The sequence below is a fragment of the Malania oleifera genome, chromosome 7 (genome assembly GCF_029873635.1).
Source record: "Malania oleifera isolate guangnan ecotype guangnan chromosome 7, ASM2987363v1, whole genome shotgun sequence".
NCBI lineage: Eukaryota > Viridiplantae > Streptophyta > Magnoliopsida > Santalales > Ximeniaceae > Malania > Malania oleifera.
Window position 1 is genome coordinate 4812802 of NC_080423.1, and position 72089 is coordinate 4884890.

Genomic DNA, 72089 nt, shown 5'->3' on the forward strand with positions numbered 1-72089 from the left:
ATTCAGTAGTTCGGTCGATTCGGTTAACAGCATTATTTAACCGAATTTTTCGGTTAATTCGGTTAATTATACGAATTTGACCGAACCGATCATTTGCTCACCCCTATTATTCGTATAATAGTATTTCTAGTTTTAAGTCTTTTAGATATATATACTATATTTTTTAACTTTTTACGAAGCATGTTACCTTCTGCAATTCTCCCATCAAAACTCTCTCTCTCTCTCCTCAACAATTATTTTATTTATTTTATTTTATTTCTAGATCTTGTCATGATCGTGGCAACGACATTGGTGTTGATTTCATGGCGGAGGATGGCGGCAGCCACCTGGCTAGAGGTGATGTTCATATTCACCTCTTTTTTAGTTAAATTTTGTTATTTAATTGATATTGATTTAACAGTATATTATAAAAGAAATTTCCTATTTTGACGCCATATTTTCAAATATCCATATTAACTTCTAACAATTACTCAAATAAGTTACTTAAAAATTAACTAATAAGGGCATAAAAGTAAAAAAGACAAATAATCTACCTCCAATTAAACCACTAAAAGTGGAGGTAGTTTTTTTTAATCATTTTTATATTCAGTTTAAATTTAGTTTTACATCTTAAAATTCAGTTATCATCTAACAATTACTCATATCAGTTACTTAAAAATTAACTAATAAGGGCATAAAAGTAAAAAAAAAAACATACAATCCACCTCCAAATAACCCCCTAAAAGTGGAGGTATTTTTTAATCATTTTAAAATTCGGGTTTTTTTAATTATTTAAAATTTAGCTTACATTTTTAAATTCAGTTTTAATTACATATAAATCATTTCAAATTTTTAAATTTTCAAATTGTATGTTTTTTTTGGCAATTAGTTTTGACTTTAGGTTTTAAGGTTTTAATTCGTCCCCGATGAGGAATTTTATATTTTAAACAAAACCCCTAAAAAGCGGTAGAGCATGTGCATCACGAGTGCGTGCAACTAGTTATTATTATTATTTCAATGTGATTTCTTTTCGTGCGCTATATAATTTAAAACTAATTTAATAAGATTAGTTTTGACTTTAGGTTTTAAGGTTTTAATTAATCCACGATGAGGCATTTTATATTTTAAACAAAACCCCTAAAAAGCGACAGAGCATGTGCATCACGAGTGTGTGCTTTATTATTATTTCAATGTGATTTCTTTTCGTGTGCTATATAATTTAAAACTAATTTAATAAGTTAGCTTGACATGTAAACATTATACTATATAAGGACTTAGATTTTATTTAATTTCAAGTTTTTTTCTTTTCTTCCTTTTTAATCTTAATACCAAATTGACTTAGACATATCAACAAGCCTAACTTATTAAACATGCATTTGCAAGCCTAACTTATGAAACATGCATTGGTATGCTACTTTTTAAGTGGATTTAAATAGTCGTAATCAGTGTTGTAAGAAAAAATACAACACTTTATCGTTCAAATCATCCATGTTTGTTGTGAATATATAAGCCCTTTGATGAAACAAATATTTTAAGTCAATAATCATCAGACTTTTACAATGTATACTTTGTTTAATATTTTTTAAGGTTAGCTTCTGTTGCGAGGTGAAAATTTGTAAGGATGCTCTTTCGACTTCCGCTGACCTAAAAAGAGAAGAAAATGAAGGCTTGGAGGACCTGAGGTGTACTCCGGGGGATCGCTCCGATGCCTAAGTAAGAGGAATGCTTTTAGAGAGGCTAAATGTAACAGTAGAATAGTGTTGAATGACTTACCTTGGCCTCTTCTCCAGATCCCTTCTTATAGGGGCTCGAGTTGACCCTTGGTTGATTCGCCTTTATTGCGTGGGGCTTGAATTGCTCCCGGGTCATAAAGTGTTTGCGCACATCACTCGGTCATTTAAGCTGCTGGCATAGATCTCTTTTCCTCTTCATTGAGTTGGAGTTGATTGCTCTCATCAAATTGTTTGACTTCTTGGGGAGGGGGGGGGGGGATCACGGGCCAAGTGTTGTCTTGCTCTTATTGGCTAGTTTATTTTGGGCATATCAGTTGTCCCCCCCTCATATTCAAATTTCCGAACGGAATTTTGAATCTGCACACTCCCCTCGAAGTATGTAATGCTCCCTCCTCCTCTTCTTCTTCTTTCTTTCTCTCTTCCAACTTTTTTTTTTTTTTTTTTTGTGTTCCAAGCTAATATTCCGAGCTGCTTGGTGGAGGAATTTTACAGAGTTGGTGTTCCAAGCTAAGGAGAATTTTCTGAATTGATGTTCCGAGCTAATATTCCGAGCTGGGTAGAATTTTCTGAGCTGGTGTTCCAAGTTGGGGAGAATTTTGTTTCGAGCTGTTCGCGTAGGACTTTGGCCTATCTGTCTGAACTGTTAGTCCGAGCTGTCCGGGCTGATCCATGGAGCATTTTTTCGAGCTACTCATTGGAGGACTTTTTAATGAGCTGCTCCTTGGAGGACTTTTTAATGAGCTGCCCTATGGAAGATTTTTGCCGAACTGATTTCGGCAAGCAGTTCATAGAGCAACTTTGGGGAACGGGACTTGTCAAGTAGCTTATGCCAAGCTGATCCATGCGGCGTATTTTGCCAAACTGATTTCCCCGAGCAAGTTCATAGAGCAACTTCGGGGAGCGGCTCTTGCCGAACTGACTCATGAAGCGAATTTTGCCTAACTGATTTTGTCGAGCTACTTCATGGAGCAATTTCTCGGTGCGGGGCTTGTCGAGCAAGCTTGAAGAGGAGCTTGTGTCGGGTTAACTTATAAAGTGAATTTTACTTAACTGATTTCACCGAGCAGCTTCATGGAACAGTTTTACGGAGCGAACTTGCCGAGTCGGATCATGGAGCGAATTTGACCAAATTGATCTTACCGAGCAGCTTCGTGGCCATTTAGACCTATTGAGTTGTGCTTATTTGTTGGGCTAATATGGGCCTTACGAGTCGTACTCGTCATTTTGGCCTCTTTGCTTAATGAGTTGTGTTCATTTACTGGGCTTTTTTGGCCTAACGAGTCGTGCTTGTCATTTGGGCCTTTGATGCGTAATGAGTCGTGCTCATCTACTTGGTTTTTTTTGCCTCACGAGTCGTGCTCGTCATTTGGGCCTTTGATGCGTAATGAGTCGTGCTCATCTGTTGGGCTTTTTTGGCCTCACAAGTCGTGCTCGTCATCTTCTCTATATGATCTATCTTCTTGATTCTTTCTTCGAGCTCCGTGGATCTTTACTGGTTGACGTCCACGCTATTTGCATCTTCTACCTTTTTGTTGAGGTAGGTTTTCTCCTCATTCTCCGCTGGTTTGTTAGCTTTCTTGTCTGCGTTGGGGTTCTCTTGCGATTGGTGGAGGACGTGCCCTTCTTAACTCTTTTGTTGTAAGAGTTGGTTGAGCATATCCTTCATTTCCTTTTGGAAAGAAAGGAATTCCTCCCTGCTGACACCCGATGGTTGTGCGGGTGTGGAGTGGATGGATTGGGACGATTCTTTTCTCGTGGCAGGGATGGAAGTAGAACTGTGTGAGGTCGACATTGCCTGAAAGTCGAAAGTCGAGAGCAAGATATGATCGCCTCTTAAAAGCAGGTTCCCACAGACGGCGCCAACTGTTGCGGGGTGAAATTTTGTAAGGATGCTCCTTCGACTTCCGCTGACCTGAAAGGAGAAGAAAAGAAAGGCTTTGAGGACCCGGGGTGTACTCCGGGGAATGCTTTTAGAAAGGTTGAATGCAACAGTAGAATAGTGCTAAATGACTTACCCTGGCCTCTTCTCCAGATCCCTTCTTATAGGGGCTCGAGTTGACCGTAGGTTGGTTTGTATTCATTGCGCGGGGGCGTGAATCGCTCCTCAGTCATAAAGTGTTTATGCCTATTACTCGACTATTTAAGCCGCTGGCGTGAATCTCTCCTCCTCTTTATTGGGTTGGAGCTGATCACTCGTCAGAATGTCTAACTCGGAGAAGGCGTGAGATAGGTGTTAACCTGCCCTCATTGGCTAGATTATTTTGAGCGTATCAATATCTTATAATATGTTTTGTTGCAAGTATATCAATTGCAAGAGCATGGTTCACGATTGAGTTAACAAAAAAATATGATCATCTGACTAACTAATGACTTAAAAATATGATTAATGCGTAAATAGTTTTGCAATTTTAAAAAAATTTATAAAAACAAAAAAAAAAGTGCAATTTATTAGGAAAAAATAATAATTTTTGACTTTTAAAAGTTTAAAAAATGTTAATTTAAAACTTTAAAAGCTCCCCCAAAATTTAATTATTGGTTTTTTAAAAATTACAAAAAATATTTATGAATGTGTTGCGCCAAAAATTTGCTGTTTAAATGAAGAAGTCCGATGTGATTAAACTCATCTTAGTATTTTAAATTTTGAATAGCACTCAATTAATAAGTTAGACTAGTACCAACTCCTCCATATGTATGCAGGGGTGAGCATAATTCGGTTAAAATCGAATTAATCGAGTAAATTTGGTCGATTTGGTTTGTTTAAAATTTTATTCGGTTTGGTTTAATTTTAATTTTCATTAAATTTTGGTTTGGGGTTCGGTTAAATTAATAATAAATTATTATATATATATTATATTAAAATATTTTATATTATATATACATATACTAAAATTTTATTCATTTTTTATATATTATATATATTAAAAATATATATTTTATATATATTAAACTATTAAATCGGTTAAAATCGATTAACCGATTTAACAGAAATTTGGTTCGATTAGTTTTGAATTCGATTAAATAGTTCTATTCGATTAATTAACTTTTTTAACTAAAATTTTAACCGAATGCTCATCTATAGTCGTAATTATAACTTGCAAGTGTTTATCATGTCATATTAAGCCTCATTTGATATTTTTTTTATAAAAAAAAATTATTTTAAATAAAAACAATGAGACTCGCTCTCACATGACGAGCATTGAAGAACTAAGTCGTATAAAAAGAGAGCAGTTGGGCACCGAGTTGCATGAAGATAGAACATTAATGTGGGCAAAAAAAAAAAAAAACATTTTGACTGAAACACGGCGTTTCAACTCTTCAGATCTGAAACGTTTTTAATAAGGCTGAGCAGAAACGGTTTCATCCCACTGCGCGTTTTGGATTACACACTCCCATGCTGCGTTTCTGATCGAACCCCTGTTTTTAATCTAGGTTTTCTTCTACCTTCAACCTTTCGCTCTCGAAGTCTCCTGCAATGGCCAGCCTCAACAGAGGCGGTGGCCCTTTGTATGGTGGAGGTTCTTACAGATCCAGGTACGTCCAACCCATTTCTCTTTGCTTCACCCTGCCCCTTGGTCCTTTGTCTCTCACTCTTATTTCCCTTTCTGCAGAGAAGGTCTCAGCGCTAGAGCAGTCTCTGGTTCTGAAGAAATTCAATTGAGGATCGATCCCCTGCATGCTGACTTAGATGAAGAGATTACGGGTCTTCGCAGGAAAGTTGGATTGCTTAAAAATGTGAGTTTCAATTCTGTTTCCATTCCGATGCTAAATTTTGATCAGTTTAAGTTAGATGCGTATTTGGGTTTGTTTGCTTTATTATTCACTTGGCAAAGAAAGAAAGAAGACTGATGCAATATGCTTTATGGATTCGCCTTTGTAACTCTGTGCCTGTGGGAGACTTATAAACCCGCGCAAGGGGAATTATACTATCTAAGTTGTAAAGAGAAAGCAATGCTCTTAACACTGCTAACTGAGGTGTTTTTGATCGGATTGTAAAGAAGCGTAATGATTCTACCAACTAGAAGAATAACATTTGAATTTAAAGATGAAATTGTGAATGTAGCATCTTAAGAATTTGGAGCAGCTGCCAAAGCCTCAAGCTGGATAAAAGAAAGGCAAATAAAATTATCCCTCATGACATTATTTAGTTGCACACTGAAATTACGGACTAAAAACAATATTAAATAGTTGAACGGTGGAAAAGGATTCATACAAGTAATCAAGGTGGTGTTTATGGCTTTGTTGTTTTATAGTTTTTAATGAATCAACAATAGCAAAATGCCGAATGCTTTAACTACGTGAGAAAACAAATGAGACTTAAGAGAACTAGTAAAATAGAAGAATTATGATTTAAGAGAGAGGGTGGGAAAAGAAAGATTAAGAGTTAAAAAAACTAGAGGAGGAAAATGGAAAGTTAATGCCCTGCCAAACTTTGATCCAGGAGGAGATGAAATGAATGAAAGACTAAGAAATGAATTCATAAAATAGAGAAAATATGGAAGTGAGGATGCAAGAGGTTTTTCCTATTGGACACTAATGATAAAAGTTTTGCTCTATCATGCCATCTAAATTCAATCTGATAGACCTCTTTTATTTATCTGTTGGGTACATAATTGGACTTATATTTTTCATTTGGTCATTTAGTATTGAACTAGAGGTCTATCAAAACAAGACAGGCTGAAAAACTTAGAAATAAGCTTAAGTTATTGTTTTGATAACCAAATTCTATGTCATATTGGAATATCCTATGGTTCAAGGACTTGGGATTGGTATCCCACAAGGATCCTACCACTGAAGAAAAATTTAGAGTAAATGTGTAATCACATCATGTTGTGGTTTGCAGATTGTAAGAACCTAATATCTGGATCAAGATTTTAACAATAGGAGAGAAATGTGTTCAACAATTTATAGAATTGAAGGTGTTTGTACAAGTAAAGTGAACGTATGTTGTTTTATTTTTCTATGCAGGTCATTGTCACTATTATTTGTATTTGCTCATTGTCTTTTGGATGCTCATTTTCATCCATCTCAGGTCCTACAAGCTGCAGTGAACAAACCTGTATTTTGTTAGTGAAATTTGGTTATTACATCCTTTTGGTGCTACAAAACAGAAGTTGGGTTCAAATCTTATCAAAAAATTGAAGTTCAGTCTGGATAAAAAAAATTTCTATAGCATAGTCATTGAACAATTTAAGGTTTTATTGAAAAGAGTTTTATGTTTTTTTAGGAAATTAACTGTGTCATCAGCAATTGACCATCCTTGTTCATCTTTTAGGTCGAATGAAAAAAAACATGAACTGCTGTATCTGGAAATTGTTAAGAAGATACTAATGTTTAAGCAGGCCATCATATGTTGCATAGATTTGAATTGGTTAATGTTATTATTGTTTTGCTTTAACATAACCAAAGGCTGTTGTTTGCTGATGTGGAGTTGATTTACATGTTGTGGTTTTTGTCACAACAATCGCTACTGCTAATAGTGACAATGCTTGTCTCTCTCCCATTGAATGTGGTTAGTAAATGATATTTCCTTCAATTTCAGAGGAACTTTCTTTTTGGCTTCAAGTCTCACTTCATATGAGATATCATGACAAAGAGAAGCTCTAAGAATAAAAAAGAAGAAATATCTATCAATTGGTCTTAGAGCAAAAAAGAAGCAATATCTGTCAATTGGTACTGATTGCTGAAGATATTAATGTTTAAAGTTTTAAACAGGCAATCATAGTAGTAATAAAGGCGTACCTTCAGCAATATCTGTCAAATGGTACTGATTGCTGAAGATATTAATGTTTAAACAGGCAATCATAGTAGTAATGAAGGTGTGCCTTAAGCAACATCTATCAATTGGTACTGATTGCTAAAGATATTAATGTTTAAACAGGCAATCATATTAGTAATAATTAATAAAGGTGTGCCTAAGGCACACCTGGGCATAAGGTTCACAGAGACTATGAGGCTTGCACCTCATAGGGGTGGAGGCAAGGTTCTATTTGAGAGGTGTACCTCATGTATTATTCCCTTATTCTTTGCCTTTTCCCCCCTTTTAATCTTAGCCATGAGTCTATGCTTATAAAAAAAAGGTGAGAAACTCTCTTGCAATCTAACATCTCTCAATTCTCAGTATTCTTTTAAAGAAAAAAAAGTCTCAGCTGTGATCCATCTAAGAAGCAAAATTCATGAAGCTGTTGATCAACCAAAAAAATCACACAAGTCATATTCTTTTCCCACCTTATTCTTGATCAATATTTGAGTACATACCTTCTTTCTCTCCCCTTCTGCTTAAAAATCAGTGATTCCTTTGCTCTTCTGCTCTTGGTCAGAGCTTTTGTGATCCTCCTTATTCTGTTCTTCTTTTCTCCTGGAATTTCTGGAACATTTATTTTTTCTCTCCTTTTTTCCTTCACTTCTTCTTATTCTTCTTCTCTTCTTATTCTTCTTCTTCTTCTTCTTCTGACTTGCTTTGCTGCTCTTAGTCAGAGTTGCTGTGAATCCCTTGAGGTGTAGGACAGCTTCAAGGATCTGCTGCCAACAGAGAAATTATGTGTTTTTTCTCATGTGAGCCCCTGGAAATTTGCTTCACAGGTTTCTGTTTTTTCCCCCCCTCACATTAATTTTTATGTCAGAATTGGGGATAGGGTTTGTTTTTGGGAGGATATTTGGGCGGGTGAGACTTCATTGGAATCTTCAGTTCCTCTTTTGTATAGACTGTCTTCTATTCATAACACATCAGTTTCAGAATTCTATTCTTCTGAGGTGGGCATTGTATCTTGGGACTTCCATTTTTTGGGGAGTCTCAATGAGAGAGAGAGAGAGACAGTAGATTTTTCAGAATTCTATTCTTCTGAATGGGGTGTTATATCTTGGGATTTCCATTTTTTGAGGAGTCTCAATATGTGTGTGTGTGTGTGTGTGTGTGAGAGAGAGAGAGAGAGAGAGAGAGAGAGAGATCACTTGCCTGTTGAGCGTTTTGAATTTTTTCAATCCTAATGGGTGGGGGGATGCTAGGCTTTGGATTGGGGACTCTTTGGGGTCTTTTTCTTCAAAGTCATTCATCTTACTAAATCTCTTAGCACTAGTCCTTTCTATTTGGATAAAGTTGTTTGGAAGGCTAAAGTCCCTTTATTGAAGCTTTCATTTGGACATTGGTTCTCAACAGGGTTAATACGAACAACTTGCTTTGGTCTAGGAGGCCCCTCAGAGCTCTCAGGCCAGGTGTTTGCATAATGTGTTCTCAGGAGAATGAGACATAGTCATTTATTTTTTACATTGTGGGATGGCGAGATTTTGTGGAACAATTGTTTTTTTGTTTTGGCTTTGGTGAGGTTTGGTTGGCACTGCAGACTGTTCATGAGTTCATAGCGACACGTTTTTGGGGTTGTGGAAGGGGTAGGAAAAAGAAGACGTTTTGGAATTGTGCTTTTTTTGCTACCTTGTCGACATTTTGGCTTGAAAGAAACACAAAAGTTCTTAGAGACTAGAAGACACCGCCGAGTTTGATTTGGGAGAAAGCTAACTTTTTTGGCTTCCTTTTGGGTTCACTCTTTTGGGGTTTTTGAGGGTCTTGCACTGTCCAATATCCATAGGGACTGGAAGGCAGTGTTCATGTAAATCTTTTGTATTTTCTCTTTCCTGGTTTTTTGGTTTGTTTGGAGGATGCCTTATCCTCTTTCTCTTTAATTGTTTTCTTCATCTTGTTTTAATGAAATCTTTATCCAAGAGAGAGAGAGAGAGAGAGAGAGATTAGAAGAAATTGAAGAGAAAAGGTAAGGGGAAGAAGAAGAAGGAAGAAGAAGAGTGGGGGAGAAGGAGATACACTTGGGGGTAAATGATTACACATTAGTTCTGAATTCAATTCAACATAACCACCTCCACATGGCTTTCAAACACTGTTTATAGGAAAGCTATAACACAAAAAATTACACATATACTCCTAAAACTACATAAACTACGAACACCCCCCTAAAATACACAAATATTACAAAAATCCCTCAAAAGTCAAAACACATAATCTTATTCATGGTTTTAAAACCTGGACTGGTGGCTGACCCGGTAAAGTCATTGTGTTGGTTGAACCGGTTAGATGGGTGGGTCAAACTGGTAGTCGAACCAGGTAGCGTCATATATATTATATATAGAATTAAATATATTAGTCAAAATGATTAATTGCAATATACAATTATTTACTAATAACAAATTAAATAAAATTTGTACAATTTTTATTGTTTGAAAATTACTGGAACTTATTACACCTTATAACTGTTATTAATATTTGTCAAATAAAAAATTAAAAGAAAAAGGAAAATTTTGAGTAAACTAAAAATTAATCAAATTTATTTAAATTGTTCTGTGAAAATACAAGTTGCCTTTCTTTAATGTATTATTTTGGCATGAATAATCTTATATATAATATATATTTATGTGTGGCTGGCAACTCACTCTCTTATGACACAATAGGTCACAGGTTCAAGACTCTCCTCATCCAAAAATGCATCATCAATTTTTTTCATTAAAGACTTTATTAAAGACATGAAGCCGGTTTAGGCTGGGTCAGTCCGGTTTTGACAGGGTTGCCTGGCTCAATCCCAGTTCTCTTCAAAACCGGGCCTGGAGAGGTAGCCTGACCGGTTTTCTTGCTGGTTCTGGTTATACCCGGTTGAACTGGCTGGTCTGGTCTGGGTTTGATAACCATGATCCCTACTACAAACAAACTAAACACTAAACATACATAATAAACAGCTAAGAGTATAGGGGATGAGAACCAAATAATCCATTGACCCTCTTCTTTGACAGGCCTCCAAATTTGTTCAAAATGATTGATCCAAATACCAGTTTCTCATCCTATATCAACGCCCACCCACTCCTGTGTGGGTTGGTGGTTTTTTTTTTTTTTGCTGTTTACCTCTGGAAATTCTGCTGCTTTTTTTTTTGGGGAACTATTCTTGTGAGTCAGTGTTGCAGGACAGCATCATGGAATTACAACCAACACATAATTTGGGGGAGATAAGAGGAATGGCCTTGAATTTTGAAAGATTGGAGGATCACAAATAAAATGCAATGAACTTGGACTCTTCAAAAGCCAGTGCTTGATTGACGCAAAAAACCTTGTACAAATGGCAGCAATTTGGTCTAAGTTTGATGCTGGAAAAACTGATGAATCTTTCAGATCTGTACTAGACTTCATAATCAACTTTCTCTGCAAGTTCTTAAAAAAGTTTCAGTTTTTTTTTGGCAGGAAAAATCAAAGTAAAGTTCACTGGAAGCAGATATATTATGGTTTGGTAAGTTGCAGAACAAGGGAAAATTTTCCCACATGCACATTGTAGGTGTGTGAGACTGTGAGGTGGGTGGCAAATTTCCAGTGATAAGATTTGGCATGGAGGTATATCAGAAGGTGGTAGGTTCAATGCTAGTGGTGATGTAAAGCTAGGATTTGGAAGGCTGGTGGCTGGGAAATCTTCTGCCAACACGTGGGATCACGTAGCTTGTTGGAAGGTGATGAAATTTTGAGGAAAGAATTTTTGAGGAAAGAATTTTTGAGGGTGCCTGTTTTGTTTGGTAATGGTAGTGTTGTGAAAGGATGACTAGAAAGAGGAGTTTGAAAATGAAGGGCATGACTGCAATTTCTGGACATTGCAGTTAGTTTTTTTTTAAAAAAATCTGGGACATGGAAATTGATGTATTACGGGGATAGAAAGTCAGAAGAGATAAAGAGAATCAATATTTTAAAAGGCTTAATCAAGGCTTGCCTGCCTATCATAACAGGCTTTTGCACCCTATTTATTAGAAAGCTTATCACAAGATATTACATATATATATATATATATATATATATCTGTAACAATACATGCAATTACAAAAGAACCCCCACAAATATTACAAATCCCCAAATACACATAATCCTATTATTGATTAAACTACAACAACAACAATAACAAGCTTTAAGTTTCATTAGGTGGGGTCAGCTACATGAATCCTTTTCTGCCAATTCACCCAATCAGGTGCGTTTTTCTCTATTACATTAAGGGCTACTAAATCCTTCCTCACTACCTCATTCCAAGTTATTTTGGGCCTACCCCTTTTCATGTTAACACAATGACTAACTCACTCCTCCTTACAAGTGCTCTAGGCCTATGTTTCAAATGCCTAACCATCTAAGCTGCCCCTCTCTTATCTTGTTTTCAACCGGTGCTATGCCTAAATTATTACGTATATGTTTCTTACTTTATCTTTTAATGTTAAACCACTGATCCACTTTAACATTTGCATCTCAGCAACTTTTATTTTTTGTACTTGTTTCTTAGTTGTTCAACATTTTGAACTATAAAGCATAACTAGCCTTATAGCCGTCTTATAAAACTTTCATTTTAATTTTAAGGGTATTCTATGATTATACAACACACCTGACACACTCCTCCATTTTACCCAACCTGTTTGAATTCTATGTACTACATCTTCTTCAATTTCCCCTTCAGCTTGCATAATAAATCCAAGATATGTAAATCTATCAGTGTTATTAATCTTTTGATTATCAAGTTTAAACTTCTCTCTATTGCTGCTCCTTGCATTACTGAAATTAATTATATTTCATATATTTTGTCTTATTCCTACTTATTGTGAACCCTTTAGACTCTAATGTGGCTCTCCAAAAAGTTCAAGCTTAGATTCCATTCCACTTCTACTATCATCAATCAACATGATATCATCTATAAACAACATACATCAAGAAATCTCATTTTGGATATTCTTAGTTAGTTCACCAATTACTAAAGTAAAAAGACAAGGACTCAAAGTAGAACCTTGATGTACACCTATTATGATTGGAAAATCTCTAGATTCACTTCCTACAGTCCTAACGCTAGTCACTACTCTATCATACATATCCTTAATTACCTCCATATATCTACTACAAACTCCCTTCTTTTCTAAGACTCACCAAAGAACTTCCCTAGGTATTCTATCATAAGCTTTCTCTTGATCAATAAAAATTATATGCAAATCCCTTTTCTTTTTCCTAAACTTTTCCATTGAACTTCTTAAAAGATAAATAGCTTCTGTTGCTGATCTCCTAGGCGTAAAACCAAATTGATTTTTCTGAAATTTTCGTTTCTAATCTTATTTTATGTTCAATTACCCTTTTCCATAATTTCATCGTATGACTCATAATCTTAATTCCATGATAGTAATTACAATTTTGAATATTGCCTTTGTTTTTGTACACAAGTGGTAATGTACTTTTCCTTCATTCTCTTGGAATTTTCTTGGTTTTTATTATAGTGTTGAATAGATTAGTTAACTAAACAATTCCTTTGTCTCCTAAACATTTCCAAACTTCAATTGATATTTTATCTAGTGCTATAGATTTCCCACTTTTCATATTTTTTAATGCCATCCGAACTTCAAGGACCCTAATTTTGCGAATAAATATTCTATTTTTAGTATTTTTCTCATTTGTCACTTCCAAGTTCAATCTTTCATTTTAGTTTTCATTAAACAACTTTTCAAAGTATCTCCGCCACCTCTTTTTATGTCTTCTTCTCTAATTAAGGCATTATCATTCTCGTCCTTTATACATTTTACATCACCTAAATCTTTGCATTTTCTTTCTCTAGCTCTAGCAAGTTTATAAATATCTTTTTCTCCTTTTTTTTGTATTTAGTTTAGTGTATAAAGTATCATAAGCTTTATGTTTAGCTTCACTAATAGTCTTTTTTGCATTTTTTTGTTTCTTTATATTTTTCAAGATTTTATATATTTCTACAAATTTTCCATATTTTATACCAATTTCTTTTTGTCTTGACAGATTTTTGTACTTCTTGATCCCACCACCAACTTTATTTACTACCCAAGTATCTTCCTTTGGACTCATCTAAAACCTCTTTTGCTATAGGATAGAATTTGCCATTCTATTCCAAACAATATTTGCATCAACTTAATACCCTATTATCCAATCACATTCTTTGCTCATTTTATCTTTAAATTCTATATTATCTCCTTTCAAGTTCCACGATCTTGTTCTCTTGTGTTGATTTATGCTACTCATCCATTTTTTAATATGTATATCTAATACTAAGATTTTATGTTGTGTAGTCAAACTTTCACCTGGAATAACTTTACAATCCTTACAAGATAGACGATCCTTGTTCTTAGTTATGAAGAAATCTATTTGGCTTTTACTGCACCCATTCTTGAAGGTTATTAAGTGTTCTTCTCTTTTTATAAAGCAAGTATTCAATATAACCAAATCATAAGACATGACAAAATCTAAGATTGTATCATCACCCTCATTTTTATCTCCATATCCATGGCCTCCATGTGTCCTCTCATATCTTATATTATCCTTTCCAATGTGACCTTTCAAATCAGCTCCTACAGATGTCTTTCAGACATTGGTATCCTTTGTAAAATATTGTCCATATCTTCCCAAAATTGTCTTTCAAGATTTTCTGCTAATCCTATTTAGGGAGCATATGCATTAATGATGTTCACTATCTCCAAGCCTAAAGCTATCCTGATTTTAATGATACTATCCCCTATTCTTTTAACATCTATTACGTTATCTTTTAGGTCTTTGTCTACAATAATACCCACCCTGTTTTATGTTTCTCTATACCAGTGTATTAAAGTTTAAATCCTGATTTTTTAAAATTTTCTTGCTTTCTCTCCTGCCCATTTCATCTCTTGAAGGCAAATTTAAGTTAATTTCCCTCCTTAACATTATTTTCACTATTTCCATACTTTTTCCCGTAAGAGTTCCTATATTCCAAGTTGCTAGTCTAATCTTAATTTTTTGTGCTTACTTATATATCCTCTGCCTTTTATATTGACTCGATCTATTCCCTTGACCTAGTTGAATTTGGTGAGAATTCATGATATCAGGATTTGACAAAGTTTTACATTGGCTGTTAGCTACCGAACACAACCCTGCTCCTTTAGACATAATTAATTAATTAATTAAACCCAACATCGCTTGTCCAATTCTTCTCCATTAATCTCCAACACCGGTCTATCCAAGTCTGACTTCTTGTCCTACATTAGTTTTTTTTTTTTTTTCTATGAATTTGTTCTACTACTTAATACTTTGGTATTTTAAAATTTCAAATATTGGTGCTAATGCATTTACAAATCTAGAATCCATTAGTTAGTACATTTTACACATAATTTTAGTAAATGTGTGCATAACCTTTATGAGGCATGCGCCATCGCCTTGTGCCTAGGCTCTAGGCAACCTTTGTGCCATAGATTTGAATTGGTTACATTATCATTGTTTTGCTTTAATATAACCAAAAGCAGTCAGATGTGATGACATTCAATTAATTTATTCACAACAATGGTTGTGCTGCAATAGACACCAATTGTCTAGTGACATATATGCGTCACCCGTTGATTGTAGATGGTAAAAGATCTTTGCTTCCATTGAAACAGGGACCATTCTTTTCAGATTTGAGTCTCGTCATATGAAATCATGACAAAGAGAAGCCATTTCTCCTTGATTTTTTATGTTTCCAATTGCTTTTATAAATCATTAAACCTTTTAATTTGACTCTCTCATGAGGTGCTTTCCTATTCTTTTCAGATTTGAGTCTCTTCATATGAAATCATGACAAAGAGAAGCCATTTCTCCTTGATTTTTAATGTTTCCAATTGCTTTTATAAATCATTAGACCTTTTAATTTGACTCTCTCATGAGGTGCTTTCCTATTATTGGAACCCCCCCCCTCCTTTCCTCATGAAAATTTGAAAATTTAATATTATATGATGTGGTTTATTAGTTCTCTTGTGATGCATTCAATGTTCTAAATGTTTTCACAAACAGTCGGTCCTAAGCTTGGGTAAAGGAGGATTGCATTAGGTAGCTGATAGCTAGAGTAAAACTTGTCAGATCTCTATAAATGAATCCTTACTAATTATGGGTTGGGGTCATCCCTACGAACGACTCATTGCATTTATACTGATTGGGTGCAATGAGAAATGGGGGAGGGAGGTTGGGCTAGGCTGTCCCCTTGAAGCGATGTGCTATGCTGGCGCTCGGGTATGGTGTCAAATATGTGAGGGTTCCTACAACATTTTGGACCTGGATGGGTAAAGGAAGTTAGTTTAAGAGACCAGAGTTATATTAGCAACATGAATGCGTCACAAGAGAAGCCATTTCTCCTTGATTTTTTATGTTTCCAATTGCTTTTATAAATCATTAGACCTTTTAATTTGACTCTTTCATGAGGTGCTTTCCTATTCTTTTCAGATTTGAGTCTCTTCATATGAAATCATGACAAAGAGAAGTCATTTCTCCTTGATTTTTTATGTTTCCAATTGCTTTTATAAATCATTAGACCTTTTAATTTGATTCTCTCATGAGGTGCTTTCCTATTATTGGAACCCCCCCTCCTTTCCTCATGAAAATTTGAAAATTTAATATTATATGACGTGGTTTATTAGTTCTCTTGTGACGCATTCAATGTTCTAAATGTTTTCCCGAACAGTCGGCCCTAAACTTGGGTAAAGGAGGATTGCATTAGGTAGCTGATAGCTAGAGTAAAACTTGTCAGATCTCTATAAATGAATCCTTACTAATTATGGGTTGGGGGCATCCCTACGAACGACACATTGCATTTATACTAATTGGGTGCAATGAGAAATGGGGGAGGCAGGGTGGGCTAGGCTGTCCCCTTGAAGCGATGTGCTATGTCGGCGCTTAGTGTCACGAGCTAAGCTTGTTCAAGGCATTATGCTTGCCTGTGACCGCTTACCTCGTGTGTTTGGGATGGGTTTCCATCATGTAAATACTAGTATAGAGTTATTTTCCAGTATTTATTTCATTGTAAGCCAAATAAGGCAGTATGACTCCTCGGTCACTTTGATGTTTCCTAGTGCCAGAGTGAGAATAGCCCAGAAAGCTCTTTAGGGGAGGGTGAGTGTTCATCAATCATTGTAAAACTAACTAGCAATTGTCAGCGTGCTTAGCCTACTTGCCTCCCTCGCTAAGTACAATATGTCAACGGAGGATTTGTTAATGAATTACGTTTGCTTCAATGTTTATTGTTTGGTTGCCACGGCTTTCATGAATTGATTATTATTTCCGCTGCTATCTGATTGAATGTTAATGAAAGTGTTTCGTGGATGAATGTTGGTAAACGATAGGCTGGCTAGTTAAGCAAGAGTGCTTTAGCTAGCGCCGCACGGCTCCTTCACAACGGTGTGAAAAAGGCGGACCGTGACATTTGGTATCAGAGCCAAGTCGGTGACACTTGGTGAGAGCCCAAGGCTCAGTTGCTACGAGAATTCAGTTACCTTCGTTGTGGGATTTTGGAAGTTTTGGTAATTGACCATGGCACCAAACAATGCTGAAAGACTTAGTGCACTGGAAGCACAGGTTGAAGAGACAACCAACAATATGGCCAACGAGATGGCCCAACTGAGGGGACTTGTTGATGAGGTGATGGGATCACAGCAACATCAAGCAAGTTTGACAAGTGAAATGTCAGAGGACTTTCACCACACTGTCGAAACTTTGCAGGCCCGGATGGCTGATCTGGATGCAAAGGTGAATTTGATGGTTCTTGCTATGGGGAACTCCAACACTCCAGGAGTTAGTAAGACCAAGGTACCTGAACCCAGGATGTATGGGGGTGCCTGTGATGCTAAGGAGTTAGAGAACTTCTTGTTTGATATGGTACAGTATTTTTGCGCTGTGAGGATACCCTCAGAACAGGTGAAAGTGGATACTGCAACCATGTACTTGGTGGGTGACGCCAAACTATGGTGGCGTGCTAAATACAATGACATTGAGAATGGAAACTGTGTAATTGATAGTTGGGCAGACTTGAAGAGAGAGCTCAAGGCCCAATTCTTTTTTGAAAATGTTGAGTATAATGCAAGGAGAAAACTGAGAGATCTCAAGCATACGGGGTCGATCAACGAATATGTGAAACAATTTTCTGCTTTAATGTTGGATATTCAGGATATGTTGGAGAAGGACAAGTTGTTCTATTTTCTTGAGGGGATGAAACTGTGGGCAAGGACTAAACTTCATAGACAAAGAGTTCAAGACTTGTCTACTGCACAAGCTGCTGCAGAATGCTTGACTGACTATGCTGGGGAGAAAACCACTTCGTCCAAAGGATCTGGCGGAGAGGGAAACAATGGAAAGTCTTTCAAGAAAGGCAAACCCAAGAATGGGGGAGCCGACTATAAAGCATCAACCTTAAAGGAAGCTTCGTCGTCTCGAGGGTTCAACACACCCAAGGGAAAGGGTAAACTTGAGTGTTTCCTGTGTCGAGGTCCTCATAGAGTTTTTGAGTGCCCTCACAAGGCATCACTTAATGCTTTACAGGCTTCCATTGCCGAACAAGCAGTGGAAGACGATGGGGAAGAAGATGAGACCCCGAGGATGGGTGCAAAGCGGCAGGTGAGCGCATTGGAAAAGCAGGCGAAAGCCCCAAAGGTTACACGAGCCAGAGGGCTAATGTTTGTGGACTTGAAAATCAATGGGAAGAGCACCCGCGCTATGGTGGATACCGGGGCTACCCATAACTTTGTTTCGCAACCAGAAGCTTGGAGACTCAACTTATCTTTAGAGAAGGATACAGGACGCATGAAAGCAGTTAATTCTGTAGCCCAGCCTACTCTGGGAGTAGCCAAGCAAGTTACTGTGAAGCTTGGGCAATGGGAAGGTCATGTGAATTTCACAGCAGTGCCATTGGATGACTTTCCAGTCATTTTGGGAATGGAGTTCCTAAGGGGAACGAAGGCAGTGCTGATGCCTTCGGCTGGTTCCCTATGTCTGATGGGAGATCACCCATGCATGGTACAAGCTGTTGCAACGAAAGGAGATGATGGGAAGTTCCTTTCAGCCATGCAACTCAAGAAAGGTCTGAGGAAGGGAGAGCAGACATATCTAGCCACGGTGGTGGTAGATAAAGAAGTAGGCAAAGAGCTGGTGCCTACAACTATCCAAGCGGTGTTGGATGAGTACAAGGAGGTGATGCCGGATAAGGTACCTCACGAATTACCTCCAGTACGGGGTGTGGAGCATGAGATCGAGTTGTTTCCAGGGGTGAAACCACCTGCAAAAGGGCCATATCGGATGGCGCCTCCAGAGTTGGCGGAATTGAGGAAGCAACTTGATGAGTTATTGGAAGCGGGATATGTTCGCCCTTCCGAAGCACCATTTGGAGCACCGGTGCTGTTTCAGAAGAAACACGATGGGAGCCTGCGGATGTGTGTAGACTATCGTGCGCTCAACAAGGTGACAGTGCGCAACAAGTATCCTATTCCGTTGATTGCTGATTTATTGGATCAGTTGAGTCACGCCAAGTACTTCACTAAACTTGACTTGAGGTCAGGCTACTATCAGGTGAGAATTGCTGATGGGGATGAGCCGAAGACTACTTGTGTGACACGGTATGGGGCATATGAATTCTTGGTGATGTCGTTCGGGTTGACTAATGCGCCTGCAACATTCTGCACCTTGATGAACCAGGTTTTCCGTGAATACCTTGACAAGTTTGTCATGGTGTACTTGGATGATATTGTTGTCTATAGTTCCACTCTGGAGGAACATAAAGAGCATCTGCGGAAGGTATTCGATAGGCTGAAGGGGAACAGTCTATATATGAAGAAAGAGAAGTGCTCTTTAGCTCAGAAAAGCATCAAATTCCTTGGTTATGTGATTGACCAAGGTCATATCAGAATGGATATGGAGAAGGTGAGGGCAATTCAAGAATGGAAGATCCCAACAACAGTGAAAGAGTTGCGTTCTTTTCTTGGCCTTGCCAACTACTACAGGAAGTTCGTTGAGGGGCATTCACGGAGAACGGCCCCTATGACAGAACTACTAAAGAAGGGTCATGGGTGGAACTGGACAGAGGAGTGCCAGGGAGCCTTTGATGACTTGAAGGATGCCATGATGAGAGATCCGGTTCTGGCTCTTCCGGATGTCATGAAACCCTTCGAGGTACAGATAGATGCATCAGACTTCGCCCTTGGAGGAGTCTTGATACAGGAGGGACACCCTGTTGCGTACGAAAGCCGTAAGCTTAGTGAAGCGGAGCGGAAGTACACAGCTCAAGAGAAGGAGATGTTAGCGGTGATACATTGTCTCCGTGTGTGGAGGCATTACTTACTTGGGGCAAGGTTTGTGGTGAAAACAGATAATTCAGGTGTTAGCCATTTCTTCACACAGCTAAAGTTGACACCCAAGCAAGGCCGATGGCAAGAATTCTTGGCAGAGTTTGATTTCTCATTTGAGCACAAGCGGGGCGATTGAACCAAGTCGCGGATGCACTGAGTAGAAAGGCCGAACTGGCGGCCTTACAAATGGTAACACATTTGACTTCAAGTATTGTTACCACAACGATGTGGGAGCGCATCAAAGAGAACTTAGCCAAAGATCCAGTTGCGCAGAACTTAATGAAACTTACCGAAGAAGGGAAGGCACGACAGTTTTGGATGGAAGATGGATTGCTGATAACCCATGGTAACCGGCTCTTTGTGCCAAGAGCAGGTGATCTGAGGAAGACATTGCTGAAGGAATGTCATGATACCATGTGGGCCGGACATCCAGGATGGCAGCGCACTTTGGCCTTATTGAAGCGGGGGTACTATTGGCCGCACATGCTTGATGATGTGGTTGATTATACCCGAACTTGTCTCACTTGCCAACAAGACGTGGTTGAGCGGAGTAAAACTGCTGGGCTGTTGGAGCCCCTACCCGTACCGTCCAAACCGTGGGAAAGTGTCTCATTGGACTTCATCACCAACCTGCCCAGAGTGGGAGACGCAGGGTCTATACTTGTTATTATAGACAGGTTTTCGAAGTATGGTACATTCATAGCCGCACCGAAGTACTGTTCGGTAGAGGAGACAGCACAGTTGTTTTTTAAGAACATTGTGAAATATTGGGGTGTTCCCCACGACATTGTTAGTGACCGAGACTCAATATTAACCGGCAACTTCTGGACAAAACTTTTCAGAATCCTCGGTTCACGACTAGAAATCTCTTCGAGTTATCACCCACAGACAGATGGACAGACGGAGAGATTCAATGGGCTACTTGAAGAGTACTTGCGCCACTTTGTCAACGCCAACCAGAAGAATTGGGTGCAACTACTTGATGTGGCTTAGTTCTGTTTCAATGCTCAAAAGTGCTCCACAACCAACAAGAGTCCTTTTGAGCTTGTTACAGGCCAGTAGCCGCTGTTACCTCACACAGTGGATGAGCCGTACATAGGAAAGAGTCCCAGGGCGTACGTCTTTACCAAAGAATGGAAACGAAATGTTGAGATTGCCCGAGCCTATCTCGAGAAAGCTACTAAGCGGATGAAGAAGTGGGCAGATCAAGGGAGAAGACTGCAGCACTTCAACGTAGGTGACTTGGTGCTTGTTAAGCTCAATCCTGAACAAGTCAGGTCACTATGAGGACGAGATAGGAGACTACTTCGCAAATATGAAGGACCAGTTCCCATCTTGGCCAAAGTCGGGAAGGTCTCCTACAAAATCGACCCTCCGACTTGGATGAAAGTGCATCCTGTGTTTCACGTCAGCTGCCTCAAGCCGTACAACGCCGACACCGACGATCTAAGCAGAAATCAGTCAGCCAGAGCAGAAGTGAGTACAATGCAACCTGACAGACGTGAAGTTGAAGAAATCCTTGCAGACAGAGAGTTCACATCCTCAAGGAAGAAGCGGCAGGAATTCTTAGTAAAGTGGAAAGGCCTTGGTGACGAAGAAATTAGCTGGGTTTCTGCGGAAGACATGCAACCGTTCGTAGACGAAGTTGAAGTGTACCTAGCGTCAAAGTCTACGGGGACGTCGACCGCATAAGTGGGGGAGAATGTCACGAGCTAAGCTTGTTCAAGGCATTATGCTTGCCTGTGACCGCTTACCTCGTGTGTTTGGGATGGGTTTCCATCATGTAAATACTAGTGTAGGGTTATTTTCCAGTATTTATTTCATTGTAAGCCAAATAAGGCAGTATGACTCCTCGGTCACTTTGATGTTTCCTAGTGCCAGAGTGAGAATAGTCCAGAAAGCTCTTTAGGGGAGGGTGAGTGTTCATCAATCATTGTAAAACTCACTAGCAATTGTCAACGTGCTTAGCCTACTTGCCTCCCTCGCTAAGTACAACATGTCAACGGAGGATTTGTTAATGAATTACGTTTGCTTCAATGTTTATTGTTTGGTTGCCACGGCTTTCATGAATTGATTATTATTTCCGCTGTTATCTGATTGAATGTTAATGAAAGTGCTTCGTGGATGAATGTTGGTAAACGATAGGCTGGCTAGTTAAGCAAGAGTGCTTTAGCTAGCGCCGCACGGCTCCTTCACAACGGTGTGAAAAAGTCGGACCGTGACACTTAGGTATGGTGTCAAATATGTGAGGGTTCCTACAACATTTTGGATGTGGATGGGTAAAGGAAGTTAGTTTAAGAGACCAGAGTTATATTAGCAACATGGAATATAGGAACACTTGTAGGTAGAAGTATGGAGATGGTTGACACAATGATTAGAAGAAATATTAATGTAATCTACCTTGAAGAAACTAAGTGGATAGGGGTGAAAGCTAGAAAATTGAAAAATTAGGATTTAAACTTTGATACACTGGAAAAGAAAAATATAAGAATGGGGTAGAAGTCATTGTAGACCTTTCCTAAAATATAGTTTTGTAGTTGTTGAAAAAGTAGGGGATAAGATCATAATAATCAAGATGGTCTTAGGTCAAGAGATAATAAATCTCATTAGTTCTTATGCTCCTCAAATTGGCTTAGATGAAAAGCTTAAAGGACAATTTTTGGAAGATATGGATAGTTTTATACAAGGATATTTGGGATTGAGACAATGTTCATAGGAGTTGATTTTAATGAATTCATTGAAAATGATAATAAAATTCATGAAAGGGTACATAAAGGACATGGGTATGAATTAAAAATGAGTTTGGTGATATGATCTTTGACTTTGTCATGTCATATGATCTTATTACAACAAATACATGTTCTAAGAAGAGAGAGGAATACTTTTTAATAACCTTTAAGAGAGGACAGAATAAAAGTAAAATATAGTTTTTCTTGACCAGGAGGGTAGATTATTTATCATTTTAAAAATATTTTTCCCTCAACTAGAAGGGTATATTGTTTATTATTTTCCTTTGTGATTAGCAAAGAGAAATATTATTAATTGAAGGATGAATGCATCAAGGGGATGCCACCGAAGTACAATAGAAATAACAAAAAAAAAAAAAAATACCAACCCTCACTAATATAGAAACATGAAAAGATTTGAGAATTATAAAGAAGCAAGAAAAATGCAAAAAAGACCGTTAGTGAAGCTAAACATGGAGTATATTGTAATCTATATGCTACATACAAAAATGGGAAAAGAGAGATATTTAAACTTGCTAGAACTAAATAAAGAGCAAAGACTTAAGTATTGTAAAATGTATAAAAAGTGAGGATGATAGTATTTTGATTATGTAGGAAGACATAAAAGAAAGATGTTGAAGTTACTCTAATAAACTATTTAATGAAAACCAAGTAGAAGGCTTGAAAATGGAAAGACCAAGAACTATAGGACCAGATGACATTCAATTGAAGTTTGGAAATGCATAGGTGATAATGAAATTATATGGTTAACTAATTTATTTAACACAATGATAAATTCTAAGGTTAAGTGTGGTTTGTGGAATGCCTATTGCCTATTCTCAAGAATAGATTATTTTAAGTAGGTTAGTTAGAATTAGTTATACAAAAAAATTATATTATAAATAAAATAACAACTGCAAAATATTCGGTAAGAGACTGAGTTAGAATTATGGAGAGAAACTTTGGGATCTAGAAGTTTTAGGATAAGTAGAAATAAAACAGAATATATGAAACATAATTTTAGTAATGATAGACGGAATATTGGAGACAAAGTTAAACTTGATGATGAAGAAATAAATAATACTTGTAGATTTCAATAGCTTGGATCTATTATGCAAGCTGAAGTAGAAATCGAAGATGATGTAATGCAGAGTTAAAGTAGGTTGGGTAAAATGGAGAAGTGCTTCAAGTGTGCTCTGTGATCATAGAATACCCTTAAAATTGAAAGGGAAGTTTTATAGGACAACTATAAGACCAGTTGTGTTATATGGATCGGAATATTGGGCAACGAAGAAACATAATATCTAAAAAGTAAAAGTTGCCAAGATGAAAATGCTTGGATGATTGAGTGGTATAACATTGAAAGATAAATTAAGGAATGAACATATTCGTGGTCAGTTAGGTGTAGTTCCTATAGAAGATAAGATAAGGGAGGGACGACTCAGATGGTATGGACACTTGCAACGTAGGCCACATAGTGCACCTGTGAGGAAGAGTGACTTAGTTACTGTGGGGAGTAGTAGAAGGGGTAAGGGTAGACCTAAAATAATTTGGGAAGAGATAGTGATTAAGGATTTAATATCCTTGAATCTATCAAAAGAAATGGTCCATGATTGCATAAATTGACCGAAAAGGATTCATATAGCCGACCCTACCTAGTGGGACTAAGGCTTGGTTTTGCTGTTGTTGTTGTTGTACAATAAGGAATAGACAAGAAATAACTATTCCCAAATTTCATCATGGAGATGTCTATTCATTTCTTATTACATGTTGAATGAAATAATTAGGAATATATAAGGAATAACTATTCCTTTTATTTCCAAAATTTAAACTATATTCCATCTTATTCTAATGAGTAGCTATTTTGCCGAACCTAATGAAGCCATAAGAAAATGGTAGACGAAAGGAGGAAAAACATGTTAATATTATATACAAAAAAGAATGAGATGTTCAAAATTGTTATAATTGTTGTGGAATTAAACTTATGAATTATACAATGAAATTGTCAGAAAGGGTGATTGAACAAAGATTATGGTTAGAAACAACAATCTTGGAAAATTAGTTTGGTTTTATGTCTCGAACATTAATTATAAAAGCTATATATCTTTTAAGAAGATTAATGGAAAAATTTAAGGAAAAGAAGAGGGACTTGCATATGGGCTTTATTGACTTAGTAAAAGCCTAAGATAGGGTACTTAGAGAAGTTCTATGGTGGATTTTAGAGAGAAAAAAAAAGGAGTATATTGTAGTATAGTGATGCCATTAAGGATATGTACACTTGAGTAATGACTAGCGTTAAGATTAGGGAATTTCCAATCACAGCATGTGCACATCAAGGATTTGCTTCAAGTTCTTATTTTTTGCATTAGTAATGGATGAACTTATTATGAGTATCCAAATTGAGGTTCCATGGTGTATGTTGATGCTGTTTGCAAATAATATTGTCTTGATTGATGAAATTAGGGGTGAAGTAGAATCTTTGTTAGAATTATCGAGAGAAACTTTAGAATGTAAAGGTTTTATGATAAGTAGAAATAAGACAATATATGAAATGTAATTTTAATCATGGTAGGAGGAATATTGGAGAAAAGATTAAACTTGATGGTGAAGTTATTTATAGCAGTACTAGATTAGGTACCTTGGATTTATTATGTAGGCTGAAGGAGAGATGGAAGAAGATGCTATGCATAGTTCAATTAGTGTGGGTAAAATGGTGAAGTGCTTTGAGTGTGACCATAGAATATCCCTAAAATTGAAAAGGAAGTTTTATGGGACGACTATAACACCAACTATTCTATATAGATCAGAATGTTGGGTAATTAAGAAACAAGATATTCTAAAAGTAAAATTTGTTGAAATAAGAATGTTAATGTGGATGAGTGGTATAGTGTTAAAAGGTAAATTAAGGGGTGAATATATTTGTGGTAAGTTAGACATAACACTTGTAAAAGATAAGGGAGGGACAACTCATACTGTTTGGGCATTTGCAACTTAGGCCAAATAGTGCACCTGTGAGGAGTAAGCTAGTTAGTGTTAGTAGTAGTACAAGGGGTAGGGGTAGACCTCAAACTATTGCTGGAAATTGTTCACAATTATGTAAATTGGCGGAAAGGATTCATATAGCTGACTCCATCTAGTAGGGCTTAAGGCTAGATTTTTTGTTGTTATTGCAAATTTTTTAAAAAATGGGTTATTTATGTAAGTATAAGAATTAAATTTTAAAAGATTTGATATTTGAATTGAGCATGATAGGAGTTTAAGATGAGCAATCCCAACTGCCCGGCCAAGTGCCGCTACAGCAGACCTGGCCACAGCTTCCTTCAAACCGATCACTTTTGCTCTTTGGTTGTTCTAGTCTTTTGATGTTCATTTATTCATTGCCAAGGTTTTTATTTTTCCTCCTCCATTGCCATGTGGCCCATGGCATTGAACATTAAATTGCGATATCATATTCATTGTCTGCCATGAGGCACTGGTCATTGGGTATCTTGCTATGCCTCTCCTATAATATCTGCTAAGTGTATGCATGAATCTTGTAATTGCATAAATATGAATCTTTATCATATAAATATATAATTCATCCTAAAAAATCTGTAGTCATTGAACACGCACAGTGCGTGTACAATATATTTCCATTTATTTTTTGTATAATTAGTTAATTTTTAATTTTTATTTGTATTTTAAATCTTTATTCTCTTCATTTACTTCCTATCCCACTATAAGCTATTGCAAATCATTGTTGGACAATTTTTATTAAGTATTAATAAATTTTTTGGTTGAAACTTAAAGTTTGCATAGAGATATGTTAGGATTTGAAAAAATAAACACCAAAGAAAAATAAATTGCTGAAAAGTTTAATACATAATATGTATTCCATTATATCTAAAATTTATGACATAAAAAGGAATGTTGCTTTTACTCTCTCTCTCAAAAAAAAAAAAAAAGGGAAGGGCTTTGTTCTGATTTTGTTATGTACTGTAAATGAAGTTTTGTACTTTATTTTTTTAATGTCATCTTATTTAAAATGACATTAGTATTAATTTCTATATTTATATATCTTAATTTTGAATCTGTTTAAATTGATAAAGTATATATAAGTTGACATTTCAAGTGTATGCTTTTGGCCCTTCCTAAATGAATCCAAGCTGTGTACTGTTTGCAAGGCCATTTCTTTTTGACAGCTTGGTCATGTTCATTTTCCTGTAGTTTTACTCTCTTGAGCAATCATATTCTTTGTATTGCAAGTAGTCATTTACTCAGAATAAAATTGCAACAACCTGTAAAGGTCAAATGTCAATTTTTTATGCTTTCCACATATTGTAGTGCTTTCTCCACTTTTATGTTTTTCTTTGCTTATTTGTCGTACTCTTATGTTGTGGCCATTAGGTGCAGTTTCCACTTTCTTTGTTCCATTTTGCTCTGAGGTTGTTCTTACCTCCTAGCTAGTGATTTTTTTAGCTTGTTTAGACTTCTAATTTTACTTTTGACTTATGCGCCCTTTTTTATATTTAAATTTTACACTTTGTGGGGCCTCAATTTAACTTGGTCATTCACGTGTTAAGCGCAAAATAAATGTGCATGCATACATAAATATTGCTGATTAGATGCTGAAATTGATTGGTTTAGGAATTGAAATTAAAACTCAGAAAGTTGGAATTTGGATTAAACTTGTCCTCATTTTGAATGCTTTTTTTTTTCTTCCCTTGTGCCTCTCTGATCCTTGCATATGCACCTGTGCACACAGAGATGCATATTAAGTTAAAATTTTTGCTTTCAAGCTCTTCTTGAGCTTTTTTATTTTTTTATTTTTTATTTTGGTTATTTTTGTTGTTGAAGTAGTTCTTATATTGGCATGTTGTCCTTCTCTCCCTGTTTCTTTTCTGGAAGTTAGACACTAAATTCTTTAAGCTGCATTATTTCCATGCATTGTGTTGGATCATGAAAAATTGAAGTTTATTTACTAAACAAAATATTATCATATTCTATCCTTAGGGACATATGGGTTGAGATAAATTTATCTTTGTTTTTGAAAAGTTCATTCTTATGTATGTATTGAGCTGTATGTAAAACATTAAATGCATCCTTGTAAGATGTTCATTTTTTTCCAGAACGTGTGTCAGCAAGTTAAAAGACTGCATAAGCATTTCTGAATGCCCACATTCCTGAACTCTTCCATGTTGAAGTGGTTTCATTTTTCATCTGTTTCTGAAACTGAACATATGGTCTGCAGATTAATAGAAGGCTAAATTCTTTATAGTAGTTTGCCAAACTATCGGGGTCAATGTTTGCCTGTTCCTTTTTTTGTCAAGAGTGAGAATGAGCAAAATGAGGCTAGTCTTGTGTTTGTCCTAACAGTTCTGGGCTCTGTTTTAGCGGATGACACCCCAATCATCAAAATATTGGTCTCTACCACCCTGCAAGCTCATTGTCATTTTGTGGATTGTCACAAGTGTGCTTGTCTCATTACACACATTGCTTGATTATTCCTGCTCTCATTATTCTGTGAATTCTTATTAAAGTTTTGCTTTGCAGGTAGCTCAAGAAATTGAGTCAGAAGCAAAATTTCAGAATGACTACCTCTCTCAACTGGTAAACTTTTCTCTCAGCCTACTCACAATCGCATTTTAAGTGTTGGTATGCTTCCATTTAACTTGGTTGTACATCGGTTGTTTCCCTTACGTTCTTAAGTCCCAAAGAAGGAGAAATTCTTCACCCTGCGCTTGGGAGCATGGATTGGGATCTTGGATTTAGATTTGTGTGGATTTTGATAAAACATTATACAAGTTTGTGTTGAGTTTCTTCCAAACCCACATGAATCTAAATCAAAGCCCTGAAATCCATACTCCCAAATATCTCAGGGTAGGGCTTCACCATCTATTTATTGGGTCCCACGCATTTTTGGGGTGTGGTGCACCAAATAAATGTGGACACATGACCTACCACACCAAAAATTAAAAAGAAAGCATCTGGTCGTAGCAGTGTCTGGGTTTAACAAATTTCCATTATTCTGGGTGAAGTGAAAAACAGACTGGATTCTGACAAACTCGCTGCTTCTGGTTCTTAACGACAGCAAATGACAGTGGCTAAAGCTCAGGCGGGGTTGAAGAACAACATGAGAAGGTTGAACAGGACCATTGCTAAACACAGCTCAAATCACATCCTTCATGTGGTCCTTTTTGGACTCTTGTGTTTCTGTGTGGTTTACTTATGGTCCAAGCATCTTAGAAGATGATGAACAATTTCTTTAGCTTGGCCACAACGAAGCCCTTCTGCCTCAGATGATTTGCTGATCAGAAATTGGCAAGCATGTCCAGGGACAATGCAGATTGGAGCTGCCTCTGGACTTGGTCAATGTTGTTATAAAAATGAAATCAGTGTTTTTTTGTTTTAAACATTTTTTTTTTCTTTTTCTATGGAATAGAAGACCCCTGAAGTTACATCCGTTGTGCTGAAGCATTCTGTGTAGTGAAGACTACATTTGAACCAAAGAAAGTGCCTTCCTCTTCACTCCTTACATGTGAATGGAATCGTGATAAGAATAAGGCCTCCTGGCCTACTTGAGAGTAAAATATTCATTATGATATCATAAAATTCAAAATTCGTACCATGATTGAGTGATTACCCACAAACCCACAATATATCATTCTTAAATCATTATTGAAGTTAAAAATTGTGTGTGTGTGTGAGAGAGAGAGAGAGAGAGAGAGAGAGAGAGAGAATTATAGATCTAAATTGTGCTATGGTTGGATGGCTACCAATAATTGTTCGTTTAGACTACTAGTGAGTTGAAATTTAGAGAGAGAGAGAGAGAGCATAAATTAAAAAATTGTAGTATGGTGGGATGGCTACCAAGAGGGGGAGAACTATGGTAAATGACTAGCTAAGCATTAGGGATGTGGGCTGTGGGAAGTAGCTAGGGCTGGAAATGAGTAGGTTAGGTAGGGTCGATGTTAGTATGGTTAGGCATCCAAACAACTCAGCTGTTTGCTCAACCTTCACTCTGAAAACGCTAGCTGTTTAAAGCCTGTCTTCCTTCCTTACCAAAAATGGTAGCCAAAGAAAAGTTCTTCCAATTCTAAGAAAGATCAATCCTGAAATGGCCATCAACAAATCACAAACTCCATTGTTATGCAGATGATGGGACAGGGTTGAGGCACTAATCTTGACCAATGGTCGATTATAGTTAGTTAGTCTGGTTTTTTATTTGAAAAATCATAAATAAGTCGAGTTAGGAGTTAAGATCTCATGTGCCGATCCTCGAGCCTTTCATGGATTAAACTTCCATGGTGAGAAAGAAAAATATTAGACAGAACGAGGGTGAGCATGAATGGATAGATGGTAACGTTTTCATCTCCCCAATTTAGTACTGCCTAAGTAGATTCCGAGGGCCTGTTCAGGTTGGAGTTCCAAATCATTAAAAAAAACAAAAAAGCATATAATTTAAATAGAAAATTATTAAGTGATATCCTCATTATCTTAAACATTAGGTCATTGTACATTCATTGAACTGAGACTCGTACAAATTATACTCTGCTTAATTATTTATTTTGGTGCTTGCAAAGATGATATTTTTGAGTCTCAACGCATTTATTACTTAACAAAAATGGAATCATTTTTATATTCCATTTAATATTTGGGATTACTCTTTTTTCTTTGTTCCCGTTTGGATCAAGGATTTTAGTTGAAAAAAGAAAAGAAAAATAAGAAAAAAATTTGTTTTTCACTATATTTTTTCTCAATATCAAATACCGTTAAAAATGAATTTTTTTTTAATATGGGTTAAAAAAATTAAATGTAAATGGTGTATAAAATCTTTTTTTTTTTTTTATAGGTTAATTAGGTATTTTTTTTGTTTCCTGACTTTACTTTGATATCCACACATGAAAAAGTTGATTCCTTCACATTTTTCTTTCCTTTCCCAAAAATATTCCAAGTTCCAAACAAGCACCAAGGGTTCGCTTAGTTGTGAAAAATAGTTTTCATTTTCTATTTTAACTTTCTAAAAATTTATTTAAAAAATAGTTAATTTTTCATTTTTACAACATTCGTATGAAATAAATGAAGATATTTTTTTATTTTTTATTTTTAAAATAATTACAAAATGTAACCGTATTTTGCAGTTTTTCGAATTTACATAAAAAAAGTTAGAAATATCTTTTTGAATGAAATAATTCTTGACCTTTGACTATGTTTTTAATTATAATATTTTCTTAATTTAATGAAAAGAGCTTATCCCTAAATAATTAAATGAAAAAAAAAATACTAAAGACCTTTACATTAAATTAAAAAGAAATATATTTTTAAAAAGTAATGTAGCGAATGATCGTAAAAAAGTTCTCTTTACGAGCAAACCAAAAGCAATTATATTTTTTCAACACAAAAGTAAGATAAATAAATAAAATATGATACATTCACATTACATTAACGGCGTCTCTAAATTAGATAGCCGACCCTATAAAAATTATTATTATTATTATTATTTTTGCAACAAGCTATATTTTTTCCCCAATAATAAATGTAATTATCACATGAAATTATTTTAAATGTTGTGGGACCCACAACCCATCATTTTTGCCAGCTCCTAAATCCAAAATGTAACGTGCTTGTTTTAACATTTTTTAAATTTATTAATTCAGTCCAACGTACCTCTATACATATGATATATATTTTTATATTTATATATTTAAATAAAATAATGCAACATGTCTAATTATTATTAACAAATATATAATACACCATGGAATCTCACGACTGTGGCAATAATTAAAAAGTTCGCGGTGAAAAAATGAGCGTGACAGGCAACCCTGGACACGTGTCAGTCAGAGAAAGCAAGGATTCTTGTTCGCGGTACACCCGGCCGTCGTTTTACCGTTTACGATACTAGGCACCGTTTGGTTGCGTGAATTAATAAACAAAACACGTTCGTTGCTGTTTCCCATTTCCAACGGTTAGTTTAATATTCTACGAAACGACACGGCTACCAAACGCTGGAAAATACGGGACAACCGAAGCTTACGGGTGCAATACAACAAGACGTCCTGTTATGGCTACAGGATCTCGACACGTGTTCAGGGGCCCACTTTGAATCAGTCGTGCCTGTCATCGGGTTTTCCACGGTATCGGACCGGGGAAAATTCCACGCGTAAGTCATCGGAAAGGGGCATTTTACAGTTGTAGACTGGAGTGCCGTGCGTACGCTCGTACCTAATGTAAGCGCCATCGTGTAATGTTCAAAGGGCAGTTTTGGAATTTCACTGGCCCCCGGTAGAGAGTAGTTGAAAAGGTTAACGCGGAGGACGGAGGGAGACGTTTTACCGATCACGGCGATGGCGGTTTGGTAGTTTTAGACCCTTCGGAGGGCAAAACATTCGCGTGGAAAGAGAATTACCTGGACAGGTGTTGGAACGCGATTGGCTAGGGTCCATGGTATCTTCTACATAAGGGAAGAGAAGCTTCTCAGAAGGAAGAGAGAAGAAGAGAGAAGAGAGCGAGCACCGCCATCGCTGAGCCAGCTTTGCTCCTCTGGTTTCTATATAAATATAAAGTTTACGATTCGTGGAATCTCAACTTGATTGATTAATCTCTCTTTCTCTCTCTAAACCCCAGACCTCTCTCTCTCTCTCTCTCTCTCTCTCTCTCTCTCTCTCTCTCTCTCTCTTCTTTATATATAATTCCTGGTCGATCGTTCTCCCTGTTCACCTTTGCTCTTCTCCCTCTGTTTAGAAATCCTCTGTGTTCTCTTTCTTGAATCCTCTGTTCTCTCTTCCTTTAGGAGGAAAGATGAAGATTGGTTCTGCGTTTCAGGTTCTGATGATGCTGGCTCTGCTCGTCAGCTCGTGCATAGCGCAGGCTCCGGGGGCGGCTCCGAAGCTCGCACCCACACCCTCGGCTGCCGCGCCCACTCCGGTGCCGTCGTCATCACCTGCACCGGTTCCTGCACCAGCATCTTCCCCCACGCCTGTGCGTTCGCCGTCTCCAGTGCCGTCTCCTTCATCGGTTCCTTCTCCGACCCCTGCCTCAACCCCAGCCCCGGCTTCAGCCCCCGCAGCAACCACCCCCACTCCGGCCACTACTCCGTCTCCTAGCTCCGCCATCTCTCCCCCGGCTCCGCCTCCCGTAGGCTTTCCCCCCTCCGAAACGCCGACGGGGGCCCCACCCGGCGGGTCCACCCCTAGCGGCAGCTTCGAAGCTTCTCCGTTGAACAGAGCCCTCGTTTCCGGGACCGCGTTCGCCGGAGCTGTGTTCTCCGTGATCTTGATCTAGACTCCAGACTGCGTCCTCTCCGGCCACGTGGTGGCTCGTCGGCTGTAGATCTTGTTTTACATGGACGGATGAGATCTGTTTTATTTTATTTTAATTTATTTGTTCGTTTCCTTCTTCGTCGTTTTAGCTTTGGTTTTGTTCTTGAATCATATGGGTTGGTTTGATTTTTATTTTCGTGTTTACCGTTCATTCTATTATTGGGATTGACTTTTACTGGGGGTGGATATGGACGGGTTGGTGATGGTATTGATGATGATGATTATTTGGGTGATGCATTTCCCGGCTGACACGTGTATTAGATTGATCGGGTGGAAGATTGGGAAATGTGGGTCGGGTGTACATGAAATAAATAGTTGAATAAATCAGTTTCTTTATTCTTTACTGTGATAATACTAATTTTAATATTAGCATTAATATCTATTATTATTATTATTATGGAAGATTTGGTGGTGGAGTTGGTTTAGTACTAATCCAAACAATAATCATATTGCATTGACTATAAATTAAACTGGGCCCACTTGCACATTGATTAGGGCAATGGTTATCCAATTTTATTTCTTTTAATTAATCTTATCATTAATTATGTGTTGTTTAATTGCGAGTTTGATTGTTTTAATTTTATTGTTTAAAAGAATTCCTACATGCAATGTGTTATTTTAAGACAAGAACAATGCGTGAATAATATATTTTATAAAAATGGATTAATTTAATTTTTCGTGCGAAATTTAAATGCATATGGAGACATCAATATTTTACTTTTTTTTTTCTCAAATTTAAATAATTGTAAGATAAATATTGGATTTTGTTTACTATAAAATTAAAATTAGTCTATTAGTTTCAAGATAAATTAGATATGTACCAATAAGAAAATTGGGTGCCAAATAAAATTATGCACAATTAATCTCGTTTAATTTAAAGTAATGAAGGGGAAAATAGTTTTATGCATTGAGAAAGAAAGAAAAGATGTTGATATGACAACTCGTTCATTGTTCCTTCAAATTTTTACAAGAGCAATTTAATAATAGACTTAACAAAATATAATATAGTAATAAAAATCAAGAAAATAATTTGATTTACTCTTCAAGGGGGCTAATTGTTGCCCCTCATTTATTTAATTATTTAAATTATGACAGCTCAAAAACATCTATCCTTTGTTTAGGAGAGGATTAGTATAAAAAATTGTTTAAGACTATCCAAATCCAAAATCCTAAAGTTCAGAATCCATACTTCCAAACGAAACTTTAAGGAATTTTAATGTGAAAGTGATGCAATCTTGAAATCTTGATTTTCATTATTAATTGAGGAACACATATCCTTGAATTTATTATGCCATTATAAGCACACATAAATATTTTATTCAATTTAGTAAATTTCTAGGAAATGAAATACAGATGTAACATGTCACCATTTGCCTCACTCACTTTCTTTAATTGAAGCAAGTGTTGACTTTTTGAGACCAATCCCTAGTCTTGATAATGACAAACCGCAAGTTACTAATATGTGTGTCTAAACACTTGAATAGATTAATCATTCATAATACACACATGAAAGTGATGTGGTTACCAAAAGACCTTAAAGAGCACATACTCCTAGCATAAATCCATAAGAATCTGAAGAGTAAAAGAAAGAAGAAAATGATTTTCATTGTATTGCTTTTAATTTTTAATTTGGTCCGCAATATAATCGCATGACATGCATGATAGATTGCATAAGCTCAAAAAGACCATAGAATGACTATGGGAATCTCTCTAGTAATTAGGTTAATAACTCAAATCAATAGGGATTTAATTTGGTTCTTTATTTGGGCCAAATATGGTTTGTGGACAAATTCAGTCAATCGAACTTTGGCTGTGTGAAATGCCTTAGTCGACTGAACTAGGTGGAAGTCAACATTTTGACTTTTCTAGGTCGACTGTATCTTTTTGAAGGCATCTTCCACGGTCGACCAAACTCACACATGTCTGACCCTAACAACTTATTCGACTGAACTATTAGTTTAAAATTGTCTTGGTCGACCGAACTTCGAAGGGTTCGTAATTGCCAGGAGTCAGTTGAACGAACCTTCAGTTCAAAATCTTCACGGTCGACCGAACTTGACAATTGGGTCGACTAAACTTAAAATATAGTCAATTGAAAATTCTCGGGTTGAACATTTTTAACTACAGTAAAACAAGGTTAATTTTTATTAACCTTCATTAATCTTTTCTAAAAAGACACCTATGTCCCTCAACGATTATATTTTTGTGAATGTCTATATATACTAGTTTATTTGGAAAGATTAACAAGACATTAGAAAATATCATTAGCCAAAATCCTCTAAATTTTCAAATACTCATATAAGCTAAAAATCCCTCTCTTACTCATCCTACTTGCTAAAATCCTTTGGTAAAAGTATTATTGAGATTGTTCATATTAGCTTATACTCTCATTGTATTTGTTTGATATCAATTTTATTAAGAGTGAGCTTGAGAGTTCCTTAGTGATTTAATTCATAAATTTTCATTGGGAATACCCTCTAGAGCTTGTGAGTCTTGCATTATTGTTGTAAGTATTCAAAGGTTTGTTTTTTGTGCTATTGTGAAATATTTTAAAACAAACTTGATATTTAAATGTCTCTCACACTTATTTAATAAATTATCTTTGAGATATTTGCTTGTACTTTTGAGATCTTTGAGGATATTACTTGTGATTGATATACGTACATATCTTGACTCAAAGATTCATTCATAACACACTTTTACATAATGCTTGATAATATTGACATTATCTTGAGAGTAGTCATATTTAGACTTCACTGAGCTTATACATTCATATCATACTGAAGTGTAATTTATAATTGTATTGAACATACTGTTGTACATCATCTATTTAGATTAGAAGCACCTCTATTCATACACGAATTTGATATTATTGGCTATACTCCAGACGGGTTGTCGGAAAATAGAGACTAGCCCTGTGAATAGTCCCGGATTGGTTCGGACCTGGTTAAGAGAACAAGGTGCACCAGCCTGTAAGGTATTGTAAACGGTGCCGATCCACCCGTTAAGTGAGCAATAGTGGTAATTCTTGGGCTTGCGAGCTAAGGCAGGGACGTAGGCAGTATTGGCCGAACCCCGATAACATTTCTTGTGTCTGCTTTTAATTTCTGCAATTTAGATTTCAGTACTTGAATGTTTGTGTTTAATTATTTGAATATTTGATTAGGTTTTTGATTATATAGAAAGACCTTTGGTTTGTGTAATACTGTTTGTGGAATTTGAATTGACCTAGGAAGAAATTTTAAAATTCCAATTCAGCCTCCCTCTTGAGAGTACACCAATTCCAACAATTGGTATTAAAGTCTTGTGGCATTGACTTAAATGTTTTTGCTAAAGATCGGGATGACTCACATTGGTGTATCCCCATTCGGAGAAGAACGATCACCTTCCAGTCCTCCATTATTTTGTGGTGTTGATTACACTGCTTGAAAATTTAGAATGAGCATTTTTATAAAATCTATGAACTAGAGGGCTTGACAGGTGATTGATAAGGAATTTGTATGCCTGTAAATGAAAATAATATTAATTTGATGCATGCAAATTCACATGCCATGAATCTACTGTATTGCGCTTTGGATTCTAATACTTTACTTGAGATTATGGCATGTACAAATGCGAGAGAGATTTGGATTAAGCTCGAAAAGAAGTATGGAGAGACTCAAGAAAAAGGAGATCACCACTTCGAAAATGTCAAGCTCAAATGAACTACAAGTGGTAAATCATGGGGTGGTTGTATTAACAGAAGTTGAGGTATATGAATCCAACTCTATATCTATTGATAATTCTTGTGCTAATTTTTGTAGTATATCATGTGATGAATCATCTGATGCCTTATGTGGAAATTCTGTTAAACCTAGTGATTAAACTAAGAATGATGCATGCAATGATTCATATTATAATGATTGTAATAATGCAGTGGATGTGAATTGCATGCTGGTAGTGGATTTTAAGTTGTTGCATGATCTATATGAATATTTTGTTGAGAACAACCATCTATTAAGGATCGATTTTATAGGAAAATATCCAAATCCAATTTACAAACGGCATGCTGCTGAAATTTTGACAGAAATTTTTCCAAAATAAAATCATGTACAAAGATGATTATGATAAGACAAATGTTACAATATTTTTTTGAAGGGTTTTGTGAAAACTAATTGAATATTAAACTTCATCCTAGCATAATCATCAAATGTGTAGAGGAGCTAAGCTCCATTCCCTAGAAAAAGAGCGTAAAGGACTCACATGCATCATGTCACGCTTTTTGAATATTGAGGCTCTTCTTGAAACCCGAACATCATATCTAGCTCTTAAAGGTTCATAATTTGGTATAGATTGTTCTTAGGTTTTTGAGCACGAGTGTTTGCCTTGATATCTCTTTTCTGATGCATTTGTGAAATATAGAGATAATTATACTGGTTGCATAAGTAGAGTGAATTAATCTTGATCTAGTATATTTATTTTTAAGAGAATAAAAAATGATTGCCTATACTACTTGGCCTACTCAATGTAATTAATCTATGACTAGTATACGCAATTCATTGTATCTAAGTTAGGATTCAAATCGATAAGGGGAGCATCCAAAATATGAGTTTTTTCCCGTTTTATTATTAAATAAAAATAAAATATTAAATAATACTCTATTTGGGAAAAAATTTCCCAATCTAATGTTGACGTAATCTCGCAGCTTGATGCTGTGAGATTTAACACGCGTAGGAAACCTACGAACCCTGGTGAAGAATTGAGTTTGATTGGTTTTACTTACTGAGTTTGAATTTGTTGCATTGAGTTCGATTTGTTTCATAACTTGGTTTGGATTTTTTGGGTTCATAACTGCACCTGGACGAAAGTTAGTTTTCATTTATTTGCATTTTTCTATTTTTTTTTTCATGTTCTGTGCCTGTGCAATTTACTGCTCACATACATTTAATTAGTTTAGAATAAAATTTTATTTTTAATAATATTTGATAAATTTAGAGGCAAAATATAATGGAACTTCATAATATTATTTTATTTTATTTTTTTTCTTCGTCATGCAAAATTTTCATCCGAAAATATTAGAAGAAGCTCCTTCAAAATTTCATCCCTAAAACTCCACCCACTAACATTTTTTTCTAGACAAGAAGAAATTACCTTCAAGAATATTATTTGACTTTTCAGAAACTAACCTTTCTAATTCCACCTGTTTCTCTTTTCTGCTTTTGGGAAAATTGCTTCTCTCCTCTTGACCACTAAGGATCTACATTGAGGTCAAGCAAAGCATTGATGTAGTAGTCACAGCTTGCTTCTACTCCAAAAGGCAATTAAAAGAAAGACTATGCACTTCATTACTCAAAGGCTTTTCTTTCTCATTAACCAAGCACCAGGTAGAATCATAAATCTGATAATCAACCCAGGCCTTTATTACAAGATTTGTTTAGTTTAACACAAAATGTATAAAATAGAAAAGAATATGCTATATATGTTTTCGGCGTGAAAATGAGGAAGAAAGATAGTAGAGACCTATTTGTAAGCCATGACATGATCTGAGCACACCCCTTTCTTCTAGCATGAGTTCATGACCAACTGTGTTATAAAGTTAAACTATTAGAATGCCATGTTAAATTTGAACCGCTAATAATTTAATGCAAGAACATACTAACATGAAAAGAATATTTTTGCCTACTTAATTAGAAGCACCAGGCCTTCACTAAAAAATGACAGGCAATCCATTTTTTTATGATATTGTTCATGTCATCTTTGTACACCCCATTGGGGTATGGTGATAATTATTACAATTGTTGTGCTATATATTATTAAATTATGCTGATATTATTCCTTTTTATTAATTATTCGTAACTGATATTTTTGGTAATTAGTATTATTTTTTATAATTTAATAAATACTTATTATTTTTAGACTTTTTTATTAAATAATTTGTGTTATCAACATTTTTATTTAAATTAATATCTTTTAGTGAACAAGGTATTTGATATAAGTTCTTATAAACATAAGTAGTATTAGGATAGTCACTTTTATTATAAGTCTTAAAAATATGTTGTTATCAAGTGAATACATTATTATATTTCAACATGTAATTAATATATTGTAATATATAATTATTAAATTATGTTAACATTATCAGTTAATAATTTTCAATATATATTTTTAATTAATATTTTTACACATTACTATATTTCAAAATATGATTAATGTACAACACAATAGTATATAATTATAGTATGTTTCTAATTAACATTTTTATTTATTTTTGTAAAATTTTATATTTAAAAACTACTAAATAATTATGTTAACATTTTAATTGACATTATAAATTATAAAGGCAATGCCTAGGCAATTAACACATATCACTTATACATATAATTTTGTTTTGCGTAGGTCTTTTTTCTTTCCCAAGTGCGAATCTAAATGTTAGGAAGCTCAAACAGTACTCCGGTAACGATATTGTTGTATATAGCGGGGAACTTTATAACCGGAGACACTCGTGTTAGTTATAGTAGTTTGTCAGTTCGACCTATTCGAATTGGGCATAGGTGTAAATTACATAAATTATATACGAAGATATTCAAATATTTGCATATTGATCCAGATCAATATGCATTGCGGGTGACCGCAATATATCCTATGCGAGGGTATAATGATACAGTCATCCATGAGGCCATTCTCGTAACTGCCGATTACGGTCTGCGCATTGTGTTAGATGCACACTACGTAGGTACGACATATTTAACTGTGTAGTTATATGTCGAAACCATTCCTTATATGAGTGTCGCCGCGGATAGGCAAACGGGAACGTATGCCAAGCATGTGGTCGACGTAACGACCTGCTTCATTTTCACATTTTTTTTTTCATATAATATAATCATTGGAACAAACCCCAGTAGATCATAATCAACCTGAACCCGTGGGTACCAAGGATACATCAGAAGTACAGTACGGAAGCCTAAGCAGTAGGAAACATAAAATCATACATATCATATAATACCATATACCCAACATCACTCATCACATTACCAGAGTTATTACACCCATTGTATTTATATATATAACCCAAAAGAGACCTAGGGTCACTTTCCACAAAATCCATTTGACCCTATCAAATACTTACCCTCTAGAAAGGACAAAATCAGTTGTATCTATCTCAGCGGAGCTTTGTCCGCTCTCCTATTAGGGGCTTCTGAAATGATCATATAATTTGGGGTGAGACACCTCTCAATAAGGGAAATAAACTAATACTAGTGTGTGGCAACATGAGTTTATCCGTGCTATACATAAAAGTATATATAAGCATATCTAATAAATATGTCTGTATAATTTCTGGATAAAGCATGCATAATCATAACATGACATAACATACTACAGGTTTGGGCCTGGGAGAAATTTCCATCCTTGGCTCCTATGCGGCGAGGTTTCCTACAGATTTAAAGGGGCCAAGACGGTCGTCCGGTTGACCCACTCCCACTCACATACCACTTAGTATCAACATCATTTATCCCTCCTTATTCACTCTATAAGTACTTCAAATACAAATTCGTAGTACTTACTAGTCGTTACATTCAAAAACTTACATTTTATCTTATACAGATGGAGGGATGACTTAAAGGCACCGACGGTTGCGTTACACACATTGCCCTGCTACAGGTTCGAGTTGGATATGCACCGAGAGCATGAGGTATAATCGAATTAAAGTATAGCACATAGTATTCTCTTTCTTTCTTTCAGTTATGTATAGTTTGCTTAACTTTTGTTTATGTTTAAGTGCAGTTCTTATGGAGGCCCTACACAACTGAGATTCTAGTCGACCTGCCTCCTGACTAAGCAGTCGAGAGTGACATGTGGCTAGCCCGAGTGCCACTCATATGCTTTCATATTATCGAGTGGTATCCCCGACCAATTCATGTGGCAGTTCGGGTATCAATAGGGCATTCCCGACCGCTTTCTGATGTTGGGGGTAGATATAGTTGGGGATGACCTCCACGACATGGATAGGCGCAGTCGAGGGGTCACAGACTGGGCGACTACACACGCGAAATTCGTTACTGTGTGGGAGCTTCGGCAAGAGTACATCGTACCAGGAGTGGCGGAGGACGGTCTGATGTGTTCGGATGACCCATACTTCACTTGGTATAGGTCCATCACATGCCGCTTCAACGATATGACCGCTATTGTATATGTAGTGACCCGAATAATAATAGTATTTTAATAATAATGTAGGAGAGAAATAGAAACAGGAGCAGAAGAAGGCAGTAGACTTCATTGATAACATCGCATTTTGGAGATAATAATAATAATAATTTCAAGGAATTTCCAGAACTCGTCAACGAATACAGGGGTTCGTCGACAAGTGCATAAGGAAATTCATCAATGAAGATATGTCTTGTCGACGAGAAAATACTGAGAGACGGATTTGGGCTACTCTGAATTTCGTTGACGAAGGGTAAGGTTCATCGACGAATTTATTGAAGGACTCGTCAACGAGGTGATGTGTCTCGTTGACGAATCTGGGCCTATAAATAGAGCAAACTCGAATTTTTATTCAAATTTCAGTCTCCTTTCTCTCTCCTATGGAATCTCTCACTTCTCGCTTCGATTTTGGCCCCACCAGTCGTCGGATCGACAATCTGAAGTCACCACGACACTTCTGGCAAAGTTCTTTACAAGTTTGCCAGAGCGGATCGTTGGTGAAACGAAGTTGGATTTCATCCCAAATTCAGGGTAAGACGTTTTAGTCCATTTTTTGCCTTCTGAAAGTTATAGGAAATGATATAGGTGAAGAAATACTGATATTTTGTTCTGGAAAACTTTGTTTTCAGGGTGTTGGGTAGGAGGCCCTGCGGGTGTTAGACTAGTATACTATAGGGGCTTTCTAGTAGTCAGGTAAGGGAAATATACTATGCTATGTAATTTTAAAATATTATATAGTTTATTAAATTATGAATATTATGTATTATAGTATGGTGTGGCTTGAGAATATAAGTATAGTACGGAGATATGTTTTATGAATTTTAGTACCATGATTTTATGAATTCTAGTACCATGATTATACGAAACTCAATACCATGATTATACGAATTACAGTATTATGATTATACAGTTCTCAGTACAATGACGTATGTATTATAGTTACAGTTTACTCAGTATCATGGTTATTACAGTTATTTTAGAATCATGGTAAATCAGATAGTGGTATATAGAGATATATTATATGGAATCAGACCCTGTTAGACTATGCAGTTACAGAGCATGGTACCGTTGCTATAGATATTATGTTATATTATGAGTGCAACCACCTATTTAGATAATACGTGGTAGTAGGTCGATCACCTAGGCCCTTGACGTGGACAAGCTCCCCATCAGATATGGGTTGAGGTGGGCAAATCAGACCGATGGAGTATAGTGATTTACCCTGGTCGGCCAGCTAGAATAGATCCCGCCTATGGGCCACACAACTCTGTCATGAGAGGTTAAATCATGACACACAGTTATCAATAGGGAAAATTTTCAATTACTATTACGTACATATAGATTTACAGAAACAGGGAACATACTTATGTACTCTAGAAGTATTTTGAATAGTAACCTACAATACTGTTATGTTAAGCAACATGGAAAGGGTGGTGTATTTTATCACTTGTACTTTATTTACATATTCAGTTATACATGATTATATGAAACATATTTTCATGATATTGTAGCTCATTTGCCACACACTAGTAATAGCATATTTCATCTTATTGAGCGTTGGCTCATCCTAGTGTTGAATCATTTTTCAGGTAATCCAAGTAGGTGAGCAGATCAGGCTCGCAGATAGAGGGGCTTCAGTAGTGCCCTGTCAGTGAAGTGAGTATTGTGGAGGATTTTTGTATATCCCAGTATAGTTGAGGGTATTTTGGGGAACAAATATATGTATATATTTTGGGAAACATGTTAGTACTCTGAAATTGTATATATATTTACATATAGTTATGTTTATTTGATTTTCGCTTCTTGCTGCTTGGTTGAGGATTCAATTTGGTATCAGAGCATTTTAAATGTTATGTTATAAAAAAAAACATGTAAATTAAGTAGGTCGTTATAGGTTGGTATGAGAGCCTAGATTGCTAGGTTCTACAGACTTTAGAATGTAGCAGAAGCAATACCAGAGTATAGGAAAAGGATTTGAGGTTTGTTCTATGTCTGGGTACAAGATTACCGTGGTGGTTTCTGTGTTTTTCCTGAGATGACGATTTCAGGAAAACCATAGTAAACTATTGTCGGGTTGTGTGTCTAGATGACAGAACTGGATATTAGGTAAGGTCAGGAAAGTAATGAATTTTGAGTTGGTATAGGATAGGCCTGCATAGGAGATAAGTTGCTTAAGTATGTTTCTTATTTTTAGGATGGATCTAGGAAGTAGTGGCACGAATGCTGGGGAGGATAGGTTAGGACCTTCCAGCATAGGTGGAGGAGATACAGATGCTGTACTACGTAGCATCACTCAACGGGTGATGATTGAGATGGCCAAAAGCTCTGGGGAGTGTGGCTGTTCGATTGAGCAGTTTACGCGGATGAAGCCCCCATTCTTTGCTGGAGGAGATGACCCAATTGTAACTAAGAATTGGGTCCAGGATATCGAAGAGACATTGGAAGTGCTTCCTTGTATGAATGAGCAGAAGGTAGCATTTGCAGCATTCAAGTTGACAGGGGAGGCGAAGTGCTGGTGGAGAGCAGTGCGTCTGATAGAGGAGCAGAGGCCGGTTCCAGTGCCAGTGACTTAGGATTGATTCAAGGAGTTGTTCTTTGAGCGGTATTTCCCTGCTATCGTTCGGAGCACAAAAGCAGCAGAGTTTCTGCATTTGGTCTAGGGGCAGATGACTGTATCCCAGTAAGTGGCTTGATTTGTTGATTTGTCGCGTTTTGCTCCACATCTAGCACCTGATGAAGAGAAAAAGGTGAGAAAGTTTGAAGAGGGACTGAGGCAGAATCTGTTTGAGCAGGTAATTGGTTTCAGGGCTCAGACATTCACAGAGGTTGTAGATAGAGCTGTGATTATTGAGAGTGGTATTCAGAGGGGTGTAGCAGCTCGGAGTCAGAGGAAGAGGAAGAGGCCTGCGCCTCAGGGTTTTCAGGCTGGCACCAGTAGGGGTCTATGGAGAGGAGGTCGCGATAGAGGAGACCAAAGGCAGATGGCAGGACCTCGTGGGAACTAGGGTGCACCGACATACCCGATGTGTCAAACGTGCGGGAGACATCATCTGGGGGAGTGCCAGGTAGGAAGAGGTGTATGTTATCACTGTGGGAGACCCGGTCACATGGTACGTGAATGCCCAGGTCAGTGGGACTAGGTCCCAACTCCCAGACCCTATCAGGGAGGACATCAGGCAGCTCGGGGAGGGTACCAAGCACCTCGTGGTGGCCAGTAGAGGAATGTAGCCCCAGCACGAGTATACCCTCTAATGCCAAGTGATGCAGAGGCTGCTATGGATGTGGTGACAGCTACATTTACTATTCTATCATACCCAGTTATTGTTCTTTTTTACTTCAGGTGCTACTCATTCTTTCATTTCTACATCTTATGTTAAATTATCTGAGAGTGAGACCCAGTCATTAGATATAGCACTGTCGGTAGCTACACCATCAAGATCAGTGATCAGATGCTAAAGGGTACTTAGGGGCTATTCGATAGAAATTCAGAGGAAAGTACTACGAACATATCTTATTGTGTTTGATATGTATAGGTTCGATATAATATTGGATATGGATTGGTTGGCTGTTAATCATGCCAGCATCGATTGTTTCCAGAAAGAAGTAATTTTTAGACCTCGTAGAGAGTAGGAATTTAGATTCGTTGGTTCACAGGTACGTGCTCCAACGCAGTTAGTGTCAGCCGTGCAGGCAAGTGGATTACTCTTGGATGGAGGTCAGGGGTTTATAGCATTTGTGAAAGAAGCATCTGAAAATGAATCTAAGATTGATAGCACTTCAGTAGGACGAGAATTTCTAGATGTTTTTCCAAAGGAGCTACCAGGGTTGCCTCTTGTGCGCAAGGTAGATTTTCCTATAGATTTACCTTCAGAGACTGCGCCTATCTTTGAGGTTCCTTATTGTATGGCTCGAACTGAATTGGGAGAATTAAAGGAGCAATTGCAGGATTTGCTGAACAAGGGGTTTATACAACCTAGTGTATCACCATGGGGAGCTCCAGTGTTGTTCGTAAAGAAGAAATACGGGTCCATGAGGATGTGTATTGATTATAGGGAAATCAACAAAGTTACTATTAAGAATAAATATCCTCTACCCTGTATAGACGATTTGTTTGATCAGCTCTAGGGTACACGGGTATATTCCAAAATCGATCTCAGATCCGGGTATCATCAAGTGAGAGTAAAAGTAGAGGACGTCACGAAGATGGCCTTTAAGACCAGGTACGAGCACTATGAATTTCTTGTTATTCTGTTTGGTCTGACGAATGCTCTGGCTGTGTTCATGGACTTGATGAATAGAGTTTTTCACCAGTATCTAGATCAATTTGTAGTAGTTTTCATTGATGATATACTGGTGTTATCGAGAAGTTTTGAGGAGCATGAGGTGCATTTGAGGCTGGTGTTGCAGACTCTCAAGGAGGAGAAACTTTATGCTAAGTTTAACAAGTGTGAGTTCTGGCTTGAGAAGGTGACATTTTTAGGCCATGTGATCTCAAGGGACGGTATTTCAGTGGATACCAATAAGATTGATGCGGTGGTAAATTGGGCTAGGCCAAGAAATGTGTAGGAAGTTAGGAGCTTCTTACAACTAGACGATTATTACCGTCATTTTGTTGAGGGGTTTTCAGCTTTGTCAGGTCCTCTCACGCAGTTGACTAGGAAAAATGCCAGATTTGTATGGGATGAAGAATGTGAGCAGAGCTTCCAGGAATTAAAGCAGTGGCTCGTTACTACACTAGTTTTGACGATTCCATCGGGAGGTGATGGTTATATTATCTACAGTGACGCGTCTTTGAAAGGGCTCAGTTGTGTGCTGATGCAGCATGGTAGGGTGGTAGCGTATGTATCCATACAGTTGAAAGAGTATGAAAAGAACTACCCTATTCATGATCTAGAATTAGCTACGGTTGTACATGCGCTGAAGATCTGGAGACATTACTTATATGGTGAGAGGTGTGAGATATTTTCTGATCACAAGAGCCTAAAGTACTTCTTTACACAGAAAGAGTTGAATATGCGGCAAAAGAGGTGGTTGGAACTTATCAAGGATTACGACTGTACCATCAGTTATTACCTAGATAAAGAAAATGTGGAAGTTGATGCACTGAGCCGTAAATCAGGAGACACAACACAGCTAGCAGCGGTAGTTCAACTTCCAATTCAGATGGACTTAGAAAGACTCAATGTGGAATTAGTGGAGGATAATCCTTAGGGGCTTATTGCCAGTTTGGTTGTACAACCCACATTGTATGAAAAGATTAAAGCTTCTCAAAGAGATAATCCAGAGTTAGTGGAGGTAATAGCCAGAGTACAGGATGGTCAATGGGAAGAGTTCAGTATTTCTGATGATGGGGCTTTGAGATTTCACACCAGATTGTGTGTGCCTGTAGATGACAGCATTAGAAGGACGATTTTAGAGGAGGCACACGGATCTCTATACACTGTTCATCCTGGTATTACAAAAATGTATAGGGATCTGCGAGATTATTTCTAGTGGAGTGGCATGAAGAGGGAGATAGCAGAGTTTGTGCAGCAGTGTTTGACGTGCTAGCAGATTAAGGCTGAGCACCAGAGGCCGGCTGGTCAATTGCAGTCATTATTCATCCCTGAGTGGAAGTGGGACCACATATCCATGGATTTTGTTACGGGGCTACCGCCGGCGTTGCATGGTCAGAATGCCATCTAAGTAATTGGTGATAGGTTGACGAAGACAACACACTTTCTGCCTATTAAGGTTAGCTACCCTATGAATAGGTTAGCAGAGATTTATGTACAGGAGATTGTTCAACCCCATGGAGTGCTAATATCCATAGTCTCGGACCATGATTCACATTTTACATCACGGTTCTGGAGGAGTTTGCAGGAGGCATTGGGGACTCAACTAGCATTTGGTACTGCTTTCCACCCTCAGACCAATGGTCAGACTGAGAGAACAATCTAGATATTAGAAGATATGCTTCGTGCCTGTGTGATAGACTTTGGAGGTAGCTGGATTCAGTTTTTACCGCTAGTTGAATTTGCTTATAATAACAATTATCAGACTAGCATCTGCATGGCACCCTACGAGGCATTATATGGTAGGAGATGTCGATCTCCTCTTTTCTGGGATGAAGTAGGTGAAATGCGAGTTTTGGGTCCAGAGATAATTCAGCAAGCGTGTGATAAAGTCCGACTTATTCGAGACCGGATCAATGCAGCGCAGAGTCGGCAAAAGAGCTACGCGGATACTCGCCGCCGGGAACTGGAATTTAGAGTAGGTGATCATGTATTTATGAGAATAACTCGATTGAAGGGGATCTTGATATTTGGGAAGAAGGGTAAGTTGAGCACTGGGTTTATTGGCCCCTTTGAAATACTTGAGAAGATTGGGTCAATAGCTTACTAGCTAGCTTTACTGCCATCTCCATTTCGAGTTCATGATATATTTCATGTTTCTATGTTAAGGAAATACATCCCAAATCCTTCCCATATTATCAGCCATGCAGAACTAGAAGTTAGTGAGGCTTTAGCATATGAAGAAGCTCTAGTACAGATTTTAGATAGAAAAGAACAAGAATTGCGCAACAAGAAGATACCACTAGTGAAAGTTCTATGAAGAAACCACAAGATTGAAGAAGCCTCATGGGAGCTTGAAGATGAAATCAAATGGAAATATCCCCATTTATTTGATGAATTATAGTATTGATGTATATACCAAGATGGTAATTTTATTTTGTTGAGTTCAGTGTCATTGTAATATAGAATATAGGTTAGGTAGTATTTTGGTTTTGGGGGAAATTTTCTTTTATATTTGTAATCTCCTAGAACTACCCATGTAATCATGGTATTCCTCCGCCATAAGTGAGGGCAGGTAATAAAATAAGTAGACTCTTTTCTTTTACTAAATGATGGAGAGTATGGATAAAGATACAGATAGTAAATTTCGAGGATGAAATTTTATAAGGAGGGGAGAATGTAGTGACTTGAAGAATAATACTATTTTAATAGTAATGTGGGAGAGAAATGGAAATAGGAGCAGAAGGAGGCAGTAGACTTCGTCGATGACATCGCATTTTGGAGATAATAATAATAATAATAATAATAATAATAATAATAATAATAATAATAATAATAATAATTTCAAGGAATTTCCAGAACTCATTGACAAATACAGGGGTTCGTCGACGAGTGTATAAGGAAACTCGTCGACGAATACAGGGGTTCGTCAACGAGTGCATAAGGAAATTCGTCGACGAAGATATGTCTCGTTGACGAGAAAATATTGAGAGACGGATTTGGGCTACTCTGAATTTCGTCGACGAAGGGTAGGGTTCGTTGACGAATTTACTAAAGGACTCGTCGACGAGGTGATGTGTCTCGTCAACGAATTTGAGCCTATAAATAGAGCAAACTCATATTTTTATTCAAATTTTAGTCTCTTCTCTCTCTCCTCTCTCTCTCTCCTACGAACTCTCTCACTTCCCGCTTTGATTTTGGCCCCACCAGTCACCGGATCGACGATCCGAAGTCACCACGACGTTCCTGGCGAAGTTCTCTACAAGTCTGCCGGAGTGGATCGTTGGTGAAACGAAGTTGGATTTCGTCCCAAATTCAAGGTAAGGCTTTTTAATTCATTTTTGGTATTCTGACAATTATAGGAAATGATATAGGCAGAGAAATACTGATATTTTGTTCTGAAAAATGTTGTTTTCAGGGTGTTGGGTAGGAGGCCTTGCGGGGTGTTAGGCCAATATACTATAGGGGCTTTCTAGTAGTCAGGTAAGGGAAATATGCTATGCTAGGTAATTTTAAAATATTATATAGTTTATTAAATTATGAATATTATGTATTATATTATGGTGTGGCTTGAGAATATAAGTATAGTACGAAGATATGTTTTACGAATTTTAGTACCATGATTTTATGAATTCTAGTACCATGATTATACGAAACTCAGTACCATGATTATACAAATTACAGTATTATGATTATGCAGTTCTCAGTACCATGACGTATGTATTACAATTATAGTTTACTCAGTATCATGGTTATTACAGTTATTTCAGAATCATGTTAAATCAGATAGTGGTATGATATATTATATGGTATCAGACCCTGTTGGACTATGCAGTTACAGAGTACGGTACCGTTGCTACAGATATTATGTTATGTTATGAGTGCAACCACCTATTTAGATAATACATGGTAGTAGGTCGATCACCTAGGCCCTTGACGTGGACAGGCTCCCCATCAGATATGGGTTGAGGTGGGCAAATCAGACCGATGGAGTATAGTGATTTACCTTGGTCGGCCAATTAGAATAGATCCGGCCTACGGGCCGCACAACTCTGTCATGAGAGGTTAAATCATGACACACAGTTATCCATAGGGAAAATTTTCAATTACTATTACGTACATACAAATTTACAGAAACAGGGAACATACTTATGTACTCTAGAAGTATTTTGAATAGTAACGTACAATACTGTTATGTTAAGCAACATGGAAAGGGTGGTGTATTTTATCACTTATACTATATTTACATATTCAGTTATACATGATTATATGAAACAGATTTTCATGATATTGTAGTTCATTTGCCACACACTAGTAATAACATATTTCGTCTTACTGAGCGTTGGCTCATCCCAGTGTTGAATCATTTTTCAGGTGATCCAGGTAGGCGAGCAGATCAGGCTCGCAAATAGAGGGGCTTCAGTAGTGCCCTGTCAGTGAAGTGAGTATTGTGGAGGATTTTTGTATATCCCACTATAGTTGAGGGTATTTTGGGGAACAGATATATGTGTATATTTTGGAAAACATGTTAGTACTCTGGTATTGTATATATATTTACATATGGTTATGTTTATTTTATTTTCGCTTCTTGCTACTTAGGTTGAGGATTCAATTTGGTATCAGAGCATTTTAAATATTATGTTATAAAAAAATAAAAAAAACATGTAAATTAAGTAGGTTGTTACAGTATATTTGAGTCTCGTAAGAAGACTTTAACCCAAAATTCCTTTTGTTATGTATATGTTACGATTTGCATGGGTTAACCAAATATTTTTATATCCTGCAGGCTGACATAGTATATGAGGTAAATCATATCCCGTCAGATCCTACTATCCACCAATTGATGAGTGCTGCATTGGACCTTGTTCACGAGGAAGGTCGATGGATCCCAACTGCTCGACCTGATGTGCCAGCATGAGGAGGTCGACCAGCTCTAGTACGAGGAGGATGGCATGCCTCCTCTTATCGTCCAGTGAGTCCCATCTCCTCGCCACCGATTGTACAGGCAGAGTATGTGTTCGGTTCGTCAGCACCATATGCGCATTCCACTACAACTGATATTGCGAGACCGTCCAGTACACCGGTCGACGCCCCATTTGACTCTATTGCCATCCCATCGATGTCATTTTTATTGGACAACATTTTCAATGGGGAGGAGATCGATGCACCCGCTATGCTGCCTCATTCTCATCCAGAGACATCATATCAACTCTCACCGCATGCGCTTTGCATGGATGATGATTATGCAGTACCTCTTGGTGGAGACGATCCACATCCAAGACGACGAGATAGGAAACCTGATGCAGATGACTAGAAGAGAGAGAGCAGACACAAACGGCAGCCATCACGACCCCGGAGACGACCTCATTGCGGCACCGAGTAGTTTAGAATAATTTTCATTTCATTTCATTTGTATGTATATCGTTGATTATTTTTATTTCATTTGTATAGTATTGACTATTTTATTTCATTTGTATATCATTGATTATTTTCATTTACTTGTATAGCATTTGATTATTTTCATTTCATTTGTATAGTCATGTGTCTTAGGCACACTTCATACTCTTAAACTTGGTCTTTGAGTTTATTTATTTATTTATTTTATATGCCTGCTTAGTTGTTTGTTTGTTTTTGTGTGATTAGTTCCGTTTGATATGATGCTGAGCTAAAAACTGTAGACATTGCCCCATGCTCTGATTTCCGACTCAACGCGTTTGCTACCACATTAGTTTTCCCCAGGTGATAATTGATCGTGCAATCGTAGTCCTTGATCAACTCCAACCACTGCCTTTGCCTCATATTCAACTCCTTTTGCGTGAAAAAGTACCTGAGGCTCTTGAGGTTAGTGAAAATCTCACACTGAACACCGTACAGGTAGTGTCGCCATATCTTCAGCGCATAAACTACAACGGCCAATTTCAGATCATGCATAGGGGAATTCTTCTCATATTCCTTAAGTTGCCGAGAAGCATAAGCAATTACCTTACCTTGTTGCATAAGCACACATCCCAAACCTTTTAGAGACGCGTCGCTATAAATCAGAAAACCATCGTTACTCGAAGGAATGGTCAAGATCGAAGCGGTAACCAATTGCCTTTTCAGCTCCTGGAAACACTGCTCGCAATCCCAGTCCAATCAAAATTCACACCCTTCCTCGTCAATCATGTCAAAGGTCCAGACAACTTAGAGAATCCTTCCATGAACTGATGATAATAACCCACTAGTCCCAGAAAACTTTGAACCTCCTGCAAACTCTTCGGTCTCGTCGAGTCAAGCACAGCTCCAATCTTGCTAGGATCAACTGAGATACTACCCTTAGACACTACATGGCCTAAGAACGCAACCTGATTCAACCAGAACTCACACTTCTTCAGCTTGGCATACAACTTCCTCTCTCACAGAATCTTTAGCACCAACCTCAAATGGTTCTTATGCTCTTTCGAACTCCTCGAATATACCAAAATGTCATCGATGAACACTGCTACGAACTAGTCCAGGTACTTATGGAAAATCATGTTCATCAGATCCATGTGTAAGAACCTGAACCGTAATAGATGGGTTTAAATAATTAAGAGAGGGGCAAAATTCATATTTGAACAGGTTTCATCAACGAAGCCAAAGTTCATCGACAAAGGTCACGCATCTCTCATCGATGAAGTTTAGAGGCTTGTTGACGAGGAGGAGCCGAAGAGTTTCAGGAACTGGTAATATTAGGATTCGTTGACGAATCCTCTGTCTCGTCAACAAAAGGAGTATAGAGCTTCTTCAATTAGGACACCATCTCGTCGATGAGTTTTCCCGAGTCAAAGGGGTTATAAATAAAAATTTCATTGCTTAACCATTAAGAAACTCAAACATCTTCTCTCTATCTCTCTAGAACTCTCCCTACACTTCCTCTCTCTAGATTTCTTCACCAATCATCGTTAGAATCATGAATCTGAAGTTACCATAAGGATCGTGGAAGGATTCTCTACAAGTTCTACGGATTGAAATCCCGTTTCGGAGATTTTTGGGTTTTGGCAAAAAATCGAGGTAAGGCTCGGTTTTCAATTTTGATCCGGTAGTTTAGTAGAGAACAGTCTTGTGAGTATATTCTATACTGTGATTTGTAGATTTTGGAAGTCGATTCATTGTTTAGGGGTCTTGGAGTTCGGGATTTGTTATTCGGGGAAAAGGTAAGGGGAATTGTATTTATATCGGTTATTTTAGAAATCGGACTCAGTAGAACTGTGGTTCACGGTTCTCTATGTGTTTTGGCTACTCATTTGGGGGGATCTAATGGGGAAAACTGTGGGTTTTTCATGATTACAATTTTGGGAAAAAAGTGGCGACGGGCTGCATCCTTGGTTTTGTTGAAAACCTATGTATATGTTGATTTATACTATGTTATAGGGATGACCATGCCTTGACTTGTTTTAAACTGTATATGTTGGAAAACCATGATTTTAGATTACTAAATGGGTGTGAGTTGTTTGGTTATATAAGCATGCATGTGTGTGTGATATGTTGAAATGCTAGTAGGAACGCGGTTCCGAATTGTTTCAGGTATTGAGAGTGTCCGACTCTATATCTGAGGGCGTATGAAAACGCTGGCCATAGATTGGCAGAGGTCCCTATATTCAAGGGCGTGAGCCTATTCTGGCAGATCAGGCTAAAGGGTGTGGATCCACTAGTTAGCGTCGGTACGATGCCATGGGAGTCGGGGACTAGCCATGTGTCGGTGGCGTCGTGTTACGCGGGTTGACTACGGGCCAATGCCGTATGTTGCGGGCCAGCTTTGGGCTGATGGGTGTGATGACATCGAGATTTCTAATCATGTATGTTGTGTGCGTGTATGTACTGTGTAAAATTAGTATTGGATTGCATTTAACTGCGTGTATGTTGTATCATGATAACACTCAAATGTCACACACCAATATAACTTATGTTCTTCCTTACTGAGAGGTGTCTTACCCCTGCTGTACGTACATTTTTACAAGTCCTTTGAGTAACCGAAACTAGTGTCCTGGTGTAGGGAGCGTAGTGGCCGGTGTACTGCAGGTAGCGCTTGGGTAAGTGCTAGGACTTGTATTTTGTGGGTTGCCATTTTGGGTTATGTTGGGCACTCGATTGTACGTTGTTTAATGGAATCTTGATTCAGTCCTTGTATAGATTCCGGTGTGGTACTGCATATGTATATAGTATGACCTTTTTCCGCTCCGTATATTCTGTTGTGTTTAGATGTGTATAAGGTGCCTGGGAACCCCACGGGGTCGAACCCTCATCCTTTGTACTGTATCTCTGGATGTCTTGTATGATACATGTACTGGTAGATTACATTTTCACCCCTAGGCCCCATCTCTGGGTTTGGGGCGTGACATCATGAATACTGCCGGAGCATTTGTCAGCCCAAAAGGCATGACTAAGAACTCGTAGTGGCCATATCTGGGTCGGAAAGCAGTTTTCACAACATCCTCAGATCAAATCCTCACTTGATGATACCCTAACCGTAGGTCGATTTTTGAAAAGACCTGCATTCCCTACAGCTGGTCAAAGAGATCATCAATACGAGGCAACGTGTAACGGTTCTTCACAGTCACCTTGTTAATCTCATGGTAATTAATGCACATACGCATCGACCCGTCTTTCCTCTTCACAAATAAAATTGGAGCTCCCTAGGGTGATATACTAGGTCGGATAAAACCCTAGTCCAGTAATTCCTACAACTGCTCCTTCAACTCCCGAAGTTCTGCTGGAGACATCCGGTATGGAGCTTTAGAGATTGATGCCTTACCAGGCAGCAACTCTATTGCAAACTCCACCTCACGATCTAGAGGTAAACTGGGTAAATCTTTCGGAAACATATCCGGAAACTCGTTGACCACTCAAATATCCTCGAGCCTCAACTCCTTCTGCGGTGGTTCCTTCACACAAGTTAGGTACCCTTGACATCTGTCCAAGAGTAGCCTCCTCGCCAGTAATGCCGAGAGAATCAGTGGCGTCAAACGTACACACGATCCCACGAACTCATACTCTTGCTTCCCAGGAGGTCTGAACACTACTACCTTCCTATGACAATCAATCACCGCATAACTAGAGAATAACCAATCCATCCCCAGTATGACATCGAAACCAGACATGTTGTATACTACAAGATTCGCCGGTAGCAGCCTTCCCTGAATTACCACTGGGTAGTTTCCTGAAATCTTACTAAAGATCGTCCCACTCCCAGTCGGTGTCACCACAGACAACCTCTCATCCATCACTCGGGTTTCAACCCCACACAACTTCACAAAACTAGAAAATATAAACGAGTGGGTTGCTCCCGAATCAAATAAAACGATAGCTATATTCGAAAGCAGTAACGTGGTACCTGTCACCATGTTCCCAGTGTGTTCCGCATCTTCCGAAGTAAGTGAATATACCTTGGCCGAAGCCGTGGTTGCTTGGTAGTTTCCCCTAGGCATCTAATTAAACCCACGATTCTGGCTCTGTGCAGGTGTATCTCTACTCGGTGCTTGATAGCTCCGTGACATATGGCCCGACTTGCCACAGTTGTAGCAGTTACCCAAGAACGGCTGACATTCGCCATTGTGCCATTTACGACACTTGGCGCACAGTGTGGAGGATGGATCCCCCTGAGAACTCTGTCGCTCAGTGTTCTACCGATAACCTAAACTATAGTTCTTCTTCTTCTTCTTCTTCTTCTTCTTCTTCCACTATCCCTGCCGAGGACCAGTTTGAGACATGGAAGATACTGGCCTCTTCCTCTGTTTCTGCACCAGCTCGTCTCCCCAGAGGTCGGCCTCAACTATGGTGGCTTTATCCACTAGAACAGAGAACTCGCGAATCTGCAGAATCCCCACAAGCCGGCGGATGTCTTTCCTCAGACCCCTCTTAAACCTCCAAGCCTTCTCATACTTATTTTGGACCAAGTACGGTGCGAAACAAGATAACTCGATATATCTGGCTGCATATCTCTACACTGTCAGGGCACCCTACATCAGGCCCGAGAACTCATTGGCCTTCGCATTATGAGTGGAAGTCTGGAAGTATCTCTCAAAAAATACCTTCTTGAAGTGGTCCCACGTCATACCCGATGGACTAGCTCTCTGCTTCTCAAGCAGACTCACCACAATCCACCAGCGCTCGGCCTCTCCAAATAGCTGGAAAGTAGTTAAAAGGACTCTTTACCTATCTGTATAGTGGAGGACTTCCAAAATCTTTTCTGTCTTCGTGACCTAGTCCTCTACTATAATCGGATAGGGTCCTCCCGCAAATGTCAGAGGGTGCATATGTCACGCTTTGAACCCTAAAATGGGACTCAAGGGTGAAAATGCAATCTAACTTGTCCTTGTATCCGATAAAACATCCAAAGATACAGTACAAAGGATGAAGGTCCGACCCCGTGGGGTTTCTAGGCACCCTAAACACATCCAAACACCATCATATACGCAATGGAAAAAGGTCATTCTATATAAACATATACAGTACCATACTAGTATCTATACAAGAGCAGAACACAGCTCTATCAAAATGTACAAATGGGTGCCCAAATACATCTTAAAATGGCAACCCATCAAAATACAGTCTTAACACTTACCCAAGCGCTAATCGCAGTACGCCGGCTACTACGCTCCCTACACCAGGACACTAGTTCTGGTTACTCGAAGGACCTGTAAAAATGTATGTACAGCAGGGGTGAGATACCTCTTAATAAGAAATAACACAGGTTATATCAGTGTGTGGCATTTGAGTTTTATCATGATGCAACATACACGCAGGTAAAGGCATTCCAGTACTAGTTTACCTAGTGCATACACGCACACATACACATACTCATGATCAGAAATCTTGGTGTTGTCACACCCTTCGGCCGAAGCCGGCTTGTGACATATGGCTTTTGCCCATAGCCAACCTGCAAACACCGTGCCACCGGCACATGGCTAGTCTCTGACTCCCATGGAATTGTACTGACGCTAATTGGTGGATCCACACCCTTCCGCATGATCTGCCGAAATAGTCTCACGCCCTCGGATATAGAGCCGAACACTCTTGCCTACATGGCAGGCGATAAACACACGCCCTCAGATATAGAACCAGACACTCTCAGTACCTGGAACAATTTCGAAATAGTGTTTCTACTAGCATTTCAACATATCGCACACACATGCATGCTCATATAACCAAACAAACCACACCCATTTAGTAATCTAAATCATGGTTTTCCAAAAAAATACAATTTAAACAAGTCAAGGCACAACCATCCCAATAATTCAATATAAATCAACATATACCCTTGATTTTCAACAAAACCCGAGATGCAGCCCATCGCCCCCCTTTTTCTCAAAACTGTAATAATGAAAAACCCATAGTTTTTCCCATTAGATCCCCCCAAATGAGTAGCCAAATCACACACAGGATTGTGAACCACAGTTCCACCGAGTCCGATTTCAAAAATAACCAATATAAACATAGTTCCCATTACCTTTTCCACGAATAACAAATCCCGAACTCTAAGGTCCCTAAACAGTGAACCGAGTTCCAAAACCTACAAATCACAGTATAAAATATGTTCACAAGACAGTTTCCTACACAACTACTAGATCATAATTGAAAACCGAGCCTTATCTCGATTTTTCGCCAAAACCCAAAAATCTCCGAAATGGGATTCCGATCCATAGAACTTGTAGAGAATCCTTCCACGATCCTCGTGGTAACTTCAAATTCTGGATTCTAGCAACGGTCGGTGAAGAAATATATATATAGAGAGAGAGAGAGAGAGAGAGAGAGAGAGTAGGGAGAGTTCTAGAGAGAGAAAGAGAGATATTTGAAGTTTTCTTAGCTTGGAAGTAAAGAGATTCCTATTTATAGCCCTTTGACTCGGGCGCCTTCGTCAATGAAATGGCACACTCATCGACGAATCTTCCATTGCCTTCATCGATGAATCGGTGGCCTTGTCAACGAGTCTGGATCTCCGATTTTTCCTAGACTCCTCGGCTTCTCCTCATCGACGAGCCTCTGAATTTTGTTGATGAGAAATGCAATACCTTCGTCAATGAAACCTATTCAAATACCAATTTCACCCCTCTCTTATTATTTAAGCTTATTTACCACCGTTCGGGTTCTTACAATCTCTCCTCCTTACAAAAATTTCGTCCTCGAAATTTGCCATCTCTTATTCACAGACTCACATATACAATCAAACACATATATACCACTCTAAAGAAAAACTGGCGACCACTACAGCGTAGCCCCATCATACACATATACATACATACCCTCATTTATGGCAGAGGAATACCATAGTTACATATACAATGGTCTCAGGAGTTCACAATACACACACTCCCAACGACTAACCACCTATCCCAACCCACAGTAGGATCATGTACAAGTGTTCAAAACAACTGTGGATACTTTCGGCGTATTTCTGTTTCTAGTTCCCAGGAAGCTTCCTCAACCTCGTGGTTTCGACACAATACCTTCACTAACGGTATCTCTTTGGTATGAAGCTTCTGAACTTTATAGTCCAGAACCTGAATAAGTATCTTCTCATAAGCTAAAGTATTCCCAATTTCCAACTCATCATAACTGATAATATGCAAAGGATCCAACACGTACCTCCTCAACATGGATACGTGAAACACATCGTGGACTATTGAAAGTGTTGGAGGTAATGCAATCCTGTAGGCTACCGGACCCACTCGCTCAAGTACCTCGAATGGTCCGATATACCTCGGGCTCAACTTGCCCTTCTTGCCGAATCTTATCACCACTTTCATCAGAGCAATATGCAGAAATACCTTACCTCCCACTTCAAACTTTAAATCATGGCGGTGAACATCAGAAAAACTCTTTTGCTGACTCTGAGTTGATCTAATCCTCTCCCGGATCAAACCCACCTTCTCAGACGCCCGCTGCACAAGTTCAGGTCTTAACACCTCATGTTCACCAACCTCCTGCCAACACAAAGGAGATCGACACTTCTGACCATACAAAGCCTCGAATGGTGTCATCCCGATACTAAACTAGAAACTGTTATTATAAGCAAACTCTACAAGTGACATAAATTGTATCCAGCTACCACCAAAGTCTAACACACATGCTCGCAACATATCTTCCAGAATCTATATCATTCTTTTCGAATATCCATCAGTCTAGGGGTGGAACGCTATACTGAAAGTAAGCTTCGTCCCCAATGCCTCCTGTAAGCTCATCTAGAATTGAGAAGTAAACCTTAGGTCTCGATTGGACATAATGGACACCGGTACCCCATGCATTCTCACAATCTCATGCACATACAACTCCGCTAACCTACTTAAAGGATAGCCAACTTTCATCGGTATGAAATGAGCAGATTTCATCAATCTATCCACAATCACCCAGATAGCATTCTGCTCGTGAAGCGCTGGCGGCAATCCGGTTACAAAATCCATGGACATATGCTCTCATTTCCACACCGAAATAGGCAAAGGCTGCAACGGCCCTGCTGGCCTCTGATGTTTAGCTTTCACCCGTTGACATGTCAGACACTGCTCCATGAACTGAGCAACCTGTCTTTTCATACCTAACCACTAGAAGGTCTCGCACAGGTCCCGATACATCTTTGTACTACTAGGATGTACAGTATACATAGAACAATGCGCCTCCTCTAGAATCGTCCTTCCGATCTCAGCATCATTTGGAACACACAACCTGGTCCCAAACCTCAGCACACCTCCCTCAGAGATGTTAAACTCTATAGCCAGTCCATGCTGTACCTTTTCCATAATCTCTGCCAACTCTGTATCACTAGCCTGCACGACTTTTATGCGCTCATATAGGGTCGGTTGGACCACCAAACCAGCAAGATAAGCCTGATGATCACCAACCACCAACTCTATACCTGAGCTCTCCAAATCTCGTCTGATGTGACACTAAGTTACAACCATAGATATAGTTGTAGGCCCTGACTTCCGACTTAACGCATCAGCTACCACATTAGCCTTCCCCGTGTGATAACTGATCTTGCAATCATAGTCCTTAATCAACTCTAGCCACCGCCTCTGCCTCATGTTCAACTCCTTATGTGTGAAGAAATACCTGAGACTCTTATGGTTAGTGAAGATCTCACACTGCACCTTGTATAGATAGTGTTGCCAGATCTTCAGTGCATATACCATAATAGCCAATTCCAGATCATGCGTAGGGTAATTCTTCTCGTACTCTTCCAGTTGCCGAGAAGCATATGCCACTACCTTACCTTAAAGCATAAGCACACATCCCAAGCCTTTTAGAGATGTGTCGCTATAAATGACAAACCCACCATCCTTCAAAGGAATAGTCAACATTGGAGCAGTAACCAGCCTGTACTTTAATTCCTGAAAACACTGCTCGTAATCACTAGTCCAGTCAAATTATACTCCTTTCCTGGTCAATCGTGTCAGAGGTCCAGACAGTTTAGAGAAACCTTCTACGAACCGACGATAGTAACCCGCTAGTCCTAGAAAACTATGAACGTCCTGCACATTCTTCAGCCTTACCCAGTAGACCACAGCTTCAATGTTATTAGGATCAACTGATATACCATCCCCAGTAACCACATGGCCTAAGAACGCAATCTGACTCAACCAGAATTCACACTTCTTCAGTTTAGCATACAACTTCTTCTCCCGCAGAATCTGTAACACTAACCTCAAATGTTCGACGTGCTTTTCCGTACTGCTCGAGTATACCATAATGTTGACAGTGAATACAACTACGAATCGATCTAGGTACTCATGGAAAACCCTGTTCATCAGATCCATGAACACCGTTGGAGCATTTGTCAACCTAAAAGGCATGACCAAAAACTCGTAGTGGTCATATTTGGTTCGGAAAGCAGTCTTCGCTTCATCCTCCGCTCTAACCCTCACCTGATGATACCCTGACCGCAAGTCGATCTTCGAAAAGACTTGTGTTCCCTGCAACTAGTCAAAGAGATCATCTATATGAGGTAAAGGATAGTAATTCTTCATAATCACCTTGTTAATCTCACAGTAATCAATGCACATCCGCATTGAACCGTTCTTCTTCTTCACAAACAATACTGGAGCTCCCTAGGGCAAAACACTAGGTTGAATGAATCCCTTGTCTAGTAATTCCTACAATTGCTCCTTCAACTGTTGAAGTTCCACTAGAGCCATTTGGTACGGAGCTTTAGAGATCGATGCCTTATCAGGAAGCAATTCTATCACAAAATCCACCTCATGATCCAGAGGTAAGCCGGGTAAATCATCTAGAAACACATCTGAGAACTCGCTGACTACCCGAATGTCTTCGAGTCTCAACTCATCTCGCGGCGGTTCCTTCATACAAGCTAGGTACCCCTGACATCCATCCAAGAGTAGCCTCCTTGCCTGTAGTGCCAACAAAATCTGTGGCGTTGGACGCACACATGTTCCCATGAATTCGTACTCTTGCTCCCCAGGAGGTTTGAAAACTACCATCTTGCTACGACAGTTGATCACAGCATAACTGGAGAACAACCAATCCATCCCCAGAATGACATCTAACCCCGACATGTCATATACAACAAGATTTATCAGTAGCAGCTTTCCCTCAATTTCCACTGGGCAATCTACCCACATCTTCCTACAGAAAGATACACTTCTAGATGGCGTAGTAACAGATAACACCTCATTCATGACTCGGGTATCAGTCCCACACCGTCCAATAAAACTCACAAATACAAAATAATGGGTTGCACTCGAATCAAATAAAACAAAAGCTTTATTTGAAAGCAGTAATAAGGTACCTGTCACCACGTTCCCTGCTTACTCAACATCCGTTGGAGTAACAGAGTATACTTTGGCCGGAGCTGTATTCATCCAAGCGATTCCTTGAGGTATTTGATTGCCCCCTTGGTTCCCACTAAATGCAGGAACATCTTGCTTCGGTACACGACAATCTCAAGACATGTGGCCTGGCTGGCCACAGTTGTAGCAGTTACCTTCAAAATACTGACACTCACCGTTGTGCCGTTTGAAGCACTTGATATAACGACCACTAGTCTGGATCCCCTGAGAATCCTGGTGCTCGGTATTCTGGCGGTAGACTGAGCCCTTGTTCCTCTTCTTCCACGATCCTTGACGAGATCCTGTCTGATAACCAGAAGGTAATGTCCTCTTCCTCGATTCCTGATCCATCTCGTCCTCTCGGATACCGGTCTCAATCATCGTGGCTTTATCTGCCAACACTGAGAACTCACGGATCTGAAGCATACCCATTAGTCTACAGATATCCTTCCTCAAACCCTTCCCTAACCTCCAAGTCTTCTCATACTCGCTCAAGATCAAACATGGTGCAAAGCGGGACAACTCTATGTACTGAGCTGTATACCCCTGCACCGTCAAACTCCCCTGAATTAGAGTAGAAAACTCATCTGCCTTCGCATCATGTACTGAAGCCGGGAAGTATTTTTCGAAGAACACCTCCTTGAAATAGCTCCACGTCATCTCCTTAGGACCACGTCTCTGCTTCTCCAACAAATTTACTGCAGTCCACCATCGACCTGCCTCCCCAGATAGTTGGAAGGTGGCATAAAGGACTCGCTGCCTATCCATGCAGTGCAGGACCTCCAAGATCCTCTTAGTATTCTCCACCCAATCCTCTGCTATTGTCGGGTCAAGTCCTCCAGAGAACGTCGAAGGATGCATACGTGTGAACCTCTCAATGGTGCACCCCGCAGCAGTAGGAGAGCGCTCGCGTCTCCTCACACTCCGCCCGATCTCCCATAACACCTGTCTCGTCAAACCTTGAGACACGTAAGGATACTCATCACTCGCAGTCTCCTCAGAGTCACTTCCCAAGTCATTATCCTTGGGCTCCATTCTGCAACACAATAGGAATCTATTAGTATCCCTACTACACATACAGTTAACACCATGATCTACACTAATCGTGTTAACTATTCCCTGCCAAGTCTAGGTCCATCCTATCACACTGACACAAAAGTCATCAATGATCTACCCTGCTTTTACTAGAATCGTCATCCCAGGAAAAACACGGAATACCATCGACAAATCCCGGTCTAGAAATCGAACAACCCTCAATTAGTTCTACCTATATCCAAATCATATACATTGGTATCTACTCACAACTAAGCCTAACCAAGTCTACAAGACCTAACAACCTGGTTAGCTCTGATACCAATCTGTCACAGCCCGAACCCCGAAATGGGACCCAGGGGTGAAAATGCAATCTAACCTGTCTCTATATCTGATAAAACATCCAAGGATACAGTACAAAGGATGAGGGTCCGACCCCATGGGGTTCCCAGGCACCCTAAACACATCCAACACAATCATATACGTAGCGGTAAAGGTCATTTTATATATACATATGCAGTACCATACCAGAGTCTATATAAGAGCAAAAATAGGCTTTATCAGAACGTACAAACGAGTGCCCAATATACATCTCAAAATGGAAACCCACCAAAATACAGTCCTAGCACCTACCCAAGCGCTAACCGCAGTACACCGGCCACTATGCTCCCTACACCAGGACGCTAGTTTTGGTTACTCGAAGGACCTGTAAAAATGTACGTACAGCAGGGGTGAGACACCTCTCAGTAAGGAACAACATAGGTTATATCGGTGTGTGACATTTGGGTGTTATCATGATGCAACATACACGCAGTTAAATGCATTCCAGTACTAGTTTACCAAGTGCATACACGCACACATACATATACACATGATCAAAAATCCTGGTGTCGTCACACCCTTCGGCCCGAAGCCAGCTCGCGACATATAGCATTGGCCCATAACCAACCCACGAACACGGCGCCACAGACACATGGATAGTCCCTGACTCCTATGGCATCGTACCGGTGCTAACTGGTGAATCCACACCCTTCGGCCTGATCTGCCGGAATAGGCTCACACCCTTGGATATAGAGCCAGACATTCTTGCCTACGTGGTTGGCGATAAACACACGTCTTTGGATATAGAGCCGGACACTCTCAGTACTTGGACCAATTTCGGAACCGTGTTCCTACTAGCATTTCAACATATCACACACACGTGCATGCTCATATAACCAAACAAACCACACCCATTTGGTAGTCTAAATCATGGTTTTCCAAATAAATACAGTTTAAACAATTCAAGGCACGACCATCCCAATAATCCAGTATAAATCAACATAAACCCTTAGTTTTCAACAAAATCCAGGATGCAGCCCGTCGCCCCCCTTTTTCTCAAAACTGTAATAATGAAAAACTCATAGTTTTTCATGTTAGATCCCCCCAAATGAGTAGCCAAAACACCTATAAGACCGTGAACCACAGTTACACCGAGTCTGATTTCAAAAATAACCAATATAAACATAGTTCCCTATAACTTTTCCCCGAATAGCAAATCCTGAATTCTAAGGTCCCTAAACAGCGAATCGAGTTCCAAAACCTACAAATCACAGTACATATATGTTCATAAGATAGTTTCCTACACAACTACAGGATCAGAATTGAAAACCGAGCCTTACCTCGATTTTTCACCAAAACCCAAAAATCTCTGAAACGGGATTCCGATCCTTAGAACTTGTAGAGAATCCTTCCACGATCCTCATGGTAACTTTAGATTCCTGATTCTAGCAATGATCGGCAAAGAAATCTAGAGAGAGAGAGAGAGAGAGAGAGAGAGAGAGTAAGGAGAGTTATAGAGAGAGAGAGAGAGAGAGAGAGAGAGAGAGAGAGAGAGAGAGAGAGAGAGAGAGAGAAAGAGAGAGAGATATTAGAAGTTTTCTTAGCTTGGAAGTAAAAAGATTCCTATTTATAGCCCTTTGACTCAGGCGCCTTCGTCGACGAAATGGCACACTTTTCGACGAATCTTCCATTGCCTTCGTCGACGAATCGGTGGCCTCATTGATGAGTCTGTATCTCTGATTTTTTCGAGACTCCTTGGCTTCTCCTCGTTGACAAGCCTCTGAATTTCGTCAACGAGAAATGCATTACCTTCGTCAACGAACTCTGACTTTTTCAATGAAACCTATTCAAAATACCAATTTTACCCCTCTCTTATTATTTAAACTTATTTACCATAGTTCGGGTTCTTACAACATATGTGTGAGCCTCTCAATGGTACACCCCGCATGAGTAGGAGAGTTCTTGCGTCTCCTAACACTCCGCCTGATCTCTCGCATAACCTGCCTCGTCAAACCTCGTGGCACGGAAGGAGACTCATCGCTCGCACTCCCCTCAGAGCCACTATCCAAGTTGTTATCCTTGGGCTCCATTCTAAAAATAGAATAGGAATCAGTTAAAATTTTTATATCGTACACAATTAACACAAAGTTTAACACTAATCATGTCAACTACCACTCTAACGGGTCTAGGTCTGTCCTATCACACTGACACTCATCCATCAATGGTTTGTCGTGATCTTTCTGAAATCGTCATTCTAGGAAGAACAAGGAACACCGCCAACGAGTCCCCGTCTAGAAACAACACAAACCTCGACCTACTCTACCTATTTCCTACGTCCTATACTCTAGTATGTACTCATAAATACGCCTAACCAAGTCGACAAGACCTAACAACCTAGTTAGCTTTGATACCAAGTTGTCACGCCCTGAATCCGCAGATGGGTCCCATGTGTGAAAATAGTAACCTAATTTACCTCTATATCAATTAAACATACATGATACAATACTGGAAGAGGGTCTGACCCCGTGGAGTATACGGACGCTCTACAAAACATACACATATACATCCATACTTATCAAATACACAGCGAAAACTGTTCAATCTATCCATATAACATACCATGCTAGAGTCTATACAACACGAGGATATACGTTCCCATAATTACAAGACATACTCCGGATGTGTACAAAAACCATCACGACAACCCAGTTACAAAACTCATACCTATTCAGGTACTACTGTAGCTAAACGACACCCCTGCTTCCAGATGCTAGAATGTCAGTTTCAGCTACCCGAAGGACCCAAAAACATTTGTATATACATTCGGGGTGTGACACCTCTCAATAAGGAAGAAAGCATGTTATATCAATGTATGGCATACTAGTGTTATTTTACGTAAAACATAACACTATACAATATGATAAAGTTTCGAAACATTTTCATACAGTTCAAGTATTTTCACAAATCCATTCCAATACATACGATACCCAAACATACGGTTAGTGTCGTCACACTCAAGTAACCGAAACCCTGTGATAACTGAATCCTCACAGCGGTACATCGCCAATATGGTGTAAATCATACCCATCGGTGACTAGTCAGAACACATTGGTGATATTTCACACCCTTGGATATAGAGCCAGACACTCTCGCCCACGGTAATGAACCGCTACATGGCGCAACGTACGGTAATTAGCAGCCACATAGCTGTTTCAGTGTACGGTAATTAGCCGCTACTAGCTGATTTCACAAAACCTGGAATTATTTTGGAACTTATGTTCCTATACTTATCAGCGTATGGTAATTAGCCACCATTAGCTGTTTAACAAAATACATAGAACAATTACATACAACCATACATTCCACACTTATTTGGCACACTGTAAATCATATCGTTTTCCAATTCAAGCATACAATTTTATACAAATATGAATACGGTCACCTCAATAATACAATTTAAATACAACATACCATTTTTCAAACAAAGTAGGGATGATACCCAATATTCCCGATTTTCCTAAAAAATGTGACCCGAAAATCCCGCATTTTTACCTATTAGATTTCCCTAAATAATTAGTCAAAATGTACACACGATCGTAACCTACAAGGTTTTCTGTAGAGACCCAAACTTGTATAAGTTGGATTCATCGACGAAGGGTCACATTGATCGATGAAGTCCTTCAGAGCCTCATCGACGAAATTCAGAGCCTTGTCGACGTGCAAATACCAAGAAGATCATAGAAATATCTAGAACTTGAACTCGACGAAAAAGGGATGTCCTCGTTGATGGCGTCTTCGTCGACGAATTGGACTAGGCCCTATAAATATCCAATTTGAGTTGCTTAACAGCTAAGTTTCTTCGAAAAGCTCTCTCTCTCTCTCTCTCTCTCTCTCTCTCTCTCTAACCTAAGAATCTCTCTCTTTCGCTACGATTCTTCGCTGTTCTTCATCCGTTTCCAAAAACAGAGGGTACTGCATGGATTAGAAGAGAAAACTCTACAATTTTAGCGAATCGGATTGTCGTTTTGTAGATTTTCAGGTCTTTCCCCAAAAATCAACGTAGGGATCTGATCTTAGTTTTTATTGGATATTTGGATAGTAGTAGAAAATATAGTAAGGTTATGTTCTGTGGTTTTAGGTTTTCGGGATTCTGAGTTGTCAGTTTGGATCGTTATCGTACGAAGTTTCATTTCGAGCTTAAGGTAAGTGGAATTTGATTACAATAGCATTTTTGGAAAAACCAAACCACTAAAAAGCTAGTTTATATTTTTATGTATAATTTAACTGCTTATTTCCTAACTTCTATCGAGCATAAATTTTGATTTTACGATTTTTTGGTAAAAACGAGGATTTCGACGTATGATCTCCAAACTTTACAAAAATCATTTATTTGTATTTATACTATAGTAGGAGATGCACGAATCCTTTACTTATTCATTTAAATGATGTTTACTGAATTTCTATCATTTAGCGGGTTTTGGAATTAAACTTGTGTGATATATGTTGAAGTGGAAATGTATGAATTTTCTATATTATTGATATAGATTATGGGAACGGAGTTCCAATTTGTTATACTAAGAATGTGAAAAATAGAGACCGGTGATACACCGAGCTGAATCAGTAAACAAAGAGGGGTATCTGAGTGGAAAGGTGCTGGTTTGAACCCAACGTGATTATCTGAATTTTTGAAAAATACTGAAATTGCACAGGTTATTGTTTTGCTATAAATTGTATATATGATACTAGAACCACAGCTTGTGAACAAAAGAGGTTGAAAGAAACTTCAGTAAAAGGGTTGAAAAATTCTCCAGTTTGGGGGTTGAAATAAACTTCTCGGGTTAGGTACCAATGCTAGCAGTGCAGCCATACATGTGTAAAATCAGTACGGGTATATTAGATGGTCGACCTGCGAGGAGTTAGTAAGCTGCTGGTGAAAATAAACCAGGGGGTGGTCGGATCATAAAAGATGCTCGGCTTTGTCTGCACGAACAAGACACTGTCAGAGGCAATCAGTGCACAACCCGTGCCACAAGGTAAATAGGCAAATTGTCATACCAAGCTTAAGGTGTTTTAATAATCATATGCATAATTTAAATACTTGATGTGCAGATAAATGTTATATGATACAGTATTATAAACAAATGTTTCAAATATATGAGTTTGTATGAAAATGTGCATATATGCAGTCACACACTGTTGTAACTCTTTCTTCCTTACTGAGAGGTGTCTCGCCCTATCATACAACCTTTGTTTTCACGTCCATCAGTGCATCGGTCCTAGTAGCTAAAGGGACTGGGGAGACTATTTTTGGTTAGCTTACGTAAGCATTTGAATCTTTTAATAAACCTAGATGAAAGTCCTTTTTGGAGGGTTGTAATAACAAGAATTTATTTAGGTAATTGTGGATGTATTAGTAAACTCTGGTATAAGACTGATAGAAATCCCAATGGATGTTTATGTTTTTTTGCAACATTTACATCAACGTTATGTATGATTTATACCCGTATGTCCCTTCTTAGGGTGGGTTGTTTACGTATCTTGAACAGGTACAAGTATTTGGTATAAGTGAGTGACACCTGGGTCCATATGAAGGGTCGAGTCATTACATTACCAATCTTGATTTTAAAAATAAATTGATAAACAGAATCCCCTTACCTTAACCTGAAATCGGACCACAACTCTACGGCTCCCAAAACTACGAACCGAGACACCAAAACCTAAACAACGTAGAAGAATACTTCCTTACAACTCGTACTACCCATATTTCAAAATAGAAATGAAAATCGAGCCTTACCTCGATTTTTTATCAAAACTCGAAACTACTCAAAACGCGATTTTGACCCACTATTCACGAAGAGAATCTTACCCTGATCTACGTGGTAACGTCGAATTTACGAATCAGGCGACGAACGGCGAAGAAATCTAGAAAGAGAGAGATCCTCAAGTTTTAGAGAGAGAGGGAGAGGATATTTTGAGATTACTTAGTTTGGAAGCAATGGAAAATGATATTTATAGCTCTTGACTCGGCCAACCTCGTCGACGAAATGGCATCCTTGTCGATAAGTCACTGAAGACACCTCATCGACGAGACAGTGACCTCATCGATGAGCCTGAGATCCCCGGTTTCTCGAAATCCATCAGCTTCTCCTCGTCGACGAGCCTCTGATCGTCAACAAGCAGCACATAGACTTCATCGACAAACTATGGCTTCGTCGATGAACTCTGCTCAATTACCAATTTACCCTTTTTTATATAATTAATCCATATATCACGGTTCGGGTTCTTACAATATATATGTTGCAACATGCAAAGTGTGGAAGCTTTAACCCAAAATGACAATGGATAGAAAATTTTTGTTGTTTTAAGTTTGAATGATATCGCAACATCTATAAGTGTTTGAATTAGTTATAATTTAATTAATAATAATTTGAATTTAACACCTATATTTTGAAACCATACTCGTGGAGGTCACGAGTTCGAGGCATGGAAAATATCTCTTGCAAAAATGTAAGGTAAGGCTAAGTACTATAGGCTGATTGTGGTCCACTCCTTCCCTAGATCCCATGTGACGCCCCGAACTCGCAGATGGGTCCCGGGTGTGAGAATAGTAACCTAACATGTCTCTGTATCAATTAAAACATACATGATACAATACAATAAAAGGGTCTGACCTCGTGGGGTATATGGATGCTGTATACACATACACATATACATCCATACTCATCCAATACGCAGAGGAAAATGTTTCATCTATCCATATAACATACCATACCAGAGTCTATACAACACGAGGATATACAAATCTATAATTGCAAAACAAACCCCGGGTGTCTACAAAAACCATCACGACAACCTGATTACAAAAATGCGTACCTAAACAGGTACTAACAGCAGCTAATGACACCCCCGCTTCCAAATGCTAGGATTCTAATTACGGCTACTTGAAGGACCTGAAAACATTTGTACGTACATTCGAGGTGAGACATCTCACAGTAAGGAAGAAAACGGGTTATATCAGTGTGTGACATACCAGTGTTATTTTATGTAAAACATAACACCATACAATATGATATAGTTCAAAAATATTTCCATACAGTTCCATACAATTCCAGTATTTTTACAAATTCATTCCAGTGCATATGATACCCAAACATACGGTCAGTGTCGTCACACTAATACACAACTACTCTATGAAACCAGAAGCTTTACAGCGATTACGTTGCCAATATGATGTAACTCACACTAATACGCAACTACTCCATGAAACCCAAAGCTTCACAGCTATCACATTTCCAATACAGTGTAGCTTACACCCCTCAGTGACCAGCTGAGATACAGGTGATATTTTACAGCCTTAGATATAGATCGCGACACTCTCGCCCACAGTTTTGACACCGGTACATGGCGCAGCGTACGGTAATTAGCCACCACATAGTTGTTTCGGCGTATGGTAATTAGCCTCTAGTAGTCGATTTTACAAAACCTGGAATCATTTTGAAACTTATGTTTCTATACTCATCAGCGTACGGTAATTAGCCGCCACATAGCTGTTTTACAAAATACTTGGAACAATTACATACAACCATACATACCACACTTATTTGGTTTATGGCAAATCATATCGTTTTCAAATTCAAGTATAAAGTTTTATACAAATATGGATAACGGTCTTCTCAATAATACAGTTTAAACAAAACAAACAGTTTTCCAAACAAAAGCAGAGATGATATTCGAAATCCCGAAATTTTTTTGAAAACTGTAACCCGAAAATCCCATATTTTACCTGATATATTTCCCCAAATAAGTTACCAAAACATACATACGATCGTAACCTACAGGTTTACTGATCTCGATTCCAAAAATAACTGATATAAACTGAATCCCCTTACCCTAACCCGAATTCTAACAACAAACTCTACGGTCCCCAAAACTACAAACCGAGACTCCAAAACCTACAAACCATAGTATAATACATGCTTACAACTCATACTACTACACATATTTCGAATTAGAAAGGAAAATCGAGCCTTACTTTGATTTTGGCCTGAAACCCGAAACTACTCAAAACGAGATTCCAATCTGCTAGAAACATAGAGAATCCTTCCCTGATCCTCACAGTAATGTTGGATTGATGAATCAGGCGATAAATGGTGAAGAAATCAAGAGAAAGAGAGAGAGAGCTTCAAGTTCTAGAGAGAGAGGGAGAGATTTTTAAGCTAACTTAGCTTGGAAGCAACTCATTTGAATATTTATAGCCCTTTGACTCGGGTGGATTTGTCGACGAATTGGCGTCCTCGTCGACGAGTCCACCATTACCTTCGTCGACGAGATGATGGCCTCGTCGATGAGCCCGAGGTTCCAGATTTTCCAAAATCCTTCAGGAACTCCTCGTTGACGCGACATTGAATTTCGTTGCCGAGAACAAATAGGACTTCGTCGATGAACTCTGGCTTCGTCGATGAAGCTTGCCCCAAATTACCACTTTACCCCTTTTTTTGAATATTTAATTCATATATCATGGTTCAGGTTCTTACAACCTCCCCTCCTTACAAATATTTCGTCCTCGAAATTTGCAATCTCTCATTACGAACACATTTATACTACCGAATACATACACACTCTAAGATGAACCAGCGGCCATTTATACACAGCCCCGTCACAATACATACATACACTAAGAAGAATCGGCGGCCATTTATACACAGCCCCATCACGATACATACATACATACATTTCCTTACTTATGGTGGAGAAATACCGTGGTTACATACATACGCGACCTCGGGAGCTCTTAATATAATGGAACTCTCCCAGAGACTAACCACACACAACTAATATGATAATAGAGTATGTTGACCTCATAGGTCGCACCTGATTTTGATAATGACAAATACTGATATTTATTGATTGTTAAGTGCTTATGTAGGTTCAAATAAATTTCCCAAGGAAGGGCACTTAAAGAAACAAGAAGACCACGAAGACTTGTATTTGTAATTGTAATTCATATTGGTCTGTAATAATTTATATGGGTCTGTAATAGTAACCTAGGCTGTGGTTGTATGTTTATCACCTGCACATCATGCATACAGGATACATCATAAGATCAATTAAACCATAACAAGACCTTAGGCTCCAACACTCACACACATAGCATAAAATATATAAGTGTGTAATAATTTTGCTTAAAAATGGACAAATCTAAGCAAGATAAGAGGAGTCAGGCGACCGAACCATTGGAGTACAAAACTCCTCGGGCGCCCGAACTTTGAAATTCAAAATGTTGACTAGCCCTCGGGTTACTGAACCTCAAATGCACACATCTTCCCCTGGCGCCCAAACCCTTCGAAAGGGACTGTTCACCAACTCGAGCGTCCTATGGTTTTAATTCAAATATATCCCCGGGCGACCAAACACTTGCCTTCGGGCCACCAAAAATATGACTGGGCACCCGAAGTCATGAAGCTTGGCTACTGACTTTGATTCGGGCTGCCGAACCTTTATCCGGGTGATCGAACTCAATTGAAAAACTTTTTGAACTGTGTCTGATCGGGCGACCGAACCAAAGTTCAGCCACCCGAACCTCGCCCGGTTAAAATTATTTTAATCACGGTAAAACAAGGTT

At 38.4% G+C, this 72089-nt stretch overlaps 2 protein-coding genes across 2 annotated transcripts; one reads left to right on the top strand and one right to left on the bottom strand.

The window, feature by feature from the left end:
- Nucleotides 1-4954: 4954 nt before the first annotated feature.
- Nucleotides 4955-29068, top strand: LOC131160655 (bet1-like protein At4g14600). The gene is made up of 4 exons (XM_058116507.1): nucleotides 4955-5243; nucleotides 5321-5444; nucleotides 28094-28150; nucleotides 28632-29068. Exons 1-4 carry the CDS (start codon nucleotides 5185-5187, stop codon nucleotides 28791-28793), a joined length of 402 nt encoding a protein of 133 aa, XP_057972490.1. The 5' UTR covers nucleotides 4955-5184; the 3' UTR covers nucleotides 28794-29068.
- A 3293-nt stretch (nucleotides 29069-32361) lies between these two features.
- LOC131160072 (uncharacterized) lies at nucleotides 32362-50662 on the bottom strand. The gene is made up of 3 exons (XM_058115386.1): nucleotides 50570-50662; nucleotides 37993-38098; nucleotides 32362-32798 (listed from the first exon to the last, which is right to left on the bottom strand). The coding sequence occupies exons 1-3, from the start codon at nucleotides 50660-50662 to the stop codon at nucleotides 32362-32364; spliced, it is 636 nt and encodes a 211-aa protein (XP_057971369.1).
- Between the last annotated feature and the right edge of the window lie 21427 nt (nucleotides 50663-72089).

Excerpts from the sequence above, each read along its gene's own strand:
- LOC131160655 (XM_058116507.1), top strand. The coding sequence starts at position 5,185 with ATGGCCAGCCTCAACAGAGGCGGTGGCCCTTTGTATGGTGGAGGTTCT. Across the intron at positions 5,445-28,093 it reads AAGTTGGATTGCTTAAAAAT|GTAGCTCAAGAAATTGAGTC; the intron begins GTGAGTTTCAAT and ends TTTGCTTTGCAG. Across the intron at positions 28,151-28,631 it reads ATGACTACCTCTCTCAACTG|CAAATGACAGTGGCTAAAGC; the intron begins GTAAACTTTTCT and ends TCTTAACGACAG.
- LOC131160072 (XM_058115386.1), bottom strand. The coding sequence starts at position 50,662 with ATGGCTGCCGTTTGTGTCTGCTCTCTCTCTTCTAGTCATCTGCATCAG. Across the intron at positions 38,099-50,569 it reads TGGATCGTCTCCACCAAGAG|ATCCTTAGTGGTCAAGAGGA; the intron begins GTACTGCATAAT and ends ACCTCAATGTAG. Across the intron at positions 32,799-37,992 it reads GTCAAATAATATTCTTGAAG|CTCCGGCGAACGCGGTCCCG; the intron begins GTAATTTCTTCT and ends CGGAGAACACAG.